This window comes from Pristis pectinata, chromosome 9 (assembly GCF_009764475.1).
Source record: "Pristis pectinata isolate sPriPec2 chromosome 9, sPriPec2.1.pri, whole genome shotgun sequence".
Lineage (NCBI taxonomy): Eukaryota > Metazoa > Chordata > Chondrichthyes > Rhinopristiformes > Pristidae > Pristis > Pristis pectinata.
Genome location: NC_067413.1, coordinates 58925766 through 58997854, shown reverse-complemented (window position 1 = coordinate 58997854; position 72089 = coordinate 58925766).

Genomic DNA, 72089 nt, shown 5'->3' with positions numbered 1-72089 from the left:
CCCAGAGGAAACCCATGCAGACACGGGAGAACGTACAAACTCCTTACAGACAGCGACAGGAATCGAACCCCGATCGCTGGCGCTGTAATAGCATCGCGCTAACTGCTATGCTACCGTGCCGCCCCAGGGTTGACAGCCCAACCACAGCAAGTTAGACTGCTGGCCTCCGTTCTTTATTATCAGCCAGTTACAGCTTCAGTGGTAGTTCACCAGTCACAGAAGAGAAGAAAATTCTATTGATTAGTTTTTCAGCAGTTTCTGAGTATAAGAGAGGTAACAAACTTCATTTTTCTTTTCTATTAACTGTAAAGGAAAGGGTGATCAGACATTGTGTAAAAAGGTTGCTAGTTTATTATGGGTCTGTTTTATACTGTCATAAACTAATTTAATTCCTAAAATCTCCAATCAAACAATTGATGCTTATACAACAGCATTCATATCAACATGTCAGATATAACTAGAGTACTATTTTTATCACAGGTAAGTAACATGCATTTCATTGTGACAACAAATGACAATCATGTGATTTCCAATAACTTCAACTAATCCTGAACTTAAATTACTGAATGATTATCACAGGATCATCATAAAATCTAATATTAAGTGCCTAGAAGCAACTGAATCAATTTACCAATCCATTAGACAGTATTTAATACTATTTCAAACTTCACTGAAATCTTAATACATCTTTATTTATAAAGACATAGCTCTAAAATGCTTATGGCAGAATCATCATTGATGTTACAAAATTGACTTGATCCAACCACATAGACGCATGGCCAAGAAAATGCACCTACTTCCTCAGAAGGCTAAAGAAATTTGGTATGTCCCTGTTGGCCCTCACCAATTTTTGTGGGTGCACAGCTTGGTATGGCAACTACTCTGTTCGAGACTGCAAGAAACTGCAGAGAGTTATGCACAAGCTCAGCACATCATGAAAACCAGCCTCCCCTCCATGGACTCTGTCTGCACTTCTTGCTGCCTCAGTAAAGCAGCCAAAATGATCAAAGACCCCACCTACCCCGGACATTCTCTCTTCTCCCCCATCCCATTGGGCAGAAGATACAAAAGCCTCTAAGCATGCACCAACAGGCTTAAGGACAGCTTCTATCCCGCTGTTATAAGACTATTGAACAGTTGTATAGTCCCCTTGTATGATAAGGTGGACTCGGTGCATGGGATGATGATAAACCAATTTACCAATTACCACTAGTTTCTATCACTAGCTGTATAAAAGTTTTTTGCAACGTGCTCATAAAGGTCTGTTCTCTTGATTTTGATGAAAAACCAAGCAATAACCTTTCCAATATAGATGAAAGGTAACTACCAATATTTGTCTACAGCTGTTAGTACTACCAGTGTTGATTAAAGTGCACAATTCAATCACTTATTACACTGAATAGAAAATAATATTTACAATTACAATACACATTTCAGAAGGGTTTGTGATAGACAAATATATTAACTGTATTTGGGGGAGTAAAGCCTTACATGCTAATAATTTTCTCTGGGACAAAGTAAAGAAGCAGTAGGGAAAGAGCAAGGGGAGAGGAAGGAATGTGGGACATTCTGAACGCCTGGAATGTTTGACTATGGGGTAGTCACATGGGTGAAGAATTTAGAAGAAAAATATCAGAAGTAGTAGGAAAGAAGGCATTTGACTCTCCTCTGCCATTGTCAGATCATGACTGCTCTTTTACCTCATCTCTACTTTCTTGTTCTAACCCCAGTCCCATGATTCCCTTAAAATCTAAAAATCTATTGATCTATTTCTTGAATATACTCAGTGACTGAGACTCCATAGCTTTATTGGCTAGATTATCTCAATGATCATCTACCCTCTGAATGAAAAGATTTCTTTTCACCTTTGGCTTGAATCATCAACCCCTTATTTTGAGATTGTGATCTTTGGTTCTAGATAATCCAGCCAGGGAAAACATTTTCCCTACATCTGTGCAAACAAGTCACGTAAGAATTTTATGTTTCCATGAGATTGTCTTTCATTTTTCTAAACCAGACTCTGGGCAACCTGGGCAAAGGAAGAAGATTTGTTATTTGGTAGATTTCATTACTGTCGATAAACTAATTCTCCAAACCAATTGTGATGACCTCTTCATTATTATGTTCGGTTATTGAGAATGAAAGTTTCCAGCCTCAATTCAGTTACGTGCCTGTATAACGCATGTGAAACCTCACAATTTAGATATTAACCAAGGCCAGAAAAATTTTGCAACTTATCCTAATTATTGAAGAATCTCCAATAGAGATTATACTGAAGTCAGTACAACATCAAAGCGATGGGTGATTTTCATGTTGATGGTAAGGAAACTCACACTTCCAACACATATATAGGCCAGAATTTAACTTAACATAATGGCAGGTCTTTTTTAAAAAAGTAGCATGATTCTGTGTGACTCCATTATAGTGACAAAGTTGCACATTTTTCAAGAGTATGTTTATTACTGAACTATAATCTATAGAGTGCAAAAATAAACCCAAGGGGTAGAAATATTTCCTAGTGATAGCCTAAAATCTGTGGTACTTCCTTGAATAGAGTTATAGAGTCATAGAGTTATACAGCAAGGAAACAGGCCCTTCAGCCCAACTGGTCCATGCTGACCAAGATGCCCCATCCAAGCTAGTCCCATTTGCCACGTTTGGCCCATAAACTTCTTAAACTTTCCAATCCATGTACCTGTTCAACTGCCCTTTAAAAGGTTATTGTATCTGCCTCAATCATTTCCTCTGGCAGCTCATTCAGCTTGGTCCCTCAAGTCCTGGCAACATCTTTATAGATCTTTTTTTCACTCTTTCCAGTTTAATGACATATTTCCTATAGCAGGGCAACCAAAACTGAACACAGTACTCCAAGTGTGGCCTCACCAGCATCCTATACAACCTCCCAACTTTTATACTCAGTGCCCTGACTTATGAAGGCCAGCATGGCAAAAGCTTCCCCTGTCTACCTTTGACTCCACTTTCAGTGAACCATGCACTTGTACTCCAAGGTCCCTTTGTTTTACAATACACCCCAGGGCCCTTTGTTCACTGTGATAGTCCACCTGGATTTGACTTTCCAAAATGCAACACCTCACACTTACCCAAATTAAACTCCGTTTGCCATTCCTTGGCCCATTTACTCAGCTGATCAAGATCCTTCTGTAATTTTTGATAGCCTTCTTTATTGTCCACCATACAACCTATTTTAATGTCATTTGCAAACTTACTAACAATGCCTTGTACATTCTTCTCCTAATTGTTGATATAGATGACGCACAACAATGGGCCCAGCACTGACCCCTAAGGGACACGACAAGTCACGGGCCTCCAGTCCGAGAAACAACCTTCCACCGTCACCCTCTGCCTTCTACCATCAAGCCAACTGTGCTTCCAGTTAGCCAGTTGTCCCTGGATTCCATGTGATTGAAACTTCCAGAGCAGCCTACCACATGACACCTTATCAAAAGCCTTACTGAAGTTCATACAAACCACATCTACTGTCCTCATCAATTTACTTGGTCACATCATCAAAAAACTCAATCAAGTTCATAAGATATGATCTCCCTCACCCAAAGCTATGCTTTCCAGATGTGCATATGTCTTATCCCTCAGACGTCCAGTATAAAGGTTGGGCATACAACAGCAGGCCAATATGATACTTTTCTAGACTAGAGCTTTGGAAATGAGTGGTGATAACATGTCTAGTCAGCAATGCTGCAATATGAGACGTGCTTTCATTTTAGAAGCTTTCAATATATATGGCTCTTGTACTTTCCAATCAATTGATTCATTGAGGTCTCTTGGTCAGCTATGATACCACAGATAAAGGCATCTTTGTACATTCTTCTCCAAATCATTGATATAGATGACAAACAACAATGGACCCAGAAGTGACCCCTGAGGGACACCACTAGTCACGGGCCTCCAGTCCGAGAAACTACTGATATACTGCTGATAAGGCCAATGCCTCTAGGTAAGGAGTGAAGTACACTTGAGGAGATTTCTGATTTTAGGATGGCAGCACTGCCCACCAAAACATACCAACATACTCACTCTTGGCTAGAAAAGCTTTTAAGGAATCTGTATTAACATTTTCTACATCATTGTTGGTTGATAGTGTGTTGAATCCACCTAATCAAATCAAATTGGCCCATTATGACCTTCATACCTGCTGTATAGTTCTTCCAGATTCCATGCATTTAAGTTCTTCATAGATACTATTTGTTTAAATTCTAACTCTCTAGAATTTGCTTTTATTGGTCTCTTGATGAGCTTAGTCTGTTGTTGGCTGGTGACCAAAGGAAACCTTTTCACCGCATTCAATAGTCAGTGAAGTGAATGACAATTATTTTGATCTATTCTTGTGGATTAAGCTCCTCTGCTTGTGGTTAACTGATCCTCTTCATTTCAAAAGCAGCACAGTGGCACGGCTAAAACAACTGCTGTCTCATCTCTGCTGTGTGTGTGGAGTTTGCATAATCTCGCTGCGAGTGCTTGTTTTTTATTCCCCCAGGTGATCCGATTTCCAGTTACATCCCAAAGAACTGCGGGTTGGTAGATTAACAAGCAATCTGCTGGAGGAACTCAGCAGGTCAAGCAGAATTTGTGGGGGGAAGTAATTGTCAATGTTTTGGGTCAAAATGCTGCATTAAAACTAGTGGAGAGGAGAGATAGGCAGTATAAAGAGGAGAGAGGGAGTAGTTAGGCAAGAGCCAGTGGGTGATTAGTGGACTGAGGAGGGGTGAAGGATGACAGGCAGATCAAGCTAGGTAGAGGAGTGGGAGAGGTGGATGATAGGTGGAGGCAGAAAAAAAATGCAGTTGAATCCTGATAGGGGAGGGCAGGATGAAGGTGCAAACAGGATGATAGGCAGGTTGGTAGCTTAATTGGCCACTATGAATTTTCCCCAGTGTGTAGCTAAGTAGTTGAATCTAGGACAGAGTGGAGTGATGGGAATGTGGGGAAATAAAATGGATTATGGTAGGATTAGTGTAAACATGGATGCTTGATGGTCAGCATGGACTCAGTGTTCACAAAGTATAGGAATGATTTGGATAAGGGGATTGGGTACAATACATCCAAGTTTTCTGGTAATACAAAACTGGATGGTAGTGAGGATAATGCAGAGAGCCTTCTGAGCCATATATAGCAGACAGTGTGGATCCTGGATGACAAAAGCTATCCTTCACCTCTCTGGGTATTCACAAGGAAGGAAGAAGCATTGAGGAGATAACATTTTAAGCCAATGAAGTCTTCAAAAATTTCCAGTTCAGCCTCATTTTAAGCCATTGCACCAATTGGCCATTTCAAGGTGAACTTTCAGCAATGGAAACATTGCATTTTATTCAGCTCATGACAACTGGATCTTATCGATGTAGTGTGAGTCTCTTCTCTACAAACCATCCCTTTTCACTACCCCTTGCAAAGTCTCTTATGTAGTTGCAATCCGATCAGCAGAAGCCTGCTCCCTTTTACTTTGAGTCCATGTCTCTTGCCTTAGATGGACCAGCTTCAGACTGCTGCCCAGGGCCAATTGAAGGAGCAGTCTGGGAAACTTGGATATGGGTATCCTGTGTGGCCTGAATGGTGTTGAGGGAGAAGAATTAATGCCCTTTGTGAAGAGAGACCTCAATGTTCTGAGCCTGCACACCCGGCATCTCTCCAGGGACTGGGTAGACAATTGTACAACAATCTGCTGGCAGTCAGACTAGATGACTACTGCTCAGAGCTAAGCCCACTAATAGACTCTGGACCTACCATATCCAGGCTGTTTTGCCCTCCTCAGAGTCAGTTCTCTGCACAACCTTAGCAGAAGAAGAGGTGAGTGAATGGGTGGAGAGAGATAAAAGAGTGTCTCTGCCCCTGCAGAAGACAGACAAGTCCCTGTCATAATAATAAATATACAAAAGTTTATTTATTTATTCATCTAGGTTCCATGAGAGTGAATTTTATTACATATCTCAAATTTTGGGGTAATGATTTGAAAGTTCTGCAAGGGCAAATTTCCATTATCCACAAGGCTGTGTTGCAGGGGTCGCCTGTACACATCTAGTGCTGAGGATTTCATCTATAAGGTAAGATAAACGCATCGTGATGCACGGATGTGGCGGTCTTGACCTATTCCTGCTCCCCCAACCTGGAACATCTGACAGTGAAGCATCGACTGTTTTTCCTACCACGGGAGTTCTCTGTCATCATCCTGACTGCAGTCTACATCTCACCTCAGGCAGACATCAAGCTAGCACTTGAAGAACTGAGTGCTGTAATCAACAAGAATGAAGCAGCGTACCCCGACACTTGTCACATCATGGTCGGAGACTTTAATCAGGCCAGCTTGAAGAAGTCTCTGCCTAACTACTATCAGCACATCACCTACAATACTAGAGGGCTCAGCACACTCAACCACTGTTATACCACCATCAAGAACACCTACTACTCCATCCCTCCTCTGCACTTTGGTAAATCCAACCACCTGGCTGTGCTTCTTCTGCCTGCATACAGAGACTGAAGAGCATGGCACCGGTGAAGAGAACAACGAAGATCTGGACAGCAGAAGCAAAGGAGTGAATTCCGGATTGCTTTGAGTCAGTGGACTGGACCACATTCAAAGATTCATCAGCAGACCTAAAAAGACTATACCACAGTCATCACCGACTTCATAAGGACACGCGTGGACGAGTGTGTACCCACAAAAACATTCTGAGTCTCCCCCAACTAGAAGCTCTGGATGAACTAGGGGATTCATAATCGACTGAGTGCTAGATCTGTGGCATTTAGGGCTGGTGACCCAGAGTCATATAAAAACTTCAGGTACAACCTCTGGAAGGTCATTGTGAGTGCAGAGAGGCAATTTTAGACTAAACTAGAATCACAGATGGACACTCGACAGCTGTGGCAGGGCTTGCACAATATAGCTTCCTACAAGGCGAGATTGGGTAGGATAAGTGGCAATGACCCATTACTCCCAGATGAGCTCAATGCCTTTTATGCACGCTTTGATAGAGATTACACACCCACATGAGCCACCACATCTCTGGATGACCCTGTAATCTCAGTCTCTGAGGCTGACATCCCAGCATCCTTCAAGAGGGTGAATCTACGAAAGGCATCTGGTCTAGATAGCGTGCCTGGCTGAGTACTAAAGCTCTGTGCGGACCAACTGGCTGGAGTATTTATGGACATATTTAACCTCTCACTTCTGCAGTCTGAGGTTTTCTCCTACTTCAAAAAGGCATCTATTGTACCAGTGCCCAAGAAGAGCGTGGTGACCTGCCTCAATGACTACTATCCGGTAGCGCTTATGTCAAGCATAATGAAGTGCTTTGAGAGGTTGGTTATAGTGCAAATTAACTCCTGCCTCAGAGATGACGTGGATCCGCTCCAATTTGCCTACTGCCACAACAGGTCAACAGCAGATGCGATTTCTCTGGCTCTTCACTCTGCTTTGGACCATCTGGACAACAGGAACACATTCATCAGGTTGCTGTTCATCAACTACAGCTTGGTTGTCAACACAATCATCCCATCCAAACTCGTTATCAAGCTGCACAAACTGGGCCTCTGTACCTCCCTCTGCAACTTGATCCTCGACTTCCTCATTGACAGACCTCAATCAGTGAGGATTGGTAACGACATCTCCTCCTTGTTGATCATCAACACAGGTGCACCTTAAGTATGAGTGCTCAGCCCCCCACTCTACTAGCTATACACACACGACTGTGTGGCTAAACACAGCTCCGATGCCATATACAAATTTGAGATGAAACCGCTGTTGTTAAACGAATCACGTGGTGATGAGTCGGCTTACCAGAGGGAGATAGGACACCTAGTTGACTGGTGCTGCAACAACAACCTCTCACTCAACATCAGCAAAACAAAAGAGCTGATTGTTGAATTCAGGAAGGGGAAGAAGGACAAACATGCTGCAGTCTACACTGGGGGAAAATCGGCAGTGGAGAGGGTCAGCAGCTTTAAATTCCCGGGTGATAACATATCAGATGACCTATCCTGGGCCTTGCACATCAATGCAATCATAAGGAAAGTGCTCCAGTGTCTTTAGTTTCTTAGAAGAAATTAAACTCTACTGAACACCCTAACAAACTTCTACAGATGTACTGTTGAAAGTATCCTGACTGGTTGCATCATGGTCTGGTACAGCAATTTGAATGTGCAGGAACGCAAGAAGCTGCAGAGAGTAGTGGACTCTACCTAATACATCTCAGGCACATCCCACCCTACCACTGCTAGTATCTACAGGAGGCATTGCCTCAAGAAGGCAACATCTATCATCAAAGATCCCCACCATCTGGGCTATGCCTTCTTCTCACTGCTACCATTTTTTGTTATAATTGTGTGCTTAGTTGTAAAAATTGTGTATAATTTATGTTTTTCTTGTTAATGCTGCTTATGTGATGCTCTATGCCTGTGATGCTGCTGCAAGTAAGTTTTTTCATTGCACCTGTGCATACATGTACTGTACAGGTGGATATGACAATAGACTTGACTTTGACTGAGGTTGTTCTTGGAGCACAGGAGATTTGATCAAGGTGTAAAAGAACATGATATGTTTAGATACGGGAAAGAGAGGGAAGCTGTTCCCATGAACGGGTAGTTCAAGAGCTTGGAGATATAGTTTAAAGTGATGGCCAAAAAGTAGAGGGAGATATGAGGAAAACATGTTTTATGAAAAGAGTGATGGTAATATGGCTCTCCATGCATACAAGGGTGTTGGAAACAAATCCATTCTAGGTTTTCAGAAAGGAATTGAACAGATATTTGAGGCAAAATAGTCTGCAGGCTATGGAGAAAGGTGCAGGAGATTATGGAGGTGCAAGACGAATAAGGGTGTAACTGGAGTATTGTTCAGGGGCTGTGATAGGCTTAACAGGCCAGATGACTTCATTCTGTGTCAAGTTGATTCTAAAATTCTACAGAAGACCTTCCTCTTCGTCCCCTAATCCACTAGCATAGTCTCCTTGAAACTCATTTTATGCTGGGTCTGGCTCAGTATAGGATCTGAGAGATGATTCCCACAATGCTGTGCTCCACATGGAACCCAGTGACAGAGAACAGTGACAGATGTGACGGCACCTGCCAGTCTCAGATGTTTATGTTTGACCGTGTTTGTCTGACTCAGACATATGTGACTTACTGAAATTTAGATGTCAGAATGCTAGCAGATCTGGTGGGAATCACTGACACCAGCTAATGAGATTGACACTGACGTCCAGCAATCCTGGCAATTTTTTTCATAGAGGCTATGGAGGAGTGCATTTGAAGTAGTGTTGAAAAAACTAGAGGCCATGACATCAGCAAGTTATTGCCCCTTTACTTGCATGAATCTATCAGCCTGACACTGGATTCTTACCCCATTTTCCACTGTCAATGCCAAAGTTATGCTTCCCATTTTGGTTCTGGTCATACTTAATTTTTTTTGTCTCAATTATCAGCTGGAATTATCAGCAGAAAGACAAGGTCCACCTCTAAGATTATAATCAATGAGAGCCCATGGTGATTTAAGTTTGAATGGATTCTATTGCGAGCAGTAAAAATATAAGACACTATATAGGTTCAAATATGTTCAAAGAGTGATTGCAAAAACCTGAATGAACCTCTTCAGTATCAGTTCTTTCAAATGCTGTGTTTTTTTCAGACTGCAGATCTTCACATTACTGATATTTTATAAAATAATATGACTAGAAAATGCCAGAGAAGCAAAGTAGGCAGCATGTGAAATGGAAAGATAAATTAATATTGTAGGTGGAACCTTCATTAAATCCCGAGCAATCAACAGAATCAAAGGCACTTGAATAGTTGACCTTGTCATTCTGGCTGTAATGGAGTGATACAGTGCTGGTGATGAGGAAAAGATAAAACAGCCTCACAACATGCTTTGTGACAAAACCACTGGAATCCTGTTCAAACTTGCAAAAGAAAATGACTACTTACTGATCTGACATGCTTTCAACTAAAAGACAATCAACTACATTCAATTGAGAAATATAACTAGATCACTGAATAATTCATTAGTAATTTGGATTTCACGTACTTCAGACAACATTGCATTTTAATCTTTTGAATTGATAATATTAATTAAGTAAAACACATCCATTGTATAACGTTTTTCATAACCTCCCCCTCCCCCACTTTAGTCAATTTCTCCTTTCTTTTATTGGCTGCATTTCTCACACAAGTGGCAGGCAATTTAGCCAATGCTCTTTGTAACCAACCAGAGGACTGAGAGATCTTTATATGATTTTCTTTCTCCCTGTGAACAATTGTGTGGAGAAGAATTGCAGAATGATTGAATGTTACAGCATAGATACAAGCTATTTATCGCAATGTGCACCTGATATGAAGATTTTCTCCACATGAACCATCTAGCTTAATCCAATTCTCCTGCTAGTTTTCAATTGCTGAATTATTTCCCCTTTACAAAGAATCAAAAGAATTTTTGAAATGGAAGACCTATTATTCTCTCACTCTCTTTCTGAATCCAACCTTTCCCTCCCTATATTTTTCTTTCTGTTCCTAGTTTTAATTACCATTCATCCATTCCAAATCTCAGATCTTTCTCTGTTGTTCTTTCAGACACTAAATTTGATCCTTTTAGTTATCCAGATCAGTTGAATCCCTCCATTTTTCCCATGAGGAGACATGGGAGGCCATTTCAGTCCATCGTCCATGCCTGCACACAGAGCAATTCCATTCCATTTTATTTTCCTGACATTCCCATCAATTGTTCCTAGATTCTACCACTTATTTACATGAGGGGCAATCTACAGCAGACAATTAGCCTACTATAACATGGATCAAAGTCAAAGTCAAAGTCACATTTATTATCATTTGCACAAGTACATGTGTGCACAGGTGCAATGTAAAACTTACATGCAGCAGCATCACGGGCACATAGCATTATATAAGCAGCATTCACAAGAAAAACATAAATTAAACATAAATCATACACAATTTTTACAAGAAAGAACAGAATTAGAACAAAAAAAAAGTCCACTTTAGTGCAAAGTGGTCACAGTGTTGCTAAATTGTAGTGATTAGGCTTTTGCCTGTTGGTTCAAGAACCGAATAGTTGAAGGGAAGTAGCTGTTCTTGAACCTGGTGGTGTGGGACTTCAGGCTCTGTACTTACTGTCTGATGGTAGCTGCAAAACTATGGCATGAACCAGTGATGGGGATCTTTGATGAAGGATCTTGCTTTCTTGAGGCAGCGCCTACTGTAGATACTATCACCGTTGGGGAGGAATGCGCCTGTGATACGCTGGTGAACAGAGAAATCCATGTGATCACACAGACAGCACCAGGTTTAGGACTTAACCCAGGTCACTGGAACTGTGCGGCTGCAAGTCTATTGCCTGTGGCACCATGCTATAGGACTCCAGTGGTTTTGTCACACAGCATGTTGTTAGACTGATCTTTTTCTCATCACCAATACTGCATCACTCAAATACAGCCAATGTTCAGCTCAAACTTGAAACAACTCACCTCAAAAGAAAAATTAAATATCCAAATTTGCAGCAGCATATCAAAGTGGTGGCAAATACAATAATTCTGAATCAATAGTTCTGCATTTTGTGTCTTTTTGTAGTCCCAACTATAATGTGCAATCATTTTTAATGACCTGAACATCATGCTGCATTTATTCCTCCACTCCTTTTTAAATTTCACCTTACAAGGCATCTTGGGGCAGAAAAGGAAACTTATCTGTTTTTGTGCGTAATAAATCACATTGAAACCTCCCAATTATCAAGCTGCTCGAATGTGGCAAGGCCAGAACCAATTGCCCAGCCCTAATTATTTTTGAAAAGAGGCTGGTGTGTCACCTTCTTGATCTGCTGCAGTCTACCCAGTGAATATACTCCCTTAGTGCTACTGGATGGAAAGTTCCAAGATTTAGACCCAGTGACATGAAGGACTGGTGACAAGTCAGGATCGTGTACAACTTGGAGGTGAACCTACACTTGGTGGTGTTCCCATGTACCTGAAGCCCTGGTCCTTCCTGGTGGTAGAGGTTGTGAGTTTGAGAGTTGCTGTTGGAGTAGAGTAGGTGAGTTAACTCCAGTGTATATTTTGCATAGAGTAAGCATGAAAGGCACTGTGCAGTGGTGGTAGTAGGAATGAATGTTTAGGGTAGTGGACGGGTGCCAGTCTAACAGGTGGTTTTGCTTGGATGGCTTAGAGTTTCATGAGAGTTGTTGAAGCTGCACTTATCCAAGCAAACTTTGGAGAGCATTCCATTGCACTCTTGAATTGTGCCTTGTTGGTGGCGGAAAGATCACAAAGTGAATCATTTGCCTCTGACCTACTCTTGTAGCCATGATAATTACGAGGCTGGTCCACTTGGTGAAATTTGGCAAAAACTGGGCATAGTAGTGCTGAGCATGATTTGCTCAATTTTTCCAGGTCTGTAATGCTCTAACCAGTGGATTTAGGAGCAGGATTATTCTATGTTGGTATCACTGGTGTCCATGTACCTTTTCTCCTTTTCTGAGAGTCATCTCAACCTAGAGTCCAAGGATTGTTGGAGACATCAGTCTGGAGGGCTGTACAGAACACTTGATTGGTGTCCACAGCTGACCAGATTACTGGAAGTGAGGTTGAGACTCAGTTTAATCTGAGCCTTCTGCTCTTAGATCATGCGATCTTAGAGTAAACATTTTCTAATTTCACTTCTTTTTGCCATCGTCTTTGCTGTATGAATGTTAAAAAAAATTGTTTTCCCTCCCCTCATTTGCTCCTTCTTCCCGGCTTTACAGAAATGTGGGATGATCTGAGCTACAGGCTTCTTCAGAGGCATTATTGTTGCTGCTGATGAACTCTTGGTTGGTGTGCTGTTACATAACAAGATTACTTCTGTCAGCTTTCCTCCACACCATACTCACCCCCTCAAAACAGCATGCTTTTCGGCATTTAATTTAAAAATGCAGCCAAATGCTGGAAGAAAAGAGAATTAGCCAGGAGAACAGATATTTAAAAAGTGATAGAATTATAAAAATGTATGACATGTAGGGAGCCATTTGGCCCAAGAAGTCAATACAGGCTGTAAAAGCTCTATCCAGTTTAATGTCACTTCCCAGCACTTGATCCAGTAAACCAATGTTAAGTGTGCATCCCTTGGGTGAAAACGATTTCCCTCAAGTCCTTCTAATTTTTCTGTTATTTGGCTTAAATCTATGACTCCCAATTACTGACGTTTGTTATAAAGAAACAGATTATTCATCTCCACTCTCTCTAAAACCTTCATGATCATAATACCTCTCAATTAAGTCTCCCTCTAAAGAAAACAATCCCAGCCATGAACATTGCTTTGTTTTTTCCTTTTTTGCACTATTTACTTATTTTTGTAATTTACAGCAATTTTATGTCTTTACACTGTACTGTTGCCACAAAACAACAAATTTTACATCATACAAGTCAGTGATAATAAATCTGGTTCTGATTCTGACTATAATTGAAGTTATAAGCAGAAGGAATGAGTATAATAGGCTTTTAAGCACTAGTTCAATTAATTTGGCACAACATTGTGGGACGAAGGGCCTGTTCCTGTGCTGTACTGTTCTATGTTCTATGTTATTCTCCTCTTTAGATTATCTAACCAGCAGAAATGATTTATCTCCGTCTACCCTCTACAATCAAATCACTCCTTAATATTGTACATTCCAGGGAAGACAATCTCTAGTTTGAGAAATCTCATTTTGTAACTTAATTCTTGGCATCAAAGTGTTATTCTGGCAACCCTACATTGCCGTTACTTCAAGACCAATGTACCCTGACTAAGCTGGGATCCTCCAAACTACTCTCAGTACCACAGGAGCTTTGTTTAAAAACAACTTCATTCAGCTTAGCTTCCATCTTCTATTATACTAGATCTCCAGATGTAAAGGCTAGAATTCCATTAGCCTTATGGTTACTTTCTGCACCTGTCCATGACATTTTAAACCAACTACATGCAAGTCTCTTTTACTCCTAGCTTTATGTAAGTCCAGGTTAGATGACCTCATTTCTACCTACATTGAAATCATTTTGAAATTTTCATGTTCACCATCTAGTCTGGTAATATCAGTTTATAATTTTATGCTTCCAGCTGAGGTGTACAAAGCTGTCTACCTAGTGGCATCAACAAGGTTTAGTGTGTCATTCTATTGCATCCTCTAACTATTACTAATTTTGCTGAAGAGTTGAAGCTCAAACATGGAGGTGTAACAATAATCATATTCCACCACATAGAGAATCTGAGCATTATTAATTCTCTCCGCCTCTTGCTTCCAGCCAATTATGTAACATTAAAAAAAAATCCCCAGCTGTTTTTCTGCACTGCACTCAAGGCCTTGATGGAGAAATGTAAAACAGGAGAGATGTCCTGTTCTTGCAGGGGACCAGGAAGCCTCCAGAGACATTATACTCAATGCCAGAAGCCAAGCCCTGGATCCAGCATCTTAAGTCTATAAAAACACACACACATAGGCAAGGTCAGTAAATACATTTTCAAATGCTAAGCCTCAAAACTGCACTGCTTGTTAAGAAACTGTTCAAGTTATTACCTACATCAGTCACCCATTAAAAAATATCAATCAAGGCTCATGACTAATGTTCATTTGCCTTACCACACAAACACCACTGATGTGAGCCTCATACCCACAACCCATATAATCTACCAATTATTTAAAGAGGGAAGTCACATCAATCAAATAGCCATGTGACACTAACCTACCCTCATACAAGACAAAGTAAAGCATAACTGCAGACATCAGGCTACAGTTGCATCATCATGGAGAAGACAGTCATTGTGGCAGTGATCACAGGAGAAAGCACAGAAATTAGAGATAGAAGTGTCCTCATGCCTACTCTTCCTTGCCACATTTTGTTCCCCTTCTACAACCACTCCTTTTAATTTACAAGTTGCAGACACTATAAGCATATTACTTTCTATGACTTTCACTCTAACCACCCCTGCCAAATATTTCTGTCACCACAGAAATTGTGCCTTTTATCTTCCAGACAGCCAATATCTGTGACTGGCCTGCTCATCATAGGAAAAAAAATAAGGCAGTGAAACTGAAGACAAACTGTCACTCAGTTTAATATTCTCAGCCACTAGCTCAGACCCTGACACCATGTATAATTTAGAGGTTGGTTAAAATGCCGACAAACAGTGATGAGTCACCTATCCTGTATGTCTTAAAGGCAGGAAAGAACAATGCAAAGTCCATTTCTCCAGAGGAAATCTTTTGTTTCAGAACAACTATCTCACTGTCTCGGTAAAGCAGCCAACATAATCAAAGACCCCACCCACCCCAGACGTTCTGTCTTCTCCCTTCTCCCATTGATACAAAAGCCTGAAAGCATGTACCGCCAGGATCAAGGACAGCTTCTATCCCACTGTTATAAAACTATTGAACCCTAATATAATAAAATGGACTTCTGACCTCCTCAATCTACCTCGTTATGACCTTGCACCTTATTGTCTACCTGCACTGCACTTTCTCTGTAGCTGTGACACTATTCTGCATTCTGTTATTGTTTTCCCTTGTACTACCTCAATGCACTGTTGTAATGAAATGATCTGTATGGATGGCATGCAAAAAAAGTTTTCCACTGTACCTCGGTACACGTGACAATAGTAAACCAATTTACCAATTACCTCTACTTAGTCTGAGATTAATTTACTTGTTTAAATTAAGGCAGCTTTATAAATTTCACAGTGTTACGTGGAATTACGTGGAGTATACGGTTCAAACACAAACCATTCAGTCTAACCAATTCAGGCTTCAATAAAGTCTTTTTCTTATTTTCTTACCTTTTTATTCCTGAAACTTTCATTGCATAATTACCTTTCAACAGATAGCAATGAGATGCCTTCTTGAACTTTTGCATTCTTTGTGATGAAAATACTCCCACCCACTTGTTCTTAAACCCTAGTCTGGGTAATATATGTATCAAGGAAACAATGGGCTTAATATAATCTTGAAAGGGGTATCAAGTTCACCAAAAATTTCTCAGTCTTTTTTTTGAATAAACAATATTTACAAGTCTATGGGATTGTAACAATTACCAATGAAATCAATGAAAAAAAACTGTATACGAAGTAATTGGGATACAAACCTTCTTAATATGTGATGACTGGGCCTGAAATCATAATGTGTGATTACATTATTCAGACACCTCCATAATGTAGAATTATTTAGTACACAAACTGCCAGCCAGTTAGCATGATTTGGCTTCATTTGGCAACAGCATGAATGGCAAAAGGTGAAGTGCCCACCTTATGGGAAGAAATGCAACAGAAGCAAAAAGATTAATCATATTTCATTTTGCAGAGGATAGTACCAGTAGCAGCAGAAGTGTACTCATATCATGGAGGAGGCCACTTCAGAATGTTGCACAAGTTGACTCCATTTCCCACGGGATGTCAGGGCAGAAGGATGACAAAAATCAAAGTTATGAAACTAAATCCAAGCAGCAAGGAAATGTAACTAGTGCACAGAGTAGAGTAGGCTAGGTATCTGATGCAGATCTTCACTACTTCAGAAGTAGAATGAAAAGAGGTATGGTTCCAGCTAGTCAGTGGTGCAACTTGTAATATTATTCCTTGGAAGTTGATAAGCAAGCTTGCAACAACTGCTAACAAGATACAATGGCACAATTGTGGTACCACTGGGCAAATGCAATCTGGAAATGAAAGATCTTGAGAATGGAAAGTGTAGAGTTTGTTTTCTGTGAAGAGAAGTGTATACCATTCCCAGGTAGTCATGCAACCCAGGAGTGAAACTGATAACTGCACAGACATAGAACTCGTTGAGAATGAAGGCTGCTGAAGGTACAACTTCTACACTCAACAAGAAACAACTCCCAGATGAATTTGTTGAAGGAACTAGAAAACTAGAGGGAGATGAGAGTAAGCAGTCAATTGTACATCGTCTGAGTTGTGTTCCAGTAGCTCTCAGAAAGGAACTGAAAGTTGAGCTTGACAGACTAACAGAGGCAGAGATCATATTGCCAGTAGACACTCCTACCCCTTGGATTTCAAGCTTGGTGCTTGTGGATAACTCTCCCAAGCTGAAGATGTGCTTGAATACACATGATTTTAATAAAGCAATGAAGAGAAACCACTGTTTAATGAAGGCAGTTGAAGATATCCTGCCAGACAAACAGAGCGAAAATCCGCAGAACACCAGATGCCAAGAATGGATTTTGGCATCCATTTTACTGTATATATTTATTTCCAGGATCATGGCATTGCTGGTAAGGATAGCTTTTATTGCCCTTCCCTAATTGTCCTTGATAAAGTGGTAGGTGAGCTTTGTTGCTGCTGCAAGCACTCCAAGTGAAGGTACTTCCACAATGCTGTATGCATTGTTCCAGTATCCAGACCCAGCAATGAAGGAGAACCAGTCATACATTTCAAAGTTAGGATGGTGTGTGATTTGGAGAGGAAACTGCAGGTGTTGGAGTTTCCATGCACCTTCTGTCCTTGTCCTTCTTGTTGGTAGAAGGACAAGGACAACAGGTACAGGAGATGCTGTTGGAATAGCCTCGATGAGGAACTGCAGTGCATTTTGCAGTTGGTACACACTGAAGCCCCTGTAAGCCAATGATGGATGGAATGAATGTTTAGTCTGGTGGATACGCACACCTACCGCTTTATCAAGGACAATTAGGGAAGGGCAGTAAAACTATCCTTACCAGCAATGCCATGATCCTGGAAATAAATATATAAAATGAATGCCAAAATCCATTCTTGGCATCTGGTGTTCTGCGGATTTTCGCTCTGTTTGTCTGCCAGGATATCTTCAAGTGCCTTCATTAAGCAATGGTTTCTCTTCATTGCTTTGTCCTGGATGTTGAGCTTCTTCAGAATTGTTGGTACTGTATTCTGTTATTGCTTTCCCTTGTACTACCTCAGTGGACTGTTCTAATGAAATGATGTGAATGGATGGTATGCAAAACAAAGTTTTTCACCGTATCTCAGTACATGTGACAATAATAAACCAATTTACCAACACCTACGTCCATGAATGAATAAAAAATATCCAAACATAAAGCAAGAGCTTCTACAACTGAATAAAAATGAATAATTAGCAAAACTAAGTATTAATCCCTTAAAGTCACTGACAGTGGGAAATTAATAATGAAAATGAGGAATGGTGGAGATTTTAGATAAATATTTTGTATTCGTCTTCACAGCAAAAGACATTAAAAGAATCCCAAAAAGTGAGTTAGCTTAAAATAACCATGAATCACTCAGGAAGAATTAAAGACTGTCAAATCCATAGGCCCTGTAGGCCTATATTCCAGGTTGTGATAAGTGGCAGCAAAGGCAGTGAATGCAATGATTAAAATCTTTCAAGATTCCCTAGATTCTGGAAAAGTCCCAGCAATTGGAAAATTGCATCCATAGTGCCCCTATCTAAGAAAGAAGGGTAATAGAAAGTATGAAGCAGTAGGCCAGTTAGCCTAACATTGTCATTGGGAAAAAGCTAGAAGCTATTATTGAGGATGTAATAGCAAGGCATTTAAAAAAAAATCATCATGCAATCAAGCAGAGTCAACATGGTTTTACAAAAGATAAATTGTTTTTGCTAAATTTATTAGTGTTCTTTGAGGATGTAACAAGCTGTGTCAATAAAATTGAACCAATGAATGCAGTGACTTTGAGTATCCACAAGGCAGTTGACAAGCTGTCGCGTAAAAGGTTACCACACAGAGTAAGACTTTATGGTATTGGAAGTAGGATATCAGCATGGAAAGAAGATAGACTAACAAAAAACAGGGAGGAGGTAGTAACTGGGTCATTTTCAAGTTAGCAAGCTATACTAGTGAGTTGCCATATGGATCAGTGCTGGGACCTCAACTACTTACAATCATTAACACTCAGATAGCTGGAAAAGTAAGTTATGAAAAAGACATAGTCTACTGAAGGATATAGATGGGTTAAGTGAGTGGGTAGAAGCTTGGTCAATGGAAAAGTGAGGTTATTCAGATTAGTAGAAACAATAGCAAAGCAGAATGTTATTTCAATAGAAAGGGGCTGCGGAATGCTGCTGAACAAAAGGATCTGGATTTCCTTGTGGATGAAGTACATACAGAAAGCTATGAGATTGAGCAGATTGGAACTTTACATTGAGGCTTTGAAAAAATGTGTAGTCATTTTATTGACATATACAAGAATCTGAAAGATATTGGATGTTATCTTTCATGGGGAATGTAGAACTAAAAGCTTAGTTTCACAGTAAAGGGTTGCCCAGTCAAGACAAATGTCTCTCCAAAAGATTTTTCATCCTTTGAAAGCTTCTACCCAGACAGACCAGAGGCTGAGTACCACACATGTCTTGACAGTAGAGGAGTTAAGGGTTAGAGGGATCAGCCAGGACAGTGGAGTTGAGTGCAAGATCAGCAATCATCTTATTGAATGGTGGAGCAGGTTCAAGAGGCTGAATGGCCTACCCCTGTACTTATTTCTTATATTCTTAACACAATTTTGCATCAACAAATGAGCACTGCCTCTCTGTCAAAAGAGAATCAAAGTTAACATTTCAGGTTAAAACCCTTTGTCAGAATTGATAACATTTTTACTTTCTTTCTGATGTCTGGGATCATAAACTCAAAGGCTGAAATACCTACTTATAAACTCAAACAGCTCTTAAATTCCAGTTCCCCCTCCAGATCTTTCTCCCCCCCCCCCCAAGTCTTTCTTCCCCCCCTCCACCCAATCTATCCCCCCAATTCCATCTCAGCTGTATTTTTGCCATCTTTTCCATTCTTCTCTTCTCAGATCACCAGTGATCAGTCTTCAGCAGAGGCCTCAGCATCATCCCCCTATATACTTGTCTTCCTGAACTCAGAGCCCTGAGTGACATCGAACTCTGCTTTCATCACTCATTTCTTTGGCAAGGAATCTTCACCCAGACAGCAGACCTTTTGTCCTGTCTCCAAAATTCCTAATCAACCTAATTAGTTTGGCACAACATTGTGGGCTGAAGGGCCTGTTCCTGTGCTGTACTGTTCTATGTTCTAACCTGGACCCCTCTCTCTGGCCTCTTACCCTCACTAGCGGTACTCATTGCTAAATGACAAAAGTATACTGAGTAATTTTTCCACTCTCCTCAATATGCCCTCCAGAACCTGCAGTACTCTGCTCACTAAGTGCTAATCCAGATTTTAAACCAGTTCTGATGAAGGTTCTTTGATCCAAAACATGAACCCTGTTTCTCTTTCCACAGATGCTGCCTAACCTGCTGAGTGTTTCTAGTATTTTACATCTTTGTTTCTGAGATAGGTATACAAAAGAACAGATGAAGCAAATGCTGACATGCTATTCAGTTTTGTGAGATACATGCAAAATTTAAAAGGTTTCCAGGGCTGGAAATCTGAAATAAAAACAGAAAATGCTGGAGACACTCAGCAGCATCTGTGGAAAGATAAACAGAGATAATGTTTCAGTTCTGAAGACTTAATGAAGGGTCAACCCGAAACCTTAACTCCTTTTCTGGCACATGACAAGATTTATTACAAGTTCTGGATCATCGAAAGAAATATTTCTGGAAGCATTGGGGTGTTACTGAATAAACTTAAAAGCTAGAAATTCAGACTCTTAAGGTCATGCATCCAAGAATCACCTATCTCTGACAGGGAATATAATTGCCACCATTTACAGGTTGAATCATTTGTCTGGACAAATTCAGCTGTAAACATGTAAATGCAGATCATCAAGCATTTAGTAGCACCACTCCCAGGAAATTGGGTCATACTGACTCAATTTTTTTTAAGTAAAGGTTGCCTGCTCTCCACAGCTCCTCCATTACCCTGACACTGCACCACCCCATACCCTATGACCTTCGGTTAAACCCCATTGCTCTTATCTTGCAGTCCAGGATTTGATCTCACTACTATCCCCAATCCCCACCCTGCACAAGGGCACTGATCATCAGGAAACATTGCCCCCTCCAAAGCCCTGATCATCTGGCACAATTGGATGATCTTTGGTCACCAACTTTTCTCCCTCTCTGTACAATAACCTCCAGGCACTAGGCCCAAATGTGAAACCTTCCTTTCTTCCCTGAACATACCAAACCCACAGTCTACAGCAGTGGGTTTACACCAAAATGGTAGTTGGCACACTTTGCAAACACATGCTAGCTGCAGTTAAAGACTAAAGACAAATGGTTAGGGCATAAAAACTTAGCACATGAGGAGTTGGCATAATGAGCTATAATTTGCTTTAGCAGTGTAACTAATCGTGTGCCATTGAGATTGATAATAAAAACAGAAAATACTCAGCAGGTCAGGCAGAATCTGTGGAAAGAGAAACACAGAACTGATGTTTCAGGGTTGAGACCCATAATCAAAATACTTTTTGATTGCCATTAAGATTGACTGGTCATAACTAACATTTGTTATATTGTTATTTAGAATGGAAAAGATGAAATACTGTTCCTGCATGTTTTGTGTGCATCTACTCACAAAGAGAGCAAATTCCTGACATTCAGTGGTGAGGAAGAGAGTGAAGCTGTTTTATTTTTAAAGCTGATTGCAGAGTGGTGCTGCCAGGTCAACAACTTTTGATTTCTGTGTTTAATCTTGCATTTGCCTTCACCGGAAATTGTTTAGCATTTGTGCATATATAATGAGCACCATTATCCTAGTCAGAAAATTATGGGCCAATATATTTTCAGTGATAACCTTGAAGACTGGACAAACATATTTGCAACAGGTACTGGAGCTCTAAAGAACAAACTTTACAAAATGACTTTCTTGCTCGATGCCCCCTGCTTAATGGATAGATGCAATTTGTCTGTGGCGCAGACTTCATTGCAGGCTAATAGAAATTTGACAACTAAAAATAGATTTATTTCAGACAGGCAAATCTAAATGGTTGCACACTTTCTCCAAAAATGATAAGCTAAGAAGTTTCCATGGGTAAGTAATAGGTTTATATCAAATAGAAAACTACGTACTGTTACCATGTACAAGTCAACCCACTGACACCACACTTTCATGAGTGACTGACACTTCCTCATATAAATGCAAGCAAATTCATTTTGAAAAGCACAACCAACTTAATCTGTGAAAGCATGATAATTAGGTGCACTGAAGATTCGCTATTTTGGAATATGCTTCAGAATCAAAATTCTTAATACAATTTCCTGCATCTTTCATAACTATCCTATGCTATAACCATTGAACCTGTCAATATATTTTCTGTCATTTCTGTATTTTTCTCCTTTTTCAATAGCTACAGCTCTGACTCACTATAAACAACTTCTCTGGAGATCCACTGATATGATTGAAATGATTCTCTCTTCCGTGCAATGCTCCCTCATCCATTTTGCATGATTTGATAAGTCTGCAGTAATAACATATTATTTGTAGTTACATGATTAACAGGGGGCAAGCAGACCCAAGGTTCATAACAAAAAAGGCACATTTGACCAACAATTTCCTACCACATTCTATCAAGTTTGAACTAGTGAAGTGACTCCAACAGAAAATCATGCCTCTGGGTGCAACAGTGTTTTTTTTATAACGTTTGATATACTTAGATTTATTTATGCAATTATATAATTAGCTTTCACAGTGAGTACTTGTAGACTATTTGTCTACAAGAGTGCAATAGGTATACTTAATCAGGCAATTAACTGATATGTATACACTTTCAGATATCAATAAGGATCAGTAATCATAGATAATTTCCCACTTCATAATCCACTGCTTTGAGATCACTTGAAGCATACCTACTGCTATACTATTTAAAAGATAACTCAGTGCAAACTATAGATTAAATTTGATGTTTTTCTCTTCAGCCTGATTTAGCTGCTGTCTCTAGAAAAGGCCCTGAATAATTTCTATCCTTCAAATCTTTCACTAACAATACCCTTCCTTTTTTTGGCATGGAGCTTAGATATGCAGTCACAAATCATTGAGTTGCCTGACTGACAGCAGACTTCAAACCAGATAACTGACTGTCAACCCTTCTCATTTTTGGAGGATGGGAGTGAAAGGTCTCTGCAACACTGCTTTCTCCTTGATCAGCCTTTTTAGAAAGCATTTCGATCCAAAGAAATGAAACAGGTCTTATAACGTGATGTCTCCCATCTGTGAACATCAATGGAAAATCTTAACCAAGGAGGAGTTTTCTTATACTTCCTAATGCAGATCTCAAATCAGATTGGGAGAATTAATTTGATGATTAGCACAAATTTAAGACAGCATTCCAGAACAAAAAATGTAGATCCAACCAAGAAATGGATTATTTCAGATTGTGCCTTATGTGATGAGGTTGGGTTAACCACTAATATTAAAATCGTGAACCATTAGAGAAGCAATCACAATATGATAGAGTCTTTAACTGAGTTTGAGAGTAATATATAAGTGCATAACTAGAATCAGAGTACATTATATAGATACGGGGGCCAACTTGGCTGCATAGATTGGAGAATTCAATTCAAAGATATTGATGAAGTATAGATGCTGATAAAGTAAAATAACAATGGGAAGTAAGAACTGAGATGTTAAACCAGTATTTTACAGATCTTCATACTGGAAGGTTATAAAAATGATATCAGTAGTGGAGAACCAAGGATCTTTGGGAGCGAGAAGCCAAAAGCAATTAAAATGAATCAAGAAAAAGTACTGGAGCAACTAGAGGACATAGATTTAGGATAAGAGGTAAGATAGAGGGGATATGTAGAAGTTCTTTTTCACCCAGAGGGTGCTTGGAATCTGGAATTCACTGTCTGAGTGGATGGTGGAGGCAAGTACTCTCACAACATTGAAGTATTGAGGCAAGAACTTGAATTTCAAAGGCCAGTATGGATCAAATACCAGTAGATGGGATTAGTACGGATATCGGAATTTTCAAAAGGTATCACCTGGAAAATTGTTACAGACAATAGGGGCTTGCAGGGTGACAGGAGTATTGGTTAAAGGGGAAAATAGGGTGCCCCAGTGGTGGACTGGGGATGGCAGGGGTGTGCTGCCATTTTCAGGTGGCAAGCTGTTATTCATAAAGCACCATTTTTTGCTACTGGGTATTCATTAAATTAAATATTGATGACAGACTCTGTGAAGGATTTAGACAAGGGAGGTGAGTGATCAAGGAGATAAATAGAATATAGCATGGGGAAATGTGAGATTGCTCACTTTGTTAGAATTTGGGATAAGCAGAATGTTTAGTCTGTTTCACGGTGCTCAACAAAGGTATATTCCAGTTAAAAGCAAGGACATTAAAGGTGGGAAGAAACAGCCTTGGATAACCAAGGAAATAAAAGAAGACATCAAGCTAAAAGCTCATTTATACAAAGTCGCCAAAAGTAGTGGGAAACTGGAAGATTGGGAAAACTTTAAAAAGCAACAGAGAACCACTCAGCAAGCAATAAGGAAAAGGAAGATAGATAATGAAAGTAAACTAGTACAAAATATGAAAAAAAGATAGTAAAAGATTTTATAATTATATAAAGCAGAAGAGGGTGGCTAAAGTGAAAGTAGATCCCTTGGTAGATGAGAAGGGAGAATTAATATTTGGTAATGTGGAAATGGCCGAGGCCTTGAATGACTACGTTGTGTCAGTCTTCACGGTGGAAGACACGTCTAACATGTCCAAGAGAGATATTATGGATGCGAGGACCGCGATACAACAATCGCTGTCAGTAAAGAGGTAGTGATGAGCAAACTAGTGGGACTAAAGATAGACAAGTCCCCTGGTCCTGATGGGATGCACCCCAGGGTACTGAAAGAAATGGTGGAAGTTATAGTAGAGGCATCTGTGATAATTTACCAAAATTCTCTGTACTCTGGGCAGGTCCCAGCAGATTGGAAGACAATGAATGTCATACCATTGTTTAAAAAAGGATGTAGGCAAAAGGCAGGTAACTATAGGCCCCTTAGCCTAATGTCTGTAGTCGGGAAAATGCTTGAAGCTCTCATTAAGGAAGAAATAGCGAGACATCTGGATAGAAGTGATTCCATCAGGCAGACACAGCATAGATTCAGTAAGGGCAGGTCCTGTTTGACAAACTTACTGGAGTTCTTAGAGGATATAATGAGCGCAGTGGATAGAGGGGAACAGGTGGATGTTGTATACTTGGATTTCCAGAAGGCGTTCAATAAGGTCTTGCATAAAAGACTTATCCATAAGATAAGGATGCATGGAATTGGAGGTAAGGTATTAGCATGGATAGAGGATTGGTTAACCAATAGAAGGAAGAGAGTTGGGATAAATGGGTGTTTCTCTGGCTGGCAATCAGTGGTGAGTGGGGTGCTGCAGGGGTTGGTGCTGGGCCTGCAACTGTTCATGATATACAATAACAATTTGGAAGAGGGGACTGAGTGTAGCGTATCTACATTTGCTGATGACACTAAATTGAGCAGAAAAGCAAATGGTGCAGAGGATGCAGAGAGTCTACAGAGAGATATAGATAGGTTAAGTGAGTGGCAAGGGTCTGGCAGATGGAGTACAGTGTTGGTAAATGTGAGGCCATCCACTTTGGAAAGAAAACTGGAAGATCAGATTTTTATTTAAATGGTGAAAAATTGCAGCATGTTGTTGTGCAGAGGGACTTGAGAGTGCTTGTGCATGAATCACAAAAAGTTGGTTTGCAGGTGCAACATGTTATCAAGAAGGCTAATGGAATGTTGGCCTTCATTGCTAGAGAGATTGAATTTAAGAGCACAGAGGTTATGCTGCAACTGTACAGGGTACTAGTGAGGCTGCACCTGGAGTACTGTGTACAGTTCTGGTCTCCTTACTTGAGGAAGGATATACTGGTCCTGAGGAGTGAGTTCAGGGAGCTAGGCAGAAAATTGAGGAACAGGACCTCAAGGGTAGCAATCTCGGGATTGCTGCCAGTGCCACGTGATAGTGAAGGTAGGAATAGGAGGAGGTGGCAGATAAATGTGTGGCTGAGAAGTTGGTGCAGAAGGGAGGGTTTTAGATTTCTGGATCATTGGGATCTCTTCTCGGGAAGGTGGGACCTGTACAGAGAGGACGGGTTACACCCGAACCAGAAGGGGGCCAATATCCTTGCGGCGAGATTTGCTAGGGTGGTACAGGAGGGTTTAAACTAGTTTGTGAGGGGGAAGGGAACTGGAGGAGTAGGTCAGAAGAAGAAGGGAATGGGGAAAAGTTAGATCAAACAGGTAGAGAGGCTTTGGGGAAGGAGAAGCAGAATACAGGCTATAAAAGTAGTAAGGTAGATGGACTGAAGTGTGTTTACTTAAATGCAAGAAGTGTCAGGAATAAGGGGGATGAACTGAGGGCTTGGATAAGTATGGGGGACTATGATATCGTGGCTATTACTGAGACGTGGCTGACTTCAGGAGAGGAGTAGATATTGAATATTCCTGGTTTTCGGTGTTTTAAGAGGGATAGGGAAGGGGGGAGAAGAGGGGGAGGGGTGGCGATACTGGTCAGGGACACTGTTACGGCTGTGGAAAAGATGGATGTTGTAGAAGGATCATCTCTAGAGTCCGTATGGGTGGAGTTAAGGAACAAGAAAGGAGCAGTTACTCTACTAGGAGTATTCTATAGGCCCCCAGGTAGCAGTAGAGATATAGAGGAGCAGATTGGCAGGCAGTGTTTGGAGAGAAGCAGAAATAACAGGGTTATTATAATGGGAGACTTCAACTTCCCAAATATAGACTGGAACCTGCTTAGTGCCAAAGGTTTAGATGGGACAGAATTTGTTAAGTGTGTCCAGGAGGGATTCCTGACGCAGCATGTTGACAGGCCGACTAGAGGGAATGCCATGTTAGATCCAGTTTTAGGAAATGAACCGGGACAGGTGAAGGATCTATCGGTGGGTGAGCATTTGGGGGACAGTGACCATTGCTCCATAACCTTTAAAATTGTCATGGACAGGGACAGGTGCAGAGAGGACAAGAGGTTTTTCAGTTGGGGAAGGGCTAACTATGGCTATAAGGAGAGAACTTGGGAGTGTAAATTGGGATGTCCTTTTTGAAGGAAAATGTACCATGGGGATGTGGTCGATATTCAGGGATCTTATGCAGGATGTTAGGGATAAATATGTCCCGGTGAGGCAGAGAAGGAATGGCAGGGTGAAGGAACCGTGGGTGACGAGAGAGGTGGAACGACTTGTTAGGGAGAAGAAGGTAGCATACGTGAGGTATAAGCAGCAAGGTTCAGACAGGGCCCCATGAGGAATATAGGGTAGCGAGGAAGGAACTTAAGAAAGGGCTGAGGAGAGCTAGAAGGGGACATGAAAAGGCTTTGGCTAGTAGTTGTTAAGGAAAATCCCAAGGCCTTTTTCAAGTACGTGAAGGGTAGGAGGATGGCTAGGGTGAAGGTAGGTCCGATTAAGGACAAAGGTGGGATAATTTGCCTGGAGGTGGCAGAAGTGGGAGAAGTTCTGAATGAGTACTTCTCTTCGGTATTCACCAGGGAGAGGGGTCTTGATGATGCGGAAGGGAGTGCTGGTAGGGGTAATGTTCTCGAGGTTGTTGATATCAAGAGAGAGGATGTGTTGAAGTTGTTAAATAATATTAAGACAGATAAATCTCCGGGGCCTGACGGGATTTTCCCCAGGCTGCTTCGAGAGGCTAGGGAGGAGATTGCTGAACTGCTGGTAAGGATCTTTGAGTCCTCGTTGTCTATGGGGGTGGTGCCGGAGGATTGGAGGATTGCGAATGTGGTCCCCTTGTTCAAAAAAGGTAATAGGGATAGGCCAGGGAATTATAGACCGGTGAGTCTCACGTCTGTGGTGGGTAAGCTGTTAGAAAGGATTCTAAGGGATAGGATTTATGAACACCTTGAGAATCATGGACTGATTAGGGACAGCCAGCATGGCTTTGTGAAGGGAAGATCTTGCCTCACAAGCCTGATAGAGTTCTTTGAGGAGGTGACCAGGAAGATTGATGAGGGCAGTGCGGTGGATGTGGTTTACATGGATTTTAGTAAGGCGTTTGATAAGGTTCCTCATGGTAGGCTTCTTCAGAAGGTCAGAGGCCAAGGGATCCAAGGAAGCTTGGCTGTATGGATTAGGAATTGGCTTGCATGTAGAAAGCAGAGGGTTGTGGTGGAAGGAGTGCCCTCGGATTGGAAGGCAGTGACTAGTGGTGTCCCGCAGGGATCGGTTCTGGGACCTCTACTTTTTGTGATATTTATAGATGACTTAGATGAGGGGGTGGAGGGCTGGGTTAGTAAGTATGCGGACCACACTAAGATAGGTGGTGTTGTGGATCGTGTGGAGGGCTGTCGGAGCTCACAGAGGGATATTGATAGGATGCAGAGCTGGGCTGACAAGTGGCAGATGGAGTTCAATCCGGAGAAGTGTGAGGTGGTACACTTTGGAAGGACAAACTCCAGGGCAGAGTACAGGGTAAATGGCAAGGTACTTGGCAGTGTGGAGGAGCAGAGGGATCTGGGGGTTCATATTCACAGTTCATTGAAAGTTGCCTCACAGGTGGAAAGAGCAGTTAAGAAGGCCAATGGGATGTTGGCTTTCATAAATCGCGGGATTGAGTTTAAGAGCCGCAAGGTGATGATGCAGCTTTACAAAACTCTAGTTAGGCCACACTTAGAGTACTGTGTTCAGTTCTGGTCGCCTCATTATAGGAAGGATGTGGAGGCATTGGAGAGGGTGCAGAGGAGATTTACCAGGACGCTGCCTGGATTAGAGAGTATTGAATATGAGGAGAGGCTTAAGGTGCTAGGGCTTTATTCACTGGAAAGGAGGAGGATGAGAGGAGACATGATAGAGGTATATAAAATATTGAGAGGAATAGATAGAGTAGACAATCAGTGCCTCCTTCCCAGGGCACCAATGCTCAAGATGAGAGGTCATGGCTTTAAGGTTATGGGTGGGAGGTTCAGGGGAGATGTCAGAGGGAGGTTTTTCACCCAAAGAGTGGTTGGTGCATGGAATGCACTGCCTGGGGTGGATAGGCATATGGAGGAACGTGAGATAGAGGGATATGCGGGAGGAAGGGGTTTAGGTAGTGTGAGGGTGGTCTGATGGACGGCACGACACGGTGGGCCGAAGGGCCTGTTTTGTGCTGTATGGTTCTATGGTTCTATGGACGCTGTGCAGAGGAGGTTCAGCAGGTTGATTCTGGAGATAAGAGGGTTAGCCACTGAGGAGATATTGAGTCACCTGGGATTATACTCACTGCAATTCAGAAGAATGAGAGGGAATCTTATTGAAACATATAAAATTATGAAAGGGATAGATAAGATATAGGCAGGAAGGTTGTTTCCACTGGTAGGTGAGACTAGAACTAGGGGGCATAGCCCTAAGATTCAGGGGAATAGATTTAGGATGATGAGGAGAAACTGCTTTTCCCAGAGAGCAGTGAATCTGTGGAATTCTCTGTCCAGGGAAGCAGTAGATGTTACCTCATTAAAAATGTTTAAGACACAGTTAGATTGATTTTGGCATAGTATGGGAATTAAGGGTTATGAGGAAAAGGCAGGTAGAAGGATTTGAGTCCACGGCCAGATCAGCCATGATCTTATTGAATGGCGGAGCAGGCTTGATGGGCCAGATGGCCTACTCCTATTTCTTATGTTTTTGTATCTTTTAAACAGTGAAACGTTTTCTAAATGTTAGTGTTCAGAGGGATTTGGGTGTCCTTGTACATAGATTGCAGGTAATTAACATGTAGCACAGCAAAGATTTTAAATGGCTTTCATTGCAGCCTCAGATTATACTCCCTATTGCTTGACCACACCCAGAGGAAATGTCCTTTCGGTAATTACCCTGTCTGGAGGGTTTATAAGAGCAAGGAAATCAAGTAGAAGAATTTAGTGAAAACACTCATGGAAAACTGTGTGCACTTCTGGTCACCATTCACAAGGAAGGACCTTCATGTATCAAGGGATGTGCCATGATGATTTCTGGGCTGAGACTTGTCCTACAATGAAAGATGGAGTAAAATTGGACTTCAAAAAGAATGAAAGATATTCCCATCTTTCCCACTGAAAGATATAAAATTCTGGATGCTGAGAGACTATTTCCCGGGTTTAATCTGGAACCAGGAAGTATAGTTTCAGGATGAGGAATCAGGACATGGTAATTGGAATTGAGATAAATCTAATAATTCTAAAGAAAGTGACACTGTGCTACAACGGTATTTAGTTTCAAATTGCAACAGTCCTCCATAATCAGCTGCTGGACTTTAAATCTGCAGCAATGAAGGAATGGCAATATACCCAGCTCTGCACAGTTGTGACTTGAACAAGAACTTGGAAGTTATAATGTACCCATGCATCTGCTACCCTTTTCCTTATAGATGGTAGATGTTGTGGAATGAGAAATACTATAGAGGAAGTCTTGCTAAGTTGTTGCAGTGTAACCTGTGGATAGAACACTCTACAGCTACAATACAGTAAAGTTAGGACTTTATTCCTTAGAGCATAGGAGACTGAGAGGCAATCTCATAGAAGGGTATAAAATCATGAGGGGCATAAATAGGGTGAATGCACACAGTCTTTCTCCCAGGGTTGGGGAATCAAGAACTAGAGGGCATAGGTTTAAGATGAGAGGGGAAAGATTGAAGAGGAACTTGAGGGGCAGCATTTTTTCCTTTAAAAACACATAGGGTGGTATCTATGTGGAATTAGCTGCCAGAGGAAGTGGTTGAGGCAGGTACAATAACAACTTCTAAAAGACAGTTGGACAGGTACATGGATTGGAAAGGTTTAGAACATTATTGGCCAAATGCTGGCAAAGGGGACTAGCTTGGATGAGGCATCTTGGTTGGCATGGACCAGTTGGGCCAAAGGGCCTGTTTCTGTGCTGTATGACTAGGACTATGACATGGTGGAGCTATCGGGCATTTTATCTGCTGCATGTAGGCTTAATCTTGTAGTCTGCTTTTTTGGTAATAATTAGGTATGCAGCACATTTTGGTCCTCAACTTCCATGGGATATATCAGACAATGTGGTGATTACATTAGCCCAATAGTTGTGGGACAAATACTATCATGGCACCTTTTGTCAATAAATCACAGGGAAATATTATTTGGCTGATGTTCTTTTGTTTGTGCAGACTTTGTGGTTTTATACTAACTTCTTCCATTAAAAACACAAGAACATTTCATTGGCAGGACCCATTCAAGAATATTCATAATTGCTGAACCAACTTTTTTCTTTATTAGCCCCTGTCGGTCAGAAAACAGTTAGATGTACATTTGATGGTCTTTGTAGCACTTAACCTAACACTCAATAACATTGAAATCAATGGAATTAAATATTGTGCACCTTGACGTGTTCAATGGACCCCCATTGCAATACCAGTTTTGTTTTAAATCCAATGCTTATATCCAAATTCCCTCAACTTCTTCAGAAAGTATTATTTATATTCTGACATCATAATACAGTTCTAAGTAGTACTATGCTGGATAGGTATATTCCTCATGTTATTTGCTGACAATACTTTACCATACAATACCATACAATTCTCATTAAAACATCAAAGACAGCAAAGTTTTATTTCCTCAAGTCATAGTGTTTGCTCTTAACGGGCTTCCATCAGTGTTCAGCTTTTCAAATAACCTGACCCCCAAACCATGCAAATCAACCTGAAACTTAAAGTATTGAATAAAGAAGCCAGTAAATCCAGATAAACAACTATTTCCCACAAGTGTACAGAGAAATGGGGAAGTCACACAATACTATCAATTTCAGACACAGTAACTTGTTTCAAAAATATTTTGATGCAATATTCTAAAGCAATTTTTTAGAAATAGCTGTCCTGTACTAAATTTTTAAATTTTAGTTACAGTGTGGTAACAGGCCCTTCCGGCCTAACAAGTCCACACCGCCCATTCTAAAGGAAACCAGAGCACCCGGAGGAAACCCATGCAGACACAGGAGAATGTACAAACTCCTTACAGACAGCGACGGGAATCAAACCCCGATCGCTGGCTCTGTAATAGCGGCATGCTATCACACTAATCATTACACTATTAGTAAAATCTACTTCTTAGTTATCAGATTGAAAACTGATTAAAAAATTGCTGAATGAGCTTATCATTAATATTCAACATATTCAACCCTTGGAAAGACTTTAGGTATTCCTGATACATCTTCAGGAAGATGGATCTGCATAAGTAGACAAATACAATTGTTAAAGATTTCAATAATGATTTCAATTACCCTCAGTTATGTTTTAACACAGGTTTTCTTGACAAACCTTTAACACAATGAGTAATAGTTTTTTTTAAGTTACATTTGAAGTTTCTAAAGGAAGAACATACAAGTCTAAGTGCTAATGTTTCAATAATAACTATTCAAAATGCAGAGGGTATACATATTATGAACAAAACAGATTTTCTTACCACATGTAGGGATATAATTGGTTATATATATCCACCTTCCTTCAGCACCCTAGGAATAAATGAACTAGTTAATTATATCCAATTACAGAAACCATAGTCATCAAAGTAAAAGTACAAATCCAGTGGTCCAAGACTGTACCAGATTAAGAACACAAATCAGCAGTAGTCACATCCACAGTAGGTTACCCAAGCTGATTGAGTTTGGACAGACTACATGTGAAAGTTAATTGAAGGCAGTGATATCTGATAGGCAGCTGGTTTGCTCCTCATTTACTCGTTGAATTGGTTGGGGTCAGTGGCTAATTAAACTATAAGAGGATTGTAAGAAAATAAGAATTCAATAGAATGAGGAAGTTCAACAGTAGTTCAGTAGAATAGCCGGCTGCTAGATTGGAGCTAAACTAGTCTAAACTCCATTGCAGCACAAATTTAAATTCATGGCAGAATAAACAAATGATTTGACAATTGATTGGATTGACCCCATTTAGTAGCTAAACTTGTCATGTCACACATCTGTAGAATGCTTTTGCAAAACAGAAGGTGGATGATTCAAAATAACAATAAATCAAATGAAGCCTGGGTTTTATACAGAACCAAAGTGTGGGTCTGATTCAAAGAAAATAGAGAATATCTTTAAACCTTTAGAATTAAAAGTAAATCCCTAAATGTTTTAATATAAATGATAAAAAAGCTTACTGTTTGTGAATTAAATTTTACAATAGTTTGTGAGGTTTGTTATATAGAGAGGAAATTCAAGTTTCATTTGTCTAATTGCTTTTGTAAATGGGTTTTCCAATCAGTGATAAAACAGTGACTACTTAACATCTCAAAGAAAACCAAAGCTTTCAATCCCAAACTATTACCAAATTTACATTTGCAGGCATTTTTTAATCAAATTTCCAGCATACAGAATTATTTATTTTATTTTCCCTCGCATCATTATTATTTAAAATAAGTAGCTTTGTTTTCTGGATAGTCGGACAAAAAGGTAGCAAGTCCAGCAGAGTTGCTTTTTCAGAGTTCCAGGAGTCAATTCTGACATCTGGTGCTGTCTCAATGTAATTTGCATGTTTTCCCTGTGAGCATTTGAATTCCCCCCAAGGATTCTGGTTTTCTCCAACATCCCAAAGGTTCATAGGTTAATTGACAAACGTAAATTGCCTCTAGTGTGCAGGTGATTGGCAGAAACTTGGGGAAGTTGATGACAATGTAAGGAGAATAAAGTGGCATTAGTGTAAGTGGATGACTGGTGGCCAATATGGTCTGAGTAGGCCAAAAGTTCTGTCTGCATTCTGTATGACTATATACCTCTCTTTGTGACAGAAAAAGCAAAAGGGGAAAATATAGGCTAAATTTGATAACTCCTGAAAATTGTTGGGGGGATTGCAATGCATAACTAACTTGTATCTGTGAAGTAGAATACAGGTACCACAATGATTTTGTGCAACATGTTTATTTCTATGAATGCGCATCCATCCAACCACAAATGAGTTGTTCTTTGGCCGGATGCATTATGAGCCAATACCTCAAGTGATTAGTATTAAGTAAAACTAGAAAGTACCACTGAAGTCTGGCTTACACCTCTTAAAAGTGGAGGTACATGGTAGCTCTGGGATTTGCGGCAATGTATTCTTCAAAAGCCATGGTCCACAAAACTGGGAAACAGAAAACAGGCTCCAAAATTTTCAGACACTGTACAGGAAACCATGATGGAATGGGTGAAAAGGAAGAGAAATGTTTCATATAATCATGGAGTCAGCATCCTTACAGACACAGGATCAGAGGGCACTGCGAACAGATTGTCCTGGAGGTCAATGCCAGAAGTACAGCCCCAAATTCTTGGATATGTCCCAAATGCACAAGAATTTCAGTGACATTAAAAGAATAGTTGGTGAATGTGTTCTCAAATGCTTTATCCTGTTCTTTACTGAAATATTCACATCAAGCACTGTTCAATTCACCACAGCCCTAGCATCCTTTTTCACAAATCTCTAACAGACAGGACTCAGACTTAAGAATTTATTTGCTCCACCATATTTCCTGCTATTTATAAATGACAGGTACTTCACTAAAATTGATTGCACATCTCTCACTGGCACACTTCCCAACTGCTTGCAGAGGAAGGTGGAACACAACTCGAAGCAACAGGAACTAATGGTGTACGGACAAGGACACCTGACGTCAGTTGCTGTCCTTGTGGAGTTTGCACATGTGTACTGACTCCCATGGAGGAGATAACACTGGCCATAATTAGAACTGCAACAGCGGTGCTGAAATCTTCATCTTAAGTTTTACCCTTCCTTATTTAAAGTTTCCTTCTGATGAGCAAACTGCAAATGATGTAAACACACACTTCTCTAACCCCTCTCTCCTCCTTCTTCCACCTCACAACTGATGAGGTGTGCATTCTGCACTACCATCTCACCAATGGTACCTCAGGCTTTCTCTGCAGCGCAGGAATAGCAAGAAGAGAGTAATGTTGATCTTTTAAAGGAAATTAGTATTGCACGTCCAGATACTGCACTTGAATAGTTTTTCGTAAGCAGCATAATTTGTTGTATTTGCTCACTCACTAACTGCCTGTTGAGAGAGTAGAATCCTTTTCTTTTTTTAGTATTATGGACAGCACCCATAAAGCAATGAATGTGCAGTCAATGGGTGGCACAGTGGCGCAACTATAGAGCCACTTCCTCATTGTGTCACACACCCAGGTTCAATCATGACCTTGTTTGCAGTCCTTGTGGAGTTTACACATACTCCCTGTAACTGCATGGGTTTTCTTCAGGTCCTCCGGTTTCCTACCACATCACAAAGACATGCAGATAGGTAGGGTAATTGGCTACAGCATGTAGGTGAATTATGGAATCTGGGAACAGTTGATGGGAACGTGGGGAGAAAATAAATGGGATTAATGTAAGATTAGTGTAAATTAATGATTGATGGTTGACACAGACTTGGTGGGCTAAATGGTCTGTTTCCATGCTGTGTAACTCTGTGATTCTATCAGCACCATGGTGATCCCTGAAATCCAAGCAAAGCTGTTTGTTCGCTCAACCTGCTGGTGTTGAGCAAGAAAGAGCGAAATATACTCAGCTATCTTTGAATAGAGTGCATCAGTCATTTCCCTTGCACAGAAGTGGGCAGCAATTATGAGATCTTGCAAATATCTGTAACTCCAGTCCATGTGTTATTTGACCCAGCAATGTTAATTGTTACGGTTACATTGAGAGAATCTGGCAATGTGGTCCTTGCCATACACTGAAGTGTGACTGCAACATGGAAGATTTCTGAGAGATCAGCCTCACTGAAGCACTAATGTTCCTTGTTTCTTGAACACCCTAGACATATATGACCTCTTACTCACTGTTCTTTTCTCCCACATCCTTGCTCTTGCAGGATATATTTTACTCTTCCCATCCTTTGCTCATTCTTCCAATTATGCTGTGTTGTAAGGGGAATGTCTACAAATGCACCCATGCTTCAGAGAAACTGGTTTGTATAAAAGCTTTGAAGCCAGTGTGCCTTTCAACATCTGTGATGTCACTCCTTGAAATGTGTAATAATGATAGAAAGAACTGAATTCTAGTAGAATTATGGCAACTGTTTATTGAATTGAATTGAATTGAATTGGTTTATTATTGTCACTTGTACTGAGATACAGTGAAAAACTTGTCTTGTGTACCATTCATACAGATCAATTCATTACACAGTGCATTTAGTACAAGGTAAAGCAATACATAATACAGAATAAAGTGTCACAGCTACAGAGGAAGTGCAGTGCAGGTAGACAATAAGGTGCAAGGTCATAACGAGGTAGATTGTGAGGTCAAGAGTCCATTTTATCATACTAGGCAACTGTTCAATAGTCTTATAATAGCGGGATAGAAGCTGTCCTTGAGCCTGGTGGTCTGTGCTGTCAGGCTTTTGTATCTTCTGTGCAATGGGAGAGGGGAGAAGAGAGAATGTCCAGGGTGGGTGGGGTCTTTGATTATGCTGGCTGCTTTACTGAGGCAGCGGGAAGTATAGACAGAGTCCATGGAGGGGAGGCTGGTTTCTGTGATGTGCTGAGCTGTGTCCACAACTCTCTGCAGTTTCTTGCGGACCTGGGCAGAGCAGTTGCCATACCTTGTACATAGACACCTTTAATACTATTTGGAAGACCTTGAACCAGCTTTGATCTCAAAAAAGATGGTATTTATCCATATTTTGCATTGATAGGTTTTCTTCTCTGGAGGAGAGATGCTACAGGACCTGATTAATATAAATTGAATTTGACATGACAAGGTCAATCAGCATTGAAGCAACTCAGATACCTTTTCATTTGGCAAGTACTAAAGCTGACATACATTCTGATTCACTTTAATAAAGCTAACTGGGCTTGCAATACATCTGAGATGAATGTATCATTGCTTTAAAAATTCATATTTACATCTTTTTTCCAAATATTCAATATCTATTACATTTATGAATGGCAATGTATAATTTTAAAAAATATGTAATTTATAGTTACATGTTATAGTTTTTGAATGATGTCTGTTTTTAACTGTTCTTAAATATTGAAGGCCTGATTTTGCAGTTACCATTGTCACCTGTCTTATTCTGATGAAATATTTCACTCAAATTTTACATGAGTTCTCCTGAAGATGTTGATGTCCTGATGTGATAAAGTGCTTGATTTCCAACAGGAAGGTCATTAATTTGAATTTGGAGCTACCTGCCACTCAAAATCACTAGTTAGCAGAATGAATTTTGTCAGTTTTCAATTGGGAAGATATAAATGGGAGCAAAGTTTTATGGAAGGAAAAGGAAATAAATACAATTATATTTTCTTTCCCTACTTAAATAATATTATTCAGTTAGATTTTCATTATCCTGTTAGATATCCACTGCACATTGTATCTTGTTATCCCACTTCGTCAGACGTTTGCGGAGAAAACTGATACTTCTGGAAAAAACATCATGCTCAATAAGTAAGACCTCTCTTTGTATTTATATAATCAGTAATGAAACTAGGAATAAATTATCAAATATATGGAAAAAACAGACATCATACAACCAAGCTGCTAAATGTAAGCTGTTCCATTATGGTCTTAGATACATCCATTTAATTTCTTGAAATAAAGTACTGCAAATATAGTTCCTGATTGCAAAATAAGAAACTTTATCTTCTCCTTACTTTGTGCTTCAGTCATTCAATGATAAGATATTACACATCCTTACAGCTGTAAAGATGACATACATCAGTAATTTACCACATGTTCACAATGTTAACATGTAGAATTCATTCATGAATTGCCTGCAGGATCAGCATTCATTGTCAATCCCTACATGTCTTGAGAAGGTGGTGGTGGAGTTACATTTTGAATCACTACCATCCCATGTGTGTGTTTTAAAATGATTTATTACAAATAATTAGTTTGCATGGGTACTTTAGAGGGCAACTGGGTTTCAGCCCATCTGAAGTTAGCCTTGAGTGACAAATAGTGCTGATATTTAAATAACTGCAGCCTCTTTCTGAAATTTATCGTGAATGGTGAGGACCATCAGGAAACAGTGCCGTGTGATAGAGAGCAGAGAAATCTTTGGAACCCCTATACCTCAGCCACAAATTACTGATGATGAGCAAGCAAGTGAAGAATACAAATGCCAGTGGAAGCAGGCCAAAGGGAAATCCAACTTTGTTCTGAACTTGGTTAGATTTGTAGAGCAAAACCTTTGGGGTTGTACCATTGCTACCAGTAATTATTATTCATTTGTACACGTCAGAAAATAATCCTGGTCAACTGTTTGCTCTTTCAGGCTTGAAAATTATGTTTTACAAATTTTAGATTTTTAAATAAAATTCATTTGCATTAAGTTATTTTTAACTGAAGGGTTAAGAATGAATATTTCAATTAATGGCATAAATTCCTTTTCCTATCCTTACATTTGTAAAAGAAAGAATATATTTTCAGAATATGCTTTTTCTTCATAATTCACAACAAATGGCATACCTTCTTTGCTATATAGCTATTATCCAGAGGGATATAACAAGATTCCCGAACAGGAAACAGATAAATAGCCAAAAAATCTGTCTTTTAGTGTTTTTTGGTTGATAGATAAATACTCACCAGGAATCCCATAATAACACCTATCAGTCTCAAGGAGTTCCCCGGGATTTTTCCCTCCCCATGAGAAAGTTAAAGAGGACTTCCAATTCATGTTATTGTCTCATGAAAGATGGCAATTCTAACAGTGCTGCACTCCCTCAGTACTGCACTAAACTGCCACTTAGGGCTCTGGAGTGGTCATTGAACCGATCAACTTTTGACCTAAAGCTGTTACCAGAAAATAAAAAGTTTTAGTAATAAAATATTCCTGTAAGTAAATTCTGTAAATTTCAATATCAGGTAATGCAGCTGCTTAGATTGCTGGATGGACTGTCCAAAGCTGAATTATTGTTGTTCTGAGTTTTGAAACTAATGATTATCTTTGTATAGTAGACTTTAACAGAGCTGAATTGAGTGTAGACAACAGCAGAAATCCAATGAGTTAAAGTGTATTTGCATTAATGTTCCATCCATGGTTCCCATTTTGCCAGTTAGAGCATTTAAGCGCTAGAGAGATAATGCCATCAGATGTGGTGAACTAATTGCTCCAGGAAAAATTAACAACTTGTATTTATATCACATGATCTGAGAATGTCCTGAAATATTTCACAGTGAAGTACTTTTGATATTTAGCCTGTGTCGTAATGTAGGAAACTTCACAGTCACTTTTCACACATGCTCCCAGAACAACAATAGACCAAGTCCTGATGATAATTTGTTTTCATTGTAGATTAATGGATAAATATCAGCCAAGAGAGAGAAAACTTCCTTACTGTTCTTTAAATAATTCCAAGGGACTGACATAGGTAGAACAAGGGATGAGCTTCTGCAGAACGAGTATAGGGAGTTAGGTAAGAAGTTAAGAAACAGAAACTCGAGGACAATGATCTCCGGATTACTTCTAGTGTCATGTGCTATTGAGGTCAGAAATAAAAAGATAGGCCAAATGAATTCATGGCTGAGTAGCTGGTGCAGGGGGCAGGGATTCAGTTTCTTAGACCATTGGGATCTCTTCTGGGGTAGAAGCAACCTGTACAAAAATGACTGCTTGCACTTGAACCAGAGAGGGACCAATATCCTTGCAGGGAAATTTGCTAGTGCTACACGGGAGGGTTCAAACTAGATTGACAGTGGGGTGGGACTCTGAGCAGGAGCAAGTCATGGGATAAAGCAGTAGCCAGTGAGAGCAAGTTTAGTAATCAGGATAGCCAGGGGCACAGTAAAGGCAGGGAAAGGAATACCCAGTTAAATTGCATTTATTTCAATGCACAAGGTTTAATAGGTAAGGTGGACAAACTCAGAGTATGGATTGGCTCTGAGGACTGGGATGTTATAGCCATAACATAAACATGGCTGAGAGAAGGGCAGGACTGGCAGCTCAATATTCCAGGAGACAGATGCTACAGGCATGGCAAAGGTACAGGTAAGAAAGGAGGGGGTGTTGTCTTTTTGATAAGAGAGGACATAACAGCAGTACGTAGAGATGACATTCTTGGGGGATCGGCCAGTGAGGCCATATGTGTAGGACTTAGAAACAAGAAGGGAGGGTCACTCTAGTGGGGCTGTATTATAGACCCCCCAGTAGTCAGTGGGAACTTGAGGAGCAGGTGTGTAAAGAAATTGCTCATAGTTATAAGAATAATAGGGTTGTATTAGTGGGACACTTTAATTTCCTCAGTATTGACTGGGCCACCCAGAGTGTTAAGGGCCTGGACAGGGTGGAATTTGTGAAATGTGTCCAGGAAAGTTTCCTGAGTCTATATATTGACCCTACTCGGGAGGGTGCAATACTGGACCTCCTCTTAGGGAACGAGGCAGGACAAGTAACTGAAGTCAGGGAGCACTTTAGCTCAAGTGACCATAATTCTATTGATTTTTAAGATGGAAAATGATAGGACAGGTCCACAGGTTAGGGTCCAAAATTGGAGCAGGGAAATTCTGGGGAAATTAGGCAGGATCTAGCAGAGGTCAATTGGGTGAACCTGTTTGAAGGGAAAGGAATGAAAAGCAAATGGGAGGGTTTTAAGAGTGTGATATCAAGAGTCCAGGAGCAGCATGTTCCTGTTAGGGGGTAAACCTGGCAAGTTTAGGGAATCTTGGCTGACGAGAGATATTGAGGCTCTTCTCAAGAAAGAGAAGAAAACATATATTGGGTTTAAGAGGTCAGGGATGAATGAATCCCTTGATGACTACAAAAAGCTTAAGAATACTCTTAAGAGGGAAATCAGGAGGGCAAGAGAGGAGGGCGAGTGGGTATGAGATGGATCTGGCAAGTAAGGTTAAGGAAAATCCCAAGAGGTTCTATAGCTATATTAATTGTAAAAGGGTGGCTAGGGAGAGAGTAGGTCCCCTTACAGGTCAGCAGGGCTGCCTATGTCTTGAGCCACAGGAGATGGGTGGGACTTTTAAATCATGGTTGCTCAAGAGATAAGGGAAACAAGTGCAGATGTTTTGGAGAACATTCATATTACCGATGAGGAGGTTTTTGCAGCCTTACAGTGCATTAAGATGGATAAATCCCCAGGGCCTGACCGAGTGCATCCTCAGACTTTGTGGGAGGCTAGAGAAGAAATTGCGGAGGCCCTTGTGGAGATATTTGCTTCACCATTTTCCACTGGTGAAGTTCCTGAAGCCTGAAAGGTGGCTAATGTTGTTCCATTCTTTAAGAAAGGTAACAAGGACAAGAAGGGGAACTACAGGCTGGTCAGCCTGACATCAGTAGTGGGGAAGTTACTGGAGGGAATTCTGAGGGACAGGATCTACCAGCATTTGGATGTACAGAGTCTGATTAGAAGGAGTCAACATGGCTTTTTGTGTGGAAAGTCATGCTTGATGAATCTTTTAGAGAGTTTTGAAGAAGTAACAAAAAAGGTAGATGGGAGTGGGGCAGTGGATGTTGTGTCCATTTGAACTTTACCAAGGCCTTCAACTAGGTCCTGCATGGTAGGCTGGTCTGGAAGGCAAGGTCCCATGGAATCCAAGGAGAGCCAGTTAGGTGGAATCAAAATTGGTTCAGAGGTAGGAAGCAGAGGGTGGTGGTTGAAGGCTGATTCTCGGAATTGAGACCGATGACAAGTGGTGTGCCACAGGGTTTGGTGTTGGGACCCTTATTAGTCGTTATTTCTTTAAATGATTTGGATGCAAATACACAAGGCTTGATCAGTACTCTAATTTTGTGGATGAAATGAAATTAGGAGGTGTGGTTGATAGTGAAGAAGGTTATTGTAGGTCACAAGGGGATCTTGATCAGTTAGGGAAGTGGGCTGAGAAGTGGCAAATGGATTTCAATACAGATAAGTGTGAGGTGATGCATTTTGGAAAGTGTTAAGAGCCAGGTTGTTACTTGGTGAATGTTCCTTTAAGGCACCTGGACAGTAGAGTAGAGCAGCAGTGTGTGTGTGTGTGTGTGTGTGTGTGTGTGTGTGTGTGTGTGTGTGTGTGTGTGTGTGTGTGTGTGTGTGTGTGTGTGTGTGTCTGTTATCTAAGGACTGCAAAACTATAACTGGCTTTTTGCCCATAGTTGGAGAGAAAGGGGAGGTGGGCGGGAGAGAGAGAGAGAGAGAGAGAGAGTGAGAGAGAGAGAGAGCGAGAGGGAGGGAGGGAGGGAGAGAGAGAGAGAGGGAGGGAGGGAGGGAGGGAGGGAGGGAGAGAGAGGGAGGGAGGGAGGGAGGGAGGGAGGGAGAGAGAGAAAGAGAGAGAGAGAGAGACGGACTGCTGGTCTCTGCATCTATGGATGAGGAACAATGGCAGTGTCTGTCACTATACAATCCACATATGGAGTTTTGGAGCAATCAAGTGGAGGCCACTTTGTCATTAACCTGTACTGGAAAGCAGGTTTTTCTGTGGGCGGGCACGTATCGAATGCCTTTGTGGTGGCAAATACTTCGGAACAAAGCAATGGAGATCTTCATTGATTGAGGTGTCATATGGGTTCCATCTTGGAACATGTGGATCTTGTAAATTCTCTCTACATTCCCTCTACATTTTCTCTCCAGACAACTGTGGTTTTGCAAAAGCCTTTGCTCACGTTCTACCTTATGACTTGCTGAACTGAACTTTGAGAACTATTCCTAGACTTGGGGTTTGGGAATTTGCCACATACACACTTTGAGTTTATATTTGTGGGGTCAATGTTTAATATCTAATGTTTTTACTTATCTTACTATTACAAGTAGTTATTAATAAAATAGTTTCTAACACTTATACATGGCTCGTTGTGTTTCTATTGTTGCTGGTACATAACAAAAGTCAAACCAGTGTAGGACTTATACTATGAATGGTAGGGCACTGGGGAGTGTAATGGAAAAGATGGTATCATTTAAGAAGCACTTGGATAGGGACATGGAGGGGCAGGGCTTAGAAGGATATGGGCTGAACGCAGGAAAATGGGACTGGATGGGTGAGTACAATGGTCGGCATGGACTTGTTGGGTTGAAAATCCTGCATCCGTGTTGTATTGCTCTGTGACTAGAAACCTATTTGTACAAAACAACATAAACAGCAATGATAAGATAAGATAAGATCTTTATTAGTCAGGTGTACATTGAAACACACAGTGAGGTCTGGTTAAGTATCGCATTAATGCAGACTGAAATAATTGTTTGCTTGTTTCCGGGGGTCTCAGTGCAAGTTGCTGATATTGTCTGTTCACTTTTGGGTAATATTTTCATATCTGTTCGCACTGTTCACAAATTGTCAAATCGTCAAACTTGCCCAAAATTTAGAAACACAAGAGAGACTGCAGATGCTGAGATCTGGAGCAGCACACAAAACGCTGGAGGAACTCAATGGGTCAGGCAGTTTCTATGGAGGGAAATGGACAGTCAACGTTTCGGGTCAAGACACTTCATCTGGACTGGAAAGAAAGAAGGGAGATAGCCAGTATAAAAAGGTGGGGGGAAGGGATGGAGCAAGAGCTGGCGGGTGATAGGTGGGTCCGGGTGAGGTTGGGGGGTGTGATAGGCAGGTGAGGGAGGGGGAGAGTGGGAATGATGTAAGAAGCCTCTCAGTATTTATTAGAAATTACACTCAGTAGCCTCATGGACTCCAACAAAATTGTAGTCAACCTCAGCCACTTTGGCACATCAACCTGTACAATTTCAGATCCAACATTGTATGTTGGCAGCCACCTTAAATCCTACTGCTCCCATCAAACACATGCGAAGGAAACACATCGTTGGGGCTGTGCAATGATGCACTTCAAGCAGATATATTTAGCTCTAGCATTCTGAGGTTCTTCTTGGAACATTACATTCTGAATGACGGTATTGCTCAACTACAAAATATAAAGGATGGCCGGCCCTTCTGAAGTTTTGCATATTGCTGTGACATTTGCAAAATGGAGACTGTCTTCACATTTTCAAATACATTTTGAATCACTGCCTTCTGGCTTTGTTTGTGAGGTAAAACTCATCATGGTTGTCACCTTGTACTACTGTAGAATTTCTGAGATAAGGCTATAGTAAGTCTCTATTTAAACTGCCTGCTAGCATTAAATTGACTTGCTGTACAGAAGCCCAACAAAAGTGGTTTACTGCTGGCAGCATTAACTAGTCTTTGATGTCAGACTCCAAACAGTAATTTGTGTCACCCCACGTACAACAGCCTGGAACACAGCAAGAGAGTGAGGCTCACTCTGCTCTCCTTTGAATGATCCAGTGAAGATGAACTGACGAATGGACCAGGATCATAAAAGAAGAGGTCTTCATACTCTTGCAACACCATTTTTTGAGGAGGTGTTGAAGGTGATTGATTAGGGTAGGGCAGTAGATGTTGTTTACACGGACTTTAGTAAGGCATTTGACAAGGTCCCTCATGGTAGGCTGATCCAGAAGATAAGATGCATTGGCAGTTTAGATTCAGAATTGGCTTGCCCATGGAAGACAGAGGGTAGTGGTAGAAGAGTGTTATTCTGGCTGGAGGTCTGTGACCAGTGGTGTTCCACAGGGATTAGTGTTGGGACTTCTGCTGTTTGTGATGAATATAACTGACTTAGATGAAAATGTTGGTGGGTTGGTTAGTAAGTTTGCAGATGACACAAAAATTGATGGAGTTGTATACAGTGAAGGAGGTTGTCAAAGGATACAGCAGGATATAGATCAGTTACAGATATGGGCAGAGAAATGGCATATGCTGTTTAATCCAGGCAAGTGTGAGGTGTTGCACTTCTGGAGGTCAAATGTAAGGGGATAGTATACAGTTAATGGCAGGAGCCATAATAGCATTGATGTACAGAGGGAGGGATCTTTGGGTCCAAGTCCATAGTTCCCTGATAATGTCAACACAAATAGATAGATGGTAAAAAAGGTATATGGAATGCTTACCTTCAGTGGTTGAAGCATCAAGTATAAGAGTCAGGAAGTTATGTTGCATCTTTATAAAACTTTGGTTAGGCTGCATTTGGAGTATTGTGAGCAGTCCTGGTTGCCCTGATACAGGAAGGATGTGAAGACTTTGGAGAGAGTGCAGAAGAGGTTTAACATGATGCTACCTGGATTAGAGGGTATTAGCTATAAGGAACGGTTGGACAAACTTGAATTGTTTTCTCTGGAGTGTTGGAGGCTGAGGGGAGACCTGATAGAAGTTTATAAAATCATGAGAAGCATAAATAGGGTGGACAATCAGAGTCCTTTCCTCAGGGTAGAAACGCTAAATATTAGAGGCCATAGCTTTAAGTTTAGAGGGGGAAAGTTTAAAGGTGATGTGCAGAACAAGTTTTTTTTACACAGAGAGTGGTGGGTGCCTGGAACGCGCTGCTAGAGGTGGTGGTGGAAGCAGATATGACAGTGGTGTTCAAGAGGCTTTTAGATAGCCACATGAATCTGCAGAAGATGGAGGGATATGGATCATGTGCAGGCAGCAGGGATTAGTTTAATTTGGTATCATGGTTGGCACGGACATCATGGGTTGAAAGGCCTGTTCCTGTGCTGCACTGTTCAATGTTCTTAACAATAGGGTAAAATCTACTTACATTCATCTTATGCATTAAAGTAGCAATTGTTTATCCAATGGCCTCACTAGGCATTAACTGGACAAACAGATCAACAACAACTTTAATAAAGCAAAACATATGGTTGCAAAGGAAACTTATTGAATTACTGAAATAGTGCATCCACCTACACTAGTGCCTCCTGGTTTTAGTGATTTTCCATGTGAACCTGGAAGACCGACCATGCTTGCAAAGCCCTTTCTCTTCTTAGCTCTGAGATTCTGATGTGCTCACAGGATGCCCACAAAGAGATCATGTACTTGACAGGCTGATTCCAAATTGTGAGGTGCTAACTAGTGTGCCTGTACTCTGGTGAAGCAGACATGGGTACAGTGGTAAGATCGATTGCTGAGAGTTGATGGCCACAGTTCTTGATATCCTAAGACAGGACAGGAATCTCAGTTTCTGCATTGGCAAATGGATTCCCATAGAACCAGCAGACATCAGTGTGCACATCTGATGTTACCCAGATTGCCTGACTGTCATCATGGCCACCAGAACCCTGTAAAGGTCAGAACATAGACCCTGGAACACAGGCAACTGTTCCTGCAGAGTAGCAGCCATCTGTTCCAAGTGTAAAAACCAGAAAATGATGGAAAATCTCAGCAGATCAGGCATCATCTGTGGAAAAAGAAACAGTTAATGTTTCAGGTCTGAGACACTTCCACAGAAGTTCTGGTGAAGGGTTTCAGACTCTAGAGTATCAGATCAGGAGTATTTTTTGATTATCATTTGCTGTCCCAAGGAATCTGCCTACAGCTTTTTCAAGGTTAGCAGAACTCTGAAGACTGGGACTGGGGGTGTGCCTGAACTGAGGCAGGAAGCTGCTCTCTCTGTCATCATATTTCCTCAGCATTTCCATTGTCTGGCACTTAATGGAAGTGAAATTCTTTTGATTCTGTACCAGCTATTGGGAGAAGGAGGACATTGACTCCTTTACAATCCTACTCATCTCATGGAGGCAGAGAGGCTGGGCACTTCTGCATGCATTTAGTGGCCCACCCTTAAGTCTTCTCTGAAGCTCCTTTCTTTTGTCGGACTCACCATCTCATACAAGTCAGCAATCCCATCTGGATTTTACTTCAGCAGAGCTAAAACTTTATCTCCTCTTCCTTTCCTGCCTAACTGCAGCCTGCTAGTGCCACATGTCTCTCCTTAAGGAACATACTCCTCTAACCTAATCTCTTCCCTTGCAGTGCAAGTGTCTCAGTTGGTGTGTAACAGGAACAGGTAAATTGGCACAAAAGGTGCACATTGACTGCAGTAGCTGGTTCCTTTTTTGCTACTAACTCTAGTGACTCCACAGGAGCAGCAGGCTGTAGCTGTGGTTCTGTACCTTGCCTCTTTAAGGAAAGCCTAAAAAGAAATGGAATACTTGTTAGGCGGCCCTGCAGCAAAAAAAAACATTCTGTAAATTCCTGAGCTGAGAGGCTGGATTAAATTTGTGCTTGGACCCCAGTGCAATCATTGCTGCAGTGATACAGTTCATCACTGCAGCAATGAACAGGGCTGCACTGGATGTGCCAGGTATTACACCAGCTGTACCTGGAACATCCAGTACAGCCCCGTTCATGTGAATGAGGCTGTTGCCTCTCATAAATTAAGCATAGTAAGCAAGTCTTTTGCTTATTTTTCTTTATTTTACTGTATATTTACTTTAAAATCAATTGATGATGGCTTAATATTTGAAATAAATCTGGTATTTCTAATTTTTTGTTAACTTTTTTCAGTGATTTATAATGTTTTCAATTGTTTCAGAAAACTTTGATCATTAGAAACATTTGGAAGCAGTGAGAAGATCTTCAAAAGCCATCATTATGGTCCATGGGCAGGGCCTTAGGTTGTGCTGCTTATGGCTTGTTCATGACAGAAAGTCCATCCTGGCAAGGCCTTAAAATCATTAGGAGACACAAATTCATACTGAAGCTATTGCCCTGGGATTACCTGCCACTCCTGGAGATGTTTACAAAAGAAAAGATCTTTCAATGAAGTGACCTATGATTGTCCAAGTAATTAAGTGTGCTCCTGATTGTGAGTGGTGTCCACATACTTATAATACTGCAAAAGTAAAAGTCTCACAGTGTGGGAGTCTTATGCTCCCTGAATCCTGCACCATGTGCCACACGCATCCCTTCTGATAACTGTGCAGGAATTGTTTCTGAGCAGTTATGCAGTGGTGCTGTCTGCATTAAACATGTTGGGGTTAGGTTATCCACAAGTAAAGATATTCTCCAATTCATGGCCCACAGGAGTGTGATAGCAAGCCTTTGATGTGGTGAGCTGGATTGTGAAGGATGCAGCGATAAGGCAATGTTGCTATTTCCCCACATCACATCCCTAGTTCCAGCCTCTGAAGCACCCCCTCCCCCAGCTCAGGGCTGTTAACCAATAACAGAAACCCTCTCTCCCCTCCTGGCGCAGTGGACTTTCCACCTCTGTTATATATCCTGCTTCCATTTCGTGGCTCCTAGTTGAAGAGTCGGTGCTGTTAGCTCAGAGGGAGCTCTGACTTTCAGGAGTTGTGATGCCCGGAAGATTGCTGAGTAGTCAATCACAATAAAGAATTCTCAAAGACAGTTTTCAGGATACAAAATAACCATCTTTTAATTTATAAACATTAACAGAGTGTTAAATGAAGAGAAGATATATTTGATTATGATAGCAGCTGAAATATTAGAACTAAACTTATTAAAGAATTTTAAAAGTTCTAAATCTCTTATATGTTGCATTTTCCACATGAAGACATTAGTATGCATGCACAAAACTTAGTTTTTAAGGGTAGAGTATCTGATAAACTGTACTCTGGCTTGGTATGACAATGTACTCTGTGTAATAAAGCATAAGAATTTCAGGACATTTTGTAAAGGGACCAGTTCATAAGTAGCTTAAGCTCATATTTGTTCTACTAATTCTGTTTGATTTCTGTGGAAAAACTCCAAACAATACAGCTTGGATTGTCCTTTGAATTAAAATATTCAGCAAATCAACCTGAAACACTGACTCAGATAGAACAGAACATTGAACAGTACAGCACAGGAACAGTCCCTTCAGCTCATGATGTTGTGCCGAACTAATTAAATTAGTAATCAAATACCCAGCTAAACTAATACCTCATGCCTGCACAATGTCCATATCCCTCCATTTCATACACATTCATGTGCCTATCTAAGAGCCTCTTGAATGCCTTGATCGCATTTTCCTCCACCACCACCCTTGGCAGTGCATTCCAGGCACCCACCACTCTCTGTGTAAAAAACATGTCCCGCACATCTCCTTTGAACTTACCCCCTCTCACCGTAAATGCATGCCCTCTGGTATTAGACATTTCAAACCTGGGAAATGTCTATGTATGTCTACTATATCTATGCCTATTATAATCTTATAAACTTCTGTCAGGTCTCCCCTCAGCCTCTGCCGCTCCAGAGAAAACAATTCAAGTTTGTCCAACCTCTTCTTTTTGCACATGCCCTGGTAGCATCCTGGCAGCATCCTGGTAAACCTGTTCTGCACCCTCTCCAAAACCTCCACATCCTTCCTGTAATGGGGCAACCAGAACTGAATGAAATACTCCAGATGCTGCCTAACTGGAGCTTTGCAAAGCTGTAACATAACTTCCCAATCGAGTTCTCGATATTCTCAGGAGGGAGGGTGAGCAGCCAGATGTCGTGTTCCATGTAGGACCAATAACGTGGATAAGAAGCAGGAGGAGGTCCTGCAAAGAGAGTTTAGAGAATTAGGTGCAAAGTTGAAGGTCAGGACCTCCAAGGTTGCAATCTCAGGATTGCTACCCGTGCCATGTGCTAGTGAGGCTAGAAATAGGAGGATCATGCAGCTAAATACGTGACTAAGGAGATGGTACAGCAGAGAGGGCTTCATGTTTCTGGACAATTGGGCTTTGTTCCAGGGAAGGTGGGACCTGTTCCTAAGGAACGGTTTGCACCTGAACTGGAGGGGGATTAACATACTTGCGGGTAGATTTGCTAGTGCTGCTCTGGAGGGTTTAAACTAGATTTGCAGGGGGAGGGGAACTGGAGTGTTAGAGCAGATAGTGAGGTGGAGGAGGATAAAGGTCATGCGAGGACTGCAGGTATCGACAGAAATCAAAGGTTTGTACATGATAGAAATGTTCTCAGGTGCATCTACTTCAATGCAAGGAGTATTGTAGGTAAGGCAGATGAGTTTAGGGCGTGGATTGGCACGTGGGATTACGACATTATTGCTAATAGTGAGACTTGATTTCAGGAGGGGCAGGACTGGCAGCTTAATGTTCCGGGGTCCGTTGGTTCAGACGTGATAGAGGGGGAGGGATGAAAGGGGGAGGAGTGGCATTACTAGTCAGGGAAAATATCACATCTGTGTGTAGGTAGGACAGCCCGGAGGGCTCGTCTAAAGAAGCCATATGGGTGGAACTGAGGAACAGGAAAGGTGTGGCCACACTAATAGGGTTGTCAGAGAGAATTGGAGTCCAATAGTCAGAGAGAATTGGAGGAACAAATCTGTAGAGAGATAGCAGACTGATGTAAGTAACAGAAAGTTGTAATAGTTGGGGATTTTAACTTTCCACATATTGACTGGGACTCCCACACTGTGAAAGGGTTGGATGGCTTGGAATTTGTCAAATGTGTTCAGGAAAGTTTTCTAAATCAATATATAGAGGTACCAATGAGAGAGAATGCAATACTTGATCTCCTATTAGGGAACCAGGCAGGTCAGGTGACAGAAGTATGTGTAAGTGAGCATTTTGGGTCCAGTGACCAAAATGTCATTAGTTGCAAGTTAATTATGGATAAGGATAGGTCTGGTCCTCGAGTTGAGGTTCTGAATTGGAGAAAGGCCAATTTTGTGGAAATGAGAAAGGATCTAGGAAGAGTGGATTGGGATAAGTTGTTTTCTGGCAAGGATGTGTTCAGTAAGTGGAAGGCCTTCAAAGACAAAATTTTGAGAGTGCAGAGTTTGCATGTTCCTGTCAGGATTAAAGGCAAAGTTAACAAGCATAGGGAACCTTGGTTTTCAAGGGATATTGGTGCTCTGGTTAAGAAAAAGAGAGAGGTGTATAGCAGGTATAGGCAACTAGGAACAAATGAGGTACTTGAAGAGTATAGAAAATGTAAGAAAATACTAAAAAAGGAAATCAGGAAGGTAAAAAGAAGACATGAGGTTGCTTTGGCAGATAATGTGAGGGTAAACCAAAGGGTTTCTGCAAGTATATTAAGAGTAAAAGGATAGTAAGGGACAAAATTGGTCCCCTAGAAGATCAGAGTGGACGTCTATGTGTGGATCCTCTGGAGATGGGGGAGATCTTAAACAGTTTTTTACTTCAGTATTTACTCAGGAAACTGGCATAGTGGATATGGAAGGAAGGGAAACAAGCAATAGAGTCGTGGAACATATAGAGATTAAAGAGGAGGAGGTGCTTGCTGCTTTACAGCGAATAAGGGTAGATAAATCCCCTGGTCCTGACAAGATATTTCCTTGGACCTTGAGAGAGACTAGTGTAGAAATTGCAGGGGCCCTGGCAGATATATTTAAAATGTCCCTAGCCACGGGTGCGGTGCCGGAGGACTGGAGGGTTGCTCATGTTGTTCTGTTGTTTAAAAAAGGCTCTAAAAGTAAACCAGTTAATTACAGGCCAGTGAGCCTGACATCAGTAGTAGGTAAATTATTGGAAGGTGTTCTGAGAGACAGGATATACAAGTATTTGAACAGCCAAGGGCTGATTAAGGATAGTCAGCATGGCTTTGTGCGTGGTAGATTGTGTTTAATGAATCTTGTAGAGTCTTTTGAGGAGGTTACCAATGAAGTAGATGAAGGAAAGGCTGTGGATGCTGTCTGCATGGACTTTAGTAAGGCCTTTGACAATGTCCCACATGGGAGGTTAGTTCAGAAAGTTCAGTCACTAGGTATCCATGGAAAGGTTGTAAATTGGATTTGAAATTAGCTGTGTGGGAGAAGACAGAGAGTGGTAGTGGATGATTGTTTCTCAGACTGGAGGCCTGTGACTAGTGGTGTGCCTCAGGGATCTGTGCTGGGACCATTGTTGTTTGTTGTCTATACCAATGATCTAGATGATAATGTGGTAAATTGGATCAGCATGTTTGCTGATGACACTGATTGGAGGTGTAGTGGACAGCAAGGAAGGCTTTCAAAGCTTGCAGAGGGCCCTGAACCAACTGGGAAAAATGGGCCAGAAAATGGCAGATAGAATCTAATGTAGAAAAGTGTGAGATGTTGCATTTTGGAAGGACAAATCAAGGGAGGACATACACAGTAAATGGTAGGGCATGGAGGAGTGCGGAGGAACAAAGGGATCTGTGAGTTCAGATACATAATTCTCTGAAAGTGGCGTCACAGGTAGACAGGGTTGTAAAAAAGGCTTTTGGCATCCTGGCATTCATAAACCAAAGTATTGAGTATAGGAGTTGGGATGTTATGGTGAGGTTGTATAAGTCATTGGTGAGGCCAAATTTGGAGTATTGTGTGCAGTTCTGGTCACCTAACTATAGGAAGGATATCAGTAAGATTGAAAGAGTGCAGAGAAGATTTACTAGAATGTTGCCGGGTCTTCAAGAGTTGAGTTACAGGGAAAGATTGAACAGGTTAGGACTTTATTCCTTGGAGCGTAGAAGAATGAGGAGAGATTTGACAGAGGTTTACAAAACTATGAGGGGCGTAGACAGAGTTAATGCAAGTAGGCTCTTTCCACCTAGATTAGGAGAGATAAGTATGAGAGGACATGGCTTTAGGATGAAAGGGGAAAGGTTTAGGGGGAACATTAGGGGGAACTTCTTCAAAGAGTGGTGGGAGTGTGGAACGGGCTGCCCTCTGATGTAGTAAATGGGGGTTCACTCTTAAGTTTTAAGAACAAATTGGATAGATACATGGACGGGAGAGGTCTGGAGGGTTATGGACTGGGTGCAGGTAAATGGGACTAGCTGAATAACGTTTCGGCACAGACTAGACGGGCCGAATGGCCTGTTTTCTGTGCTGTAGTGTTCTATGGTTCTATGGTTCTATGGACTTTTGAACTTAATACCTTGACTAACAAAGGCAAGCATGTCATACACCTTCTTTACCACCCTATCAACCTGTGTAGCCACTTTCAGGGAGCTATGAATATGGACCCCAAGATCTCTCTACATACCAACACTGTTAAGGGTCTTGCCATTTGATCTCTTTATTTTTGATCTCCCAAAATGCAACACTTCACATTTGGCTTGGTTAACTTCCATCTGCCTTTTCTCCACCCATATCTGCAAATGATCTATATCCTGCTGTTTCCTTTGGCAATCTTCTACTCTATCCACAACACCAGCAATCTTCATATCGTCTGCAAACTTACTAACCCAGCCATCTACGTTTTCATCTAGGTCATTTATATACAGTATATCACAAACAGCAAAGGTCCCAGTATGGATCCCTGCGGAACACCACTAGTCACAGACCTCCAGCCAGAATAAGTCCCATTGACCACTACCCTCTGTCTTCTATGGGCAAGCCAATTCTGAATCCAAATGGCCAATTCACCATGGATCCCATGCATCTTAATCTTCTGGATGAGCCTCCCATGAGGGACCTTGTCAAACACTTTACTAAAATCTATGCAGGCAACATTCACAGCTCTACCTTCATCAATCACCTTCATCACCTCCATGAAAAATTTAATCCAGTTAGTAATGCACGACTTGCCTTGCACAAAGCCATGTTGACTGTCCCTAATTAGGCCATGGTTTTCCAAATGCTCATAAATCCTATCCCTAAAAATCCTTTGCAGTAACTTCCCTACCACTGACGTGAGACTCAGCAGTCTATAGTTTCCAGGATTATTCCTATTTCCCTTCTTGTATAATGGAACAACATTAGCTACTCGCCAGTCTTCCGGGACCTCGCCTGTGGCTGGAGAAGACACGAAGATATTGGTCAAGTCCCCAGCAATCTCATCTCTTGCCTCTCTCAATAAACTGAGGTACAGTATATCCCATCAGGCCCTGGGGACTTATCCACCTTAATGTTCTTCAAGAGACCCAACGCTACCTCCTTCTTTATCTCAAAATGCCCCAGTCTATTAGCACACTCCACACTGGTCTCCCTATCCTCCATGTCCTTCTCCTTGGTAAATACTGATGCAAAGTGCTCATTTAGGACGTCTCCCACATCTTCTGCTTCCAAGCACATGTTCCATCCTTTATCCTCTCCCTAGTTATCCTCTAACTCTTGACATATGTATAGAAATGCCTTGAGATTCTCTTTACTCCTAGTTGTCAAGGGCTTTTCATGGCCCCTCCTGGCTCTCCTAAATCCCTTCTTGAGTTCTTTTCTCACTTCTTTATAATCCTCAAGGGCTCTGTTTGATTTTAGCTTCCTAAACCTTACATATTCTTCTATCATCTTCTTGACTAAATTCACCACCTCTCTTGTCATCCAAGATACCCTTACCTTTCCATCCTTGTCCTTCCTTCTTACTGGAACACATCTGTCCTGTACTCTGTGCAGTTGGTCTTTAAACACCCTCCACATGTCAGATGTGGACTTGTCCAAAAACAGCTATTCCTAATTAACTCTCCCTAGTTTCTGCCTAATATTCTCATAATTTGCCCTGCTCTAATGCAACATTCTCCCATGAGGTCCATACTTACCCTCATCTATAGCTATCTTAAAACTTAAGGAGTTGTGGTCACTGTTCCCTAACTGTTCTCCCACTGAAAGGTCAGTCACCTGGCCAGGCTCATTACCCAACACCAGGTCCAGACAGCCCCTCCTTTTGTTGGACTATCTACATATGCTTGTTAGGTGCATCCAGGAAGGTTAAGAAACCTTCCTGGATGCACCTAACAAATTCTGCCCCCTATAAACCTCTTGCACTAAGGAGGTCCCAGTCTATATTAGGGAAGTTGAAGTCATCCACTACAACAACCCAGTTGTTTTTACACCTTTCCCTAATCTGCCTGTATATCTGTTCCTCAATTTCCCAGTGGCTATTCGGAGGTCTGTAGTACAATCCCATCAGAGTGATTGAACCTTTCTTATTTTTGAGTTCTACCTATATAGACTTAGTGGATGAACTCTCCATTATGTCCCCTCTGAGTGCAGCTGTGATATTGTCCCTAATTAATAGCGCAACTCCTCCCACCCCTTTTACCTCCTCCTCTATTTTTTCTAAAACATCGAAACCCTGAGGTATTTCACTATAAAATAAGGATAGTTCACTACAGGTGCTGCCTGACCTGCTGAGTCTTTCCAGCTTTTTCAGTTTTTATTTCAGAATTCCAGCCACTGTTATATTTATTATTGAGTGCCCTTGGAGTCACTGACACCAACCATATAGGATCCCATATTAAAATGGGCATAAACAGAAATTCTAATGCTGTTGAGCAAGGGTCTCTGACCCAAAATTTTAATTGGTTTCTCTTTCCATAGATGCTGGTTGACTGGCTGAGTCTTCCAGACTTTAAGTTAATGTTAATGTTGCTGGTAGTTTCAGGGTATTATGGTGGCTTGAGGCAATACTTTCATCATTGCTGCTACTGAAAATCTGAGCCAAATAACTCTGAAGGTGCTATCACACCTTTAAGAAAATCATAAAATACATCAAGACATTCTAATCTTTCTTTGCCATCTTGGCTCACAATTCCTCTAGATGTTCGATAATCTGACACTTGTTGCTTCGACCTGCCTTTGTATCACTTCTTCAATAATTTGTTCTGCTAGCATTTGGAATTCATTTTATTTTCAATCTATAACAATAATTAAAATGTAGAAGAATACAACTTGTAAAAATTAATTTTCAGTAACATAGGGGCTGTTTTACTAAAATGAACACAATCATATCATCAAAAGGTTCACCTAGGTTTGAAATTACATAAGTATATTTAGTTCATCTCCAGCACAATTATGGAAACTCCTTACAGCTCAATGCTTTGGAATGGAGAACCAACCATTAGCAAATAAAGGGGTGTCAATTTTCCCATTTAATCACATTTTAGCATTTGCCAAAAGTTTTTGTGAGCTTTGTGCTTGTGCAAGGGTGATTGCTATTAGCTTCTCTGTTGCTTTGATAGCTATTTTGGGATATTTTCTCTTTACAATAACATGATTTTTTTTAATATCATGGACCTACTAAAACAGATTTATTTCCCCTTCAACTTAAGACAACTAATTTATTTATTTCATAGAGGGCAACACCAGCATTTCCTCATCACTCTTACTTTACCTAACTCACGTTCTTGCTCAGCAGAAACTGGCCAAACAGAGGCTGAGATGTGCAACAGACTGTCCTGATTTCAGCAGTGATTTGCCTGACTGACTTTAACGTCCAAATAGCATCAATATGCAGCATGAGCTGCAAGTCAGTAGCTTTCCCAAAACTTGGGGCATACCAATTCCCTTTAAGGAGAGACTAGAATGAGGTAGGAATAATACCCATCCCTCAATTAGGACAAAGAGGGAATGTGTTTCAAGATCCATTGCAATTCACTGGAAGAGGAGGAAGGGGTAGGGAGGAAGACTCTGAACAACAGGACTCATAAGTTTCCTTGTGGGGCCAAGAATTGCATCTCCTGATTTTTTAATATTTACCTGTTTGGGTCTTGACTTGTTTTCTCTGGCAGGAAGGCCGCAATTTCTTCCTTGGTCTCTGGTTAAAGTAACAGTCAACCTCCATCTGCTTCATTATTTCAGAAAAGATTTCTTCTTGGTGTCCCCTCCAACACAAAGGAGCAGGCTTAAATGGAAGATCTTCTGCATTCGCACTTTCAGATGTAAGTGTTACTACTGATACTGATATTAATACATGTTCCACCTGATTCCCAAGCACAGAAAGCGTTAAAATCATCAGACTGGATTCTGGCACGTTACACTAACTTATGGTTTTAGATTTGCAATAATAGATTAATCCCCACCTTTCAATTCTTGTTATTAATTGAATAAATTACATCACATCTTTTCACTCAACACATCTATTTTCTCCATGATTATAGCTCTACCTTTCTTCATTTCATGCTTCTCCTGTCACATCTTTTCTGGTTTCTGTTTTAAATATTTTCCAATTCAAGTAAATTGGACTTCCTGCTTCTCATGTATATTTAACATTAGTGCACAGCATTCACAGCTCTAAACCTGAATTGTGTAATCACATCAACCTATTTCTGCTTGCCAACTGCTAGGTCATGAGGCTTTCTTATAAAGACTATTTATCTAATTCTGATTCCATCAGAATGCCCAACTTTCCTTGTTCTGTTCATTGTAATATATTCCATAAGTCTATGCATGAAATCTGAATACTGAGTACAATGAAAAATTGACCTTCAAGTAAGTCAAATGTGCATTTCTATTTGTGGTCTCTCTTTTATATTACTGACACTCATTCTGAACTTCTGCTCAGTTTTCCTTTATTCCCATCTCCAGGATAAGAATCAAAATGCATTTTTTAAGAGATCCTTTACCAGTGATTGAATAAGCACAGCCACACTTAAATTGTTCAGATATGGAAGATCTGCTTTGCTGAAGCTAGTGGCTTGGTCAGGTTGGTCCAAGTGATATCTGGACTTGTCAGAATTTCGTTATGTGGTATTGCTGATGTAACTAAAGCAAAGGATGGACAAGACTATGGTTATGATGATCCAAAGAGTACTACTAATCCATTTAAATAAGGCAAAAGAGATTGTGCAAAAATACTGACACTGGGATGTGAACAGGAGGAATAGATAAATACATTCCATCATCCTCAGAAGTAAGAAATAGAAGAACAAATCAGATGAGTTTAACCCAATTTCTCTGATTTTGACCCATACCCCTTGTTATTCTTTCCCACAAAAACAATTAGTTTGAGTTTTGAAAGCTTCTATCTTTGGAATAAATAGATTCAATAGTACAAAATTGCACGTTCAGTAAATCAAACCCACAAAATGTCATTCAATAAGATGACACAGGCCTTTTGGGAACCAAGTTTCCCCAAAACTAATTTCCATGTGAAGTTATACTTCTGAGTTTCATGTATGAAAGGAGATAATGTTAAGATAATAGAAGAGAATATGTGAACATTTACTTTAACTTATCAGTCTTGCACATTCAAGACACTCGTATTTGTATTGGATCAATCGACCTTCAATTGAAAAATGCACTTGTGAGTTTCTTTTGTGTTGTTGCTTACCGCTATACATTTATGAGCTTGGACTTCCATATTTCTCAAGCACTGCTTATGAATTTATATGCAAATATATTTTTCAGTGCTTTCAAACACAGAGATTACTATGTATGATTTTTCACTGTTTGGTAAGTTTATAATTTTCTAAATTTTATATCTTAATAGATTACAAAATATTTATCTGATCAAGGACTGGTTTCTTTATACTTAATTTAGAAAATGATGATTGTATTAAATTCATTTAATCTATTATAATATAAACATTGTTGTTAAAAATCTTCTGGTAATAAGGTAAGTTGCCATGTCAAGTGCTGAGATACCAATTCAATCAATCTAAAATAGGGCACTTCTACTCACATCAACCTTCAATATAAATGAAATATAGCTCCACATTAAATTGAGGAATATACCAAAGCTAATATTTTACATTTTATTATTGCCACATTTATGATTGTAAAACTGGAGGCTCCCTGTGTATGAACATAAGATCTTTGTTCCAGCTCACCAATTCCAAAGGACTTGGTAATCAGCATCAACGTAGACATTTATTTCACTTCCAATACAGCAAAATTACCCAAACTCTTCAAATTGTTCTTAATTACTTTGATTTCGGTGATATCTCCGTTCTTTTATATATAAAGTTCTATTTTCTTTCTTCAGTTCTTGGAATTATTTGTTTAAAGCTTCATGCATCCATGAATAGTTAAAGCATATCTTTTCTAGTTGATATGACTTTTAAAGAGCATTTGGAGCACGATATTATATAGAAATATATAAAGCATGTGCCAGTCCTGCCCAACCAATTAACACTGGTGTTTATATGCCATTCATTCTTTCTGATCTAATTTTGCATAACCAGTCAGTCCTTTTTAATTCATCTGCTTACTTAAACTCCCCTTAAGTATATTTATACTATTTCTCCCACACTCTGGGTAAAGAAGTTTCTTCTAAGTTCCCTATTTGATATTTTGATAATTATCTTAGTCAATACTAAAATCTTTCAGACCTTTATAAACATATGTGTTAGGTCACTTCTAAGTATACACAGTCCAACAGAGAAGAGAGTCAGCTTACTCAAACTTTCCTGATGGGTATAATGGTATAGATTTTAAACATCTCCACTTAATACAGATTTAGCATAATTTCTCATAATTTCAGTTCTATCAGTATTGCTAATTAATATGCATAACAAGCTTTTGTGATTCATCAATTTGAACCCCCCAGATCTCATTGCTGTTCTACATTTCTAGAATCTTACTTTCTGAATAATAGGTATTTTTTTTAATTTTTATTACAAAAATAAGGCTTTGGGCTGCTGCATTCTCTCTTTTTGCTCTTTGAGTTTCCTTTGCCAATGAAAGTGAACTGAAAGGGACCATGTTGTCCTTGATTCTGTCCACTGTCCAGATTTGTCTGCCATGTACAGTAAAACTCTGACTTTGGGACTTCAGTGGTACTGGTCCAGCAGATTTTCCAAACAATTGGATATTGCTCTTATAAATACATTTTATTTCACTTTTTTACATGATGCATAGTAGTATAATAAATTTTCCAGTGGACCCAATGAGTTTAAAGGGAACACAAAATATATATGCACTCAGGCTACAAACTTACCCATGTTTCTGACCACTAGTGTTCCAGATCCCAACCTTGGCTCCAGCTGCACACTTGGTCCACATTCCAGACCCCAGGACTGACTGCACGCCGAACCCTGGGCTCTGACTACACATCCTGCTGGCACTCTGGACCCTGGCTCACATTTGGACAAAGGACCAAGCCAGATGTTGTACTAAGAGGTTTCCAAATAATTGGATGCCAGATTATCAAAGTTTTACTGTACTCCTAATGTCTGTGTTAACCCTGTGAAATGCATGGGTCCAGTAGTCAATGACCTCCCAACCCTGGAGTCAAGCAGCAGTAACTTGACCTTAGCTGACATGCTGCTGTGGCCTTTGCACTTAATTCCCTGACAGTTCTTGATCGGAGCCAGACTGACCATGGACTCTTGCCTCCCATCACTTGATGAGGCTTTGTAAATGTTTTTACATGTCTCTGTTAAACAGAGGATTTGAAAAACTATTAAAATGTCATGAAAAAAGAAATAGGACATCATGGTGGTATGGCAGTTTGTGCTGCTGTCTCGTAGCTCTGCTAGCCCAGTTTAGTACTGAATTCAAATGCTGCCAGTGCAGAGTCTGTAGGTTCTCTCTCTGACCATGAGGGTTGCCTCTGGGTGCTCTGGTTTGCTCCCACATCTCAAAGCTGCACTGGTAGTTTGATATGTCCCTTAGTGCAAGCTAATGGCAAAAAGAATTAAAGAGGATTTCATATGCATGTGTGAGAGGGAATAAATTGCGAGAGGGGCAGGGAAGTAAAGAGAGGTGGAATGGGATTAATAGAAATGCTCATCTGGGAACCAGCATAGACTCAATCATCCAAATGACATCTTTCTGCATCATTATAAATATAAAATAAAAAGGAATGTGATTAATTAAAATATTAAATTAAATAACTGAATTTGCTTTCATTATCCAAATCTCCAGGTCAGGCATCCCCACTCAGATGAATGAATATTCCAGTCTTATGCTGGGTCTGGCATAAGATCATAGAGGAATTTCAGCACAATTGCACTCTGCTGTATCATGTTAGACATACCATGGAGTCTTTTGGTGGTGCTACATGGAGTAGGTCATATCTTGGTTTTGCTCCACTTACCTTTTAACTCCTTATGCACCACCCTTTACTAAGACTTTTATAATACTTTTACAAGATTGGTTTTGACTTCTAAGTGTCGGAATGAATACCAGAGCTAAGGCTGGAGCTGATAGCAAGGGTAACGGAGACCCTCAACTCACTTTGGAAGCTATCTCTAAACTGGATAAAAAGCTTGACCAGAGATTTGCCACTTTGGAAATGCTGTTAAAAGATATGGAAGACAGACAGACCACACTCATACAGGAGAGTGCTAAACAACAGCAATTAATTGCTGAACTGGATCAAGCTGGCAAAGAGAGAGATCACAGGCTGGACTTACTAGAAAAAGATTTAATAGTGACCAAAGACTGGAACAGCAAAGACAGAGGATTATTGATTTAGAAAGCCACAGTCAGAGAAATAATGTGAGGATTATCGGCCTCTCTGAGAATGCTGAATCTGAAGGATGTGTTTGGCCCTGAAGTTTTTTCTACTAGCCCTATACTTGATCATGCCCACCGAGCGTTAAGACCAAAACCTCCGGCAGAGCAAAAACCACGGCCAGTAATTTTGAGATTTCATTATGTGAGTACCAAAGAGCATTTGATTCGAATTGCTCGTCGTCGAGGAATGATTCAATACAAAGAATGGAAGTTTTGTCTGGTTGAAGATTACACCCCAGAAGTTATGAAAGAGAGACTGCTTTACAAACCGATTATGTCACAGCTTTATCAAGAGAATTACCAACCTGCATTACTGTTCCCAGCCCGCCTGAGAATTTCACTTCCCGACAAATCATGCCGGTGGTTTAATTCTGTTAAAGAAGCCAAAGATTTCCTCCAAGGTTAACTTTTTGTTTCCAGATGGTCAAGAAATATGCTTTTCTTTGGCTTTATACTTAATTGGTCTACTAAGCAATGATTACCTTACAGGTTTAAGTGTTTTTTATGCCCGGAGATATTTTCCTGCCCTTTGTTAATTTTTTTCGTGCTTGGTTCTGGAACATGGATACTTACCATGCTTTAATTTAATTTTTTTTCTCTTTATTATTTTACTTTAACATTTTTAATGTTTTGTTTGGGTAATAATTTAGAATTTAACTGAGTGACTGCCTTTTTCTCTTTGGAATTAAAATAAGACTGTATTTTTTACAAGTCTGTTTACAATTTGAAAAATTGTTTTGGCTAATTTTTCTTTTATGTTTTGACTATTGATGGTGCATTGCATTCTTTTCAACTTGGAGACCTGCCACCAAAAGGTTGGGGTTAAGCAATAGTAGGTAGCATTCTGGCTGCCTATTGGCCAGTTTTAGGACTTTGCTGGGTGGGGGTGGGGCTGTTTTTAGGTTGGTTGTTTTTTTCTTCTGGACTGATAAACTACAAATATGTCTGAACTGTCATCATATCCGGCTCTTCTTTGAACTTTTTTTCCTCTTCCTGTTAATGAATCTCCTTAGCAACAAGGTTAACCCTTTACATACCATATGTTTTTTTAGTCTATTAAAATGGATAAGATGATTAATTTTGTTACATGGAATACAAATGGCTTGAATAATCCAATTAAGCGTAAGAAGATCTTTAAAGTTTTTCATAGACTGAATGCTCAGATTATTTTTGCACAGGAGACTCATATTAGGAAAGAGGATAATCAGCGCTTTTTCAGATTTAGGAGGGGTCAACAGTTTCATTCTAACTCACAAGCAAAGGTGAAAGGAGTTTCTATTTTTATAGACTCCTCAATTTCATTTGTTCATCATGAGACAATTTCAGACCCAAATTGTAGATTTTTTATTAATTACTGGCTTACTTCATAACAAAAAAGTGGTTATGATTAATGTTTATGCACCTAATGTGGATCATCCTGAGTTTTTTAAACATTTATTTGCATCTTTTCCTAATTTAAACGAATTATGGTTGATTATGGGTGGAGATTTTAATTGTTGTCTAAACCCTCCGATGGATAGATCTGTGTCAAATCTTGCACTTCCTAACAAATCTTGTGTTTTTATCAACTCCTTTTTAGTTGATTCAGGAATTTTAGAAGTTTGGAGATTTCTACACCCATATGATAAAGAATTTTCATTCTTTTCTCATATCTATCACAATTACTTCTAGGATTGATTACTTTTTTTGACACACGATTAGTTCCACTTGTAACTGACTGTAAGTATGATGCAATCGCCATTTCCGATCATGCGCCATTGAAGCTATCAATTAAATTAGTGGACGTACCCTCTGGTGCCAGACAATGGTGACTCAATCCTTCTTTATTGCAAGATTTAGACTTTGTCCATTTTATTAAAGAACAGATTTCCTTTTTCTTCTCAACTAATTTTACTGAAGAAATTTCCAGTGGGATATTATGAGATACCTTTAAAGCTTATATCCATGGTCAAATTATTTTATACTCTGCTGGACTGAAAAAACGAATTAATAATGAATTATGTATATTGGCTGATAAGATTAAAGAAATCGATAAAAAATACTCTGATGGTCCTAGTTTGGAGCTCTATAAAATGAGAACAGAACTTCAACTGCAACACAGTTTATTACTAACATCTCCAATTGAAAATCAATTACTCAAAACCAAAAGTCAGTTTTATATACATGGTGATAAATCTGGTAAATTGTTGGCCAACCAACTGAAAGCTGTTTCAACTAAACGTCAGATTATTAAAGTTCATAAACAAGATGGTAACTACATGGTAGACCATGACCAAATTAACAAAATCTTTTCAAGAATTTTATACTTCTTTATATCAATCAGAATCTCCTGAGGATTCTACATCAATGCATGAATTTTTAAGGAATATGAAGACTCCGAAATTATCACTTAATGAACGTTTGTAGCAACTCACTGCACCGGCATCAAACCAGCTCCCGACATCATGAACGTTGTCAGAGGCCCCAATCCAAGATGGCGCGGGGCCCTCCTTCTTCCCCATTGTCGGGCTAGGAAAGCCCACGCGCGGGAAGGTCAGGTGACCCACGCATGACATCAGCGCGGGAACTGTAGCATGGGAAGTTTTGGGATAATGAAGGCTCACCGCGCCCCTATCGTTCTTTCAACTTCTGATTTCGAACCAGCGACTCTGTGTCTTCATTTTGTAGTGTGTAGCTAGTCGCTGCATTGGTGACCCCGACGGGCCCAAATGTTTTTGGACCCACGATGTCTGCACAGCAAGAGGTACAGGCAGTAGCCTTTAAGCTGCCAACCTTCTGGACCCTCCGGCCCCGTGTCTGGTTCAACCAGGCTGAGGCCCAGTTCCAGATTCGCCAGATCACCAGGGACGACACCAAGTACTATTACGTGGTGAGCGCCCTCGACCAAGACACCGCAGCCCAGGTCGAAGACTTCATCCAGCCGCCCCTGGAGGAGGAGAAGTACGATGAGTTCAAGACTCTCCTTCTCGAGACTTTCAGCCTTTCCTGACGCGAACGGGCCTCCCGCCACCTCCACCTCGATGTGTTGGGTGACAGACCCCCCTCCGCACTCATGAACGAGATGTTGGCCCTGGCAGACAGGCATAAACCCTGCCTGCTGTTTGAGCAGATCTTCCTGGAGCAGTTACCCAACGACATTCACCTGCTCCTGGCGGATGCCGATTTCAGCCACCCCTGGAAGGTGGCCACCCAGGTGGATGTCCTTTGGCGAGCGAAAAAGGAGAGCAAGGCATCCGTCAAGACTGTTGCCATGCCACATACCCAGCAGCCCAGCAGGCCAGACCCGGCAATCGAACACACCCTATCCGCCACCAGGTCTGAGACACCGACCAACCAATGGTGTTTCTACCACCAGTGGTGGGGCGCTGACACCCGCAGATGCTGGTCACCATGCAGGTTTCTGGGAAACGCCAGAGCCAGCAGCCGCTGATGGCTACGGTGGCTGGCCACCCCGATAACCTCTTGCATGTGTGGAACAGGCGTTCCGGACGTCAGTTCCTAGTGGACACCGGAGCCGAAGTCAGCGTCATGCCTCCCAACAGCCGTGAGACTTGCAACTGCACACCAGGACCTGCCCTCAGAGCCGCAAACGGCAGTGCCATATAGACCTTTGGCACCCATTTGGTACACCTCCAGTTCAGCACCTGCAACTTTACTTGGGAGGTTCATCCTGGCTGCCGTTGCGCAACCACTCCTCGGAGCAGACTTTCTTCACGCCAACAGTCTTGTGGTTGACCTGCGGGGTAAGCGTTTGATACCTGCCAGGACCTTCCAAACGTTCTCGTTGGGTGAGGCCAAGCTCCCAGCCCCACACCTCGACTCCGTCACCACGTCGACCAACGAGTTTGCCAGGGTCCTGGCAGAGTTCCCATCCGTACTAATGTCCCAGTTCTCCACCACCTTGCCCAAGCATGGCATCCAGCATCACATCCCCACCCAGGGCCCTCCCCTCCACGCCCATGTCCGGTGGCTATCCCCAGACAAGCTCCATGTTACGGACTCAGTGAAAGTCCCTTTAAGATAGAGAGTGTGTGTGTATGTGTGTGGGGCGTGCTTACGTCAATAGAAGATAAAGGACGTAATGACGTTGTTGAAGAAGTAAGAAGAAGAAGAAGGAGAGAGAGAGAAGGGAGAGAGACACCAGCCTGCTTGTTTTCTCTATCGATGGATGAGAAACAATAACTGTGTTTGCCACTGAAAACCATGAATGGAAGTTGGAAGTAATCCGGTGGAGTTCACTTTGTTGCTGACCTGTAGAAGGAAACAGGTATTTGTGTGTGGACGACCACGGTTCGGATGCTTTTCGGGGTGAGGAAGTCACTACCGAGTAAACACTGAAGTGTCGTTTGGGTTCCATCGTGGAACATTTGGATTTCGTATGTACTCTCTCTATGTTTTTCTACATCTACATCTTATCTTCAGACAACGGTGGTTGTTGAAGAAGCCCTTGCTCAGGTTTCACCTTATGGCTTGCGGAACTGAACTTTAAGAACCATTCAGGAACTGGGAGTTTTGGACTTTGTCACACACACACACGAAGAGTTTAGTTTTGGGGTTAACGTTCGAGGTTTAACATTTTTGAATTCTAACATACTAACATTTTTTTTTAACTTTTATTTTACGTATTATCATAAGTAGTGATTAATAAAATAGTTTTTAACACTGAATCATGCTCAGTGTGTTTCTTTTGTTGCTGGTTTGTGACACTCCGCCTCGCAAAAGAGGAATTCAAAAAAATGGAGGAGCTGGGGATCATCCGCAGGTAGGACAGCCCATGGACTTCTCCGCTACACATGTCCCCAAGGCAGCCGGAGGCTGGCAGCCCTGTGGCGATTACCAACGCCTCAACGACATTACTACCATGGACCGGTACCCCGTTCCGCATATTCAGGACTTTGCTGCCAACCTGCACGGGCGATCCATTTTTTCCAAGGTCAATCTCGTCCGCAGGTATTACCAGATCCCGGTGCATCCAGACAACATTCAGAAGATGGTGCTGATCACACCTTTCGGCCTCTTTGAATTCGTCTGGATGCCCTTTGGTCTCAAAAACACTGCTCAGTCCTTCCAACGACTGATGGATGCAGTCGGGGGCGACCTTGACTTCGCCTTCATATACCTCGACGACATCTCGATCGCCAGCAACAGCCACCAGGAACATTTCATGCACCTCCGCCAACTCTTTTCTCGCCTGAGGGATTTCAGCCTGACCATCAACCCAGCCAAGTGCCAATTCGGGCTGGAGACAATCAATTTCCTGGGCCATCGGATCAACAAACACGGCGCCACGCCCCTGCCTGCGAAGGTAGACGCCATCTGCCATTTTGCCAGACCCACCTCCATCAAGGGCCTGCAGGAATTCCTCAGTATGGTAAACTTTTATCACCGGTCCATACCATCTGCGGCCCGCATCATGCGCCCGTTGTTTGCTCTCCTGTCAAGCTGAAGCAAGGACATTGTTTGGTCAGAAGAGGCTCACACCGCGTTTGTCGAAACCAAGCAGGCCTTGGAGGAAGCGGTCATGTTGGTGCATCCTCGCACGGACGTCCCGACTGCCCTCATGGTTGACGCCTCCAGCACAACAGTCGGAGGCATTCTTGAACACCTTATCGAAGGGCTTTGGCAACCGCTGGCGTTCTTCAGCAGGCACCTTCGACCACCAGAGCTCAAATATAGCGCCCTCGACCACGAGCTGTTGGTGTTGTACCTGGCCATCAGACACTTATGATACTTCTTGGAGGGAAGGCCGTTTACAGCTTTCACCGACCACAAGCCCTTGACCTTTGCCTTCAACAAGGTCTCAGATCCCTGGTCAGCACGACAGCAGCAGCACTTGTCATACATCTCATCAGGAACAATGGGTCTACATTCACGCTAGACATTGGGGGGCGCGAGGAGGTGTTTACGATTGACCGGCTGAAGCAGGCTCATTTATACTTGGACCAACCTGTGGTGGTCTAGCAAGTGCAGCGCAGCGTAGGGACAGGCCATCCAAGTCATAGTTTATTTAATTCTGGTTTTCGCGACGGTATTACCGGTTCTGGGGGGGGGGGGTGTTATCTAGCGACTCACCGCACAGGCATCGAACTGGATCCCGACCGCGAACGTCATCGGAGGCCCCGATCCAAGATGGCGCGGGGCCCTCCTTCTTCCCCATCGTCGGGCTAGGAAAGCCCGCGAGCGGGAAGGTCAGGTGACTCGCGCGTGACGTCAGCACGGGAACTGTAGCACGGGAAGTTTTGGAATATTAAAGGCGCACCACACCCATCGTTCTTTCGACTTCTGATTTCAAACCAGCGACTCTGTGTCTTCATTTTGTAGTGTGTAGCTAGCCACTACATGTTTAGTATTAGATGCACCCATTTTGGAGGAAGAAATAAAGGAAGTAATTTCTTTATTTCTTCAAGAAAGTAATTTCTTTATTTCAAGAAAGAAATTTCTTTATTTCTTAAAGAAAATAGTTTGGGTAAAACACCTGGTCCTGATGGGCATACAGTTGAATTTTTAAAACCTTTTCTGACCTTTTCTCTCCCTGGTTAGGTAAAATTTTTAAAGATGCCCTATCAGTGGGTAAATTACCACAATCCTTTTATGAAGCAACTACTTCTTTAATTCTTAAAAAGGATAAAGATCCCACTGAATGTGCATCTTATAGACTTATTTCTTTATTGAAAGTGGATACGAAATTTTTTTCCAAAATATTGGCTTCTAGACTGGAAAAGGTACTACCACAAATTATTTCTGATGACCAGACAAGATTCATTAAGAATTGTTATTTGCATTTTAATATTAGGAGGTTAATGTATATTATATATACCCCTTCATCTGTAATTCCAGAATGTGTTATTTCATTAGATGCTGAGAAGGTGTTTGATAGAGTCGAATGGGAATATTTATTTAAAACGCTTGAGAAATTTAATTTTAATTCAAATTTCATATCCGTGATCAAATTGATTTATCACACACCTATGGTTTCAATACTTACTAATAATCAGAGATCCCCCTTGTTCAGGCTTTTTCGAGGCACTAGACAGGGTTGCCCTCTAAGTCCTTTATTATTTAATATTGCTTTGGAACCTTTGGCAATTGCCAGTTCGGATTCTCTAACATATTTGGTATTACTCATGGAAAGGGGACTCAAAAGATATCTCTTTATGCAGATGACCTGTTACTTTATATCTCTAACCCAGAGAAATCTATCCCTGCAGTATTATCACTACTTGATCAGTTTAGTGTTTTCTCTGGTTATAGATTAAATCTTAATAAGGGTGAATTTTTCCCATTAAACATGCAAGTCCCAATTTATAGCCAATTACCACTTAAATTAGTGACTGATTACTTTTCGTACCTGGGTGTTAAAATTACCAAGAAACACAAGGACTTATTTAAAGTGAACTTTTTACCTTTAATTAATTAATTACGTTAAACAATTATTTACTAAATGGTCCCCATTCTCTTTATCATTGATTGGCTGAATTAATGCAGTTAAGATGAATATTTTACCAAAATTTTTGTATCTACTTCAGCCGATTCCAACTTTTATTTTGAAATCCATTTTCGACACTATTGATTCCAAAATTCTTTCATATATATATATATATATATATATATATATATATATATATATAGCAGAATAAAAACCAAGGTTAAGTAAGAAATATTTACAAAGATTAAAAAAGGATGGTGGTATGGCTTTGCCTAATTTTAGATTTTACTATTGGGCAATTAATATTAGATACTTAATTTTCTGGGCACAATTCATCATCCCTGTTGGGTACACCTTGAGTGTGACTCAGTGCAATGACTTTCATTAGTTTCTATTTTGGGAGCTTCATTCCCTTTTGCACTTACTAAATTGAGTAAACAAATGACTAATCCAATAGTTAAACATACAATACAGATATGGTTTCAATTTTGTAAATTTTTTGGATTGAATAAATTTTATTTATCAAGTCCTATTCAATCTAATTTTTTCTTTCAATCATCTAGAATTAACTCAGCTTTTTCCTTATGGAGAATGAAGGGAACAACATGTTTTCAAGATTTATTCATTGATAACTGTTTTTTATCTTTTGAATAGTTGTCTAATAAATACAATCTGCCTGGATCACATTTTTTCGATATTTACAGATTAGAAATTTTTTAAAAGTTACATTACCTTCTTTTCCAACACCATATAAAATTGAAATTACAGAAAAAATGTTAGGTGTTTATCCTTATCAGTAGGGCCTGATAGCAATAATTTATGATCGGATTACGAAAATACGTTCATAGGAACTTAATAAAATTAAGAATGAATAGAAAAGAGAACTCCAGATACTTTTACCTACAGAGATATGGAAGAAAATTCTTCAATTAGGTAATACATCTTCAATGTGTGCTAGACACTCTTTGATACAGTTTAAGGTGGTTCACAGGACCCATATGTCCAAGGACAAATTAGCCCGTTTTTATCATCATATAAATCCTATATGTGACAGATGTAATTCGAAGGTGGCTTCCCTGACACATATGTTTTGGTCCTGTCCCCTTTTGGAAAAATATTGGAAAGACATCTTTAACATTATTTCATCTGCACGGTAGCGTAGCAGTTAGTGCAACACTATTACAGTGCCAGCGATCGGGGTTCCATTCCCGTCACTGTCTGTAAGTAGTTTGTACATTCTCCCGTGTCTGCGTGGGTTTCCTCTGGGTGCTCCGGTTTCCTCCCACATTGCAAAGACGTACGGGTAGGTTAATTTGGGTTTAAAATGGACGGCGCAGACTCGTTGGGCCAGAAGGGCCTGTTACCACGTTGTAAATAAAATTTAAAATTTAAATTTAAAGTTTACCTCATCCTATTACTGCAATTTTTGGGTTACTAATGATGGAATCTTGCCATTTATCAGCTTCTGCTTGTCGTATGATCACCTTTGTCACAATAATGGCCAAGCGATCCATTTTGTTCAAATGGAAGGATCCAATACCTCCCACCACTTTTCAGTGGTTTTCTCAAACCATAGCATGTTTAAACTTAGAAAAAATTAGAAGTGGTATTGTTGATCCTTCGCTTAAATTTGAGGAAGTTTGGAGTCCATTTATTCAATACTTTCATATGATATAAGCTGACCTTTTTCAGATCCCTTTCAATAACTCTTGAATACAGAGGAGCGGAGTTGACGACATAATAATGTTTTTTTTTTCTTTTTAATTGAAGAAATATCAGTCAAGTTTTTTTTTGAAGTTTTTGGGTTTTTTTTGGTTTATTATCAATTTTTTGGGGATTTGGGGGTTCTTCTTTCATACAATTAAATTTCATTTCTTTTCAATCTTTCCTTTTGTATTTGTTCACTTAATAAGAGAACAGGAGGTCTAGATTACTTTTTTTACTCCTTGTGATTATATATATTAACTGTTATGATTGTTATCCGGATCTCTTTGCACCATATGTACAATTACTAATGTTATATATATTGTTTTATACTAATTTGAAAATTAATGAAGAGATTGAAAAAGAAAGAAATCCATGCCTCATCCATTCCTCAGGTTGTTCCAGATTTAGTGGTAAGGTTGCAAGTGACTAAATGCCGCTGGTTCCTTTTAGAACAACTGGCTACAGCCAGCATGATTCACCCTGTTATATTTCATTATGTGACCTAAAGTAATAACTGTGTGTGATAAATAGTTACATTCCATGCAAATAATTTGTGAAGTGATTTGTTATAAGGATATGAGTGAAAAACAATTGGAAGTGATGACTAGAGACACAATATTCACAGGGACTTCTGTAAGACCAGGAGGGTATTCATTGTAAAAAGGAGATGTGGATAGTGTGTGACTGATTTATTTGCTTAGTTTACACAGGTTGATGACTTTATAGATGATAATATATACAGTGGTTGAGTTCGCTCATTGTGCCAGCCAGATATTTCTAGTAACCTCAGACTACACCCCTTGTTTCTCTGTACCAAGCTGAACTTTCTCATGTCCTTCAGTAGCACTGGTGCATCTGGATTTCTTGATTCCACTAAAAGTTCTCATTCCTCAGTTCTCAAAGCCATATTGGAAGCCTCCCAATCAGGACCTTTTTGACTTTTAGAGCTCACCTGAAGTATTATAATGAACACATAAATGACATTGTTGTACAGTGCCTTTCATGTCCTAATGATATTCCAAAGTGCTACAACATTGCGAATGAGAAGAATCTTGGCATAACGGGTTACTGCCAACTTTTGAACTGCTGGCTGTCTCAGAGGCAGATAAAGCTGATGAACAGAGCAGAGGAAAGTTGGTCACTAAACTGAGATATAGCAAATATGGCATGCTTGGGCGAAAAAGGTAACTTTTTTTCAATGTTTCCCAAAGCACTCTACCACTGGAACTATACACATGGGCGGTACGGTAGTGTAGAAGTTAGCGTAACGTTATTACGGAGGCAGCAACCTGGGTTCAATTCCGGCCGCTGTCTGTAAGGAGTTTGTACGTTCTCCCCGTGTCTGCGTGGGTTTCCTCTGGGTGCTCCGGTTTCCTCCCATATTCCAAAGATGTACGGGTTAGGAAGTTGTGTGCATGTTATATTGGCGCTGGAAGCATGGCAACACTTGCGGGCTGCCCCCAGAACGTTCTACGTAAAGATGCATTTCACTGTGTGTTTTGATGTACATGTGACTAATACTGTTATCTTCTCTTACTTGTGTCATTTTTAACTCCGTCCTCTGATCTCTGACCGTATCAGCCAAATCCCTCAGACATGGTCACTTTTCGAGAATTGTGCATCTTTGTCTCCAAGTTTCCAATGACCAAGTATCAGATCAATGTGTTTTTACTGGATTCGGTAAAGATTGCACATAGCTACACTGGAAATGATTGTATCATTGCCCTGTCAGTCAAGCCTGGTACTCACCTCACTGTCAGTGATTCCAATTGATTTTATGCACCATTTTTATGTAACTATCCTCCAATCACTGCATCACTTTCAGGAAAAGTTGCACTGATTTTAGTGACAAAAATATCAGTTCTAAGTTTCAGTTGGCACCAAGTATGTGCACATGTTAAGCAATTAGATATTGCAAAGAATGGTGACTAATTGGATCTCCCCACTGAACTATAAGCACAATACATTATCTGATCTTTCTCATTCAGATGCTGATTACCCTGCTGTGTATTGCAACACTTTCTGTTTTTTATTGTTGTTTTCCCAACACTTTATGAAATCAATGCAACTTAAAGCTAGTTTAATTCTGTTAACGTGCAGAGATATTTAAAAAATAAAAATAAACATTGAGTGATGATATATTCATTTATTACGATACAACGAACAAAATATAGGCAATAAAGTTGTCTTTTCCTATACTTACTTAACATTAATTATTCTTGGTGCAATCTACTGTTGAAAATTAACTGACTCAATGCAACACAATGTTGCATGAAAGCTGGAGTAATATAGCCAA